Source organism: Myotis daubentonii, chromosome 13 (assembly GCF_963259705.1).
Source record: "Myotis daubentonii chromosome 13, mMyoDau2.1, whole genome shotgun sequence".
NCBI lineage: Eukaryota > Metazoa > Chordata > Mammalia > Chiroptera > Vespertilionidae > Myotis > Myotis daubentonii.
In genome coordinates this window covers 31,324,775-31,386,335 of record NC_081852.1, presented here as the reverse complement: position 1 = coordinate 31,386,335, position 61,561 = coordinate 31,324,775, and the positions used below count along the sequence as shown (strand labels likewise).

Below are 61,561 nucleotides of genomic sequence, written 5' to 3'. Positions count from 1 at the left end.
GGGGAAGCCGAGTGCTGCTTTGTGGGTGTCAGGTCCACAGTGCCATTTCTCCATAAATGGCCAGTGCACGTCACAGCAGCTCCTGCACTGACCATATGCCCCCTGGTGGTCAGTGCACGTCATAGCAACCAGTTGGCTGGACACTTAGCATATTAGCCTTTTATATATATAAACTAGTGACCCGGTGCACAGATTTGTGCACATTGAAAGGAAATTAATTAGAAGGTGGCCGGTGAGGCAGGACTGGGCTAAATGGGCCGGACACGCCCTGGAGCCAACCTCCCGCAGTCCCTCCCTGACGTTTGCAGAGTGAGCGGGGTCCCTTCAGCAGGTGGGGTCCCTTGGCCTGGCCTGTGAGAATTGGGCCAAAACTGGCTCTCCGACATCCCCCGGAGTGCGAGAAGGCACTCTGCAAAGCTGCTGTCATACAGGGTGTGGAACGCAAATGCGAGTGTGCAGTAAACCAGATTTGGGGCTGACAGTGCCCCAGGAACAACATAACTCACGGACGAAGGTGGAATCACATGGCCTTGCGAGGAATTGGGTTCCCTCCTCTCTGGTTTCGGGGTGTGTCACCTGAGAACCACCGCTGCCAAGTCACTGCAGCTCAGCAGCTCCTGCATTGAGCGTCTGCCCCCTGGTGGTCAGTTCACGTCATAGCGACCAGTCGGATGGTCGGACACTTAGCATATTAGCCTTTTATATATATAGATTGGCTAAGATGAGTCAAATGATACTGGTACCTCTTAACAGAAGGAGTTCAAGATAGAGGAAAGTGAATTCTGTTCAGGGAAAAAGAAGTATCTGTGGGACATGATGGTATAGATGTCCGGAAGATAGTGGTTATATAGATACTAGAGGCCTGGTGCATGATATTCGTGCGGGGGCGGCGGACGGGCATTCCTCAGCCCAGCCTGCACCCTCTCCAATCCGGGATCCCTCTCACAATCCAGGACCACTGGCTCCTAAGTGCTCACCTGCCTGCCTGCCTAATCGCCCCTAACCCCTCTGCCTGCCTGCCTGATCACCCCTAACTACCCTCCTCTGCTGGCCTGATCGCCCCTAACCACCTCTGCCTTGGCCCCCACCACCGTGGCTTTGTCCAGAAGGAAGACAGGACGACCGGAAGATGTCCGGTAGACTGGAAGATGTCCGGTAGACCTGGTCTAATTAGCATATTACCCTTTTATTAGTATAGATGGGACTAAAAGGAGAGGTCTATATAAAATATGGGAATCATGGCCCGGCTGGTGTGGCTCAGTGACTGAGCATCAACCTGTGTACCAGGAGGGCATAGTTCAATTCCAGATAAGGGCATGTGCCTGTGTTGCAGACTTCATCCCCAGTAGGGGGTGTGAAGGAGGCAGCCGATCAGTGATTCTCTCATCATTGATGTTTCTCTCTCCCTTCCTCTCTGAAATCAATAAAAAAATATATTTTAAAAATATGGGGAACATGAGCATATATAACTGATAGTTGAAGTCACTGAAGTAGATGAATTTTTAACACAAAATAAAGGGACAGACCCTGGGAAGGGCTGTGGTAAGTTTTCATGTTTTATAAAGTAAATATAAATCAGTGGTTCTCAACCTTCCTAATGCCACGACCCTCTAATACAGTTCCTCATGTTGTGGTGACCCCCAATTTCATTGTTACAAATTGAATATAATTAACGCATAGTGATTAATCACAAAAACAATATGTAATTATATACGTGTTTTCCGATGGTCTTAGGCGAACCCTGTGAAAGGGTCGTTCAACCCCCAAAGGGGTTGCGACCCAGAGGTTGAGAACCGCTGATATAAATGAAACCATATATCTTTTTGTTCAAAGACTGAGAAAGTAGGCAGAATTATATTTTCTTTGTAAATACTGCATTTGGAATAAAATCACTGTAATGTACTTTTAAGAATATTGGTATTTGATAAAAACAGGCATGTGATAAATCAGATTTATAAGATCTTTACAAGATTTATCAAAATGACACTTTAAAATGAAATATTTTATAATCCAAAAGATTAACTTATATAAAACATCTGAAAGAGCAAAAACATTCTAAAACTAGAGAAAACAAATTATTTCCAAAAATGTAATTGTAAGGAATTCTATACATACTTCTCTCTTGGCACTAGGTTGTAATTGTGTGTTTCTTTTCCTCTGCCCCTAAATCCTACTGGGAGCAGGGAAATGCTGTGTCTTTTATGTATGTTTGGGGCCTTGTAAATAGTGTGTACTCAGGAGGGGGGGGGGGCTTTCTTTAACGACAGGATGGGAGGTTTGAAAAGAGATGATCCATTCTAGAAGGTCCCTTTCAACCCTGAGAATATGAAAAGGGGAGCTGTGAGCTCCTCACCACTTAAAAGAAGTAGTGAGCTTAGTTCTTTGTAGCACCAAAGGGCCAACGTTTCAAAGCTAACACGGAAAGGAAGCAGGCTCTCAGCTCAGCATCACACAGGTAAGAATTTCCTAACCATTGCAGCTACCCACTAGAGGAAAGACAGGCTGTCTCAGGAGATGGCTGCCTTCGAAGTAACTATAAAGTAAAAGCTGTAAGGATCCCTGGATATCTTTAGTTAGGTCCTCCCAGTCTTTTTCATGCCATTGCCTATACAGGAAATCGTACAGCACATCCATCAAAATCCCCAAGTGTCCTTGTCCCAAGTTCTCAGGGCTTTGGTTGGGAAAACTGACCTAGTACAGATCCTCATCTGCAGTGGGGGGACCTGAATCTCAGAGCAGGGGTGCGGCACTCCTGGATCAAGAGTCAATGCTGGGGCTAGAACTCGCATCTTCCGTCAGCCAACTGGCCAGCCGCCTCCCCAGAGTCAGCAGGTGGCCTGCCAGGCTGGAGGACTAGGTCAGCGTTAGCCGCAGTAGATGGGACGCCGGTCTAGACCAGCGGGGGCTTCAAATGTGGTCCCGCGACCACTGCACCAGAACTTGTCAAACCCTGAGGTGCGGGTTAAAAACGCAGATTCGGCCCTGGCAGATGTGGCTCCGTGGGCTGGAGCGGTTCCCCTGCACCAGAGGCTGCCTGTTCGGCCCAGGGCACACGCCTACGACGCGGGCTCCATCCCCGGGGTGAACGGGAGGCAACCATTCGGTGTTTCTCTCTCCCATCGATGCCCCTCTCCCCCGACTTTCTAAGGTCAATAAATCATAATCTTCAAAACGAAACGCAGATTCATGGGCACCACACTGAGTCAGGCGCTTCGGTCCGGTCCGGAAGCACGCATTTTTAGGTTTGAAAACATGCTCCCCTCCACTCCTCGGCGGCACTTTTGGCACCTGCTGGCCCCGAGCGGCTCTGCAGGGCGCTCTTCGCCTGCCCATCTGACCTCAGAGCAGCGTGGGCGCAGGCCGTGCCGTCTGGGCAGAGCCGTCTGTTACGCACGAGCCTAGGCAGGCGCTGGCGGCCGCACGGCGGTGCCCAGTCCGGGTGAGGCCGCCGCCGTCGCTCCACCACCTCCTGGCCCGGCTGCGGAGCCGACTGCGGAGGCGGGGGCCGGGGCCGAGGCGGTTCAGCGGCGCCCCTTAGAGGCGAGGCCCCCGGCAGGCGCGCCGGGCTGCGGCTTCCCCACTCCGCTCCCGGGCACCGCCCCCTTTCCTGGAGCCCCGCCCCCCGGCGGAAGTCACTACGGCGCCTGCGCCGATGCCTCACCCCGTCCCCTACCTACCAACCGGAGTAAACTTCCCATAGTGCCTCGCGAGTCCGGGTTCGATAACAAGCTGGGAAGGTTGGACGCGGGTTGCCTTTGTTGGGGTGGCTCTGCTGTGCCAGGGCGCTCTGCGAGCTTGGGGTCCGGCCACGACCTCGTGGGGTGCCATGCCGCTTCTTCGGGGCGTGTGGGGAGTGCTGAGCGCCCTGGGGAAGTCCGGAGCAGAGCTCTGCGCGGACTGCGGGACTCGGCTGTGCGCACCCTTCAGGTAGGACCCTCGCCTGGACCCGGCGGCGGGGCGCCCGACGCCCTGGGGCCGGGATGTAGACGGTGTCTCCCACCTTCTGTCCCTCCCAGAGGTCAGGGACGCTCAGACCCTGTGGTTCAGACCTCGACCTTGCCAAGGGAAGGGTGCCTTTGCAGGCCTGACTCCAGGAGGAGTACCCCGCGCCTTGCTTCCGGCGCCCTCCCCCTCCATGCGGCCTCCGCGCACCTGGCTCCCCGGCGGAGCACCTGGTTCCCGGGCCGCTCTTTGTAAAGTCGCGCCGACAGTCTCCCGCCTTCTTCTAGGCATTGAGGAGGCGGGGCCCCGGAGCTGAAGTACATGTTTTCTGCACTCTCTGCCCTTGGGGTTGGGTGGTGGGGGGTGGGGGGCTTCAGTTTTGCAGGCTCTTCCCTCTGGTTAGGGCACGATTGTCAGTGTCACTAGCTCTCGGGGTCTTGTCAAAGGTGTCAGATACATAGCATTTTGATCACCTCGTATTTGGGGCCTATTGACTGATACACATGTGAATATGATTGGCGCTTAAGTCCTTGACATTGGTTCTTTCCTTTTTTTACTTACATGCAGATTTGTGTATATACCCAGATGGTTTTCATCCACGTTGAGTAGTTATCCAAAGAAGCCAATGACTTCTTACGTTCGATTTTCTAAAGAACAGCTAGCCATATATAAAGCTCGGAACCCAGGTAAGGAGTTGGGGGGCTGGTGCCCTTCTCTGATGCAATAAAGCGCTCACTGAGCAGTTAAGCCGTAAACTTGATGTACACTGCCAACCATCCCTTGACTGCAGGAACATAACCTTCTATTTGAGGGTCTGTGAAATAGCAGGTCTAACATATTTTTCACCGAGTAGAAATGTTTTTGTTCTTAATCCTCACCTGAAGATATTTTTCCATTGATTTGTTGTTGTTGTTGTTTTTTAGGGAGAGTGGAAGGGAGGGGGAAGAGACAGAGAGAGAGGAAGATCAGAGACACATTGGTTGGTTGCCTCCCACACGCCCCCAACCAGGGCCAGGATGGAGGCTGCAACCTAGGTCTGTGCCCTTGACCAGAATTGAACCCACGACCTTTGAGTCCCATGGCCTACGCTCTATCCACTGAGCCAAACCAGCAGGGCAGAAATGTTTTAAATATAATTGAGAACTAATGCCATAGCTGGTTTGGCTTAGTGAATAGAGCATCAGGCTGCGGACTGAAGGGTCCCGGGTTCGATTTTGGTTAAGGGCACATGCCAGAATTTTGGCAGCCTATTCTCATCATTGATGTTTGTATCTCTCTCTCCCTCTCTCTTCCTCTCTGAAATCAATAAAAAAATATTTTTTAAAAAGAGAACTAATGAAAGATATTTTAAAAATAGCAGCATGTAGAATACAAAGCAACTAGGGAAGAAGTTATGAAAAAGCTTAATTTGGGGCCTAGTTGCCATTGGCTTAGAGGACCACCATGAATCATTTTATCTCTTGCCTAGTCCCTTCTGCCACAGGGAATTTTTAATGGGAGTGACAATGAAATAACTTCTGTGGAAGTGTTCTGTAAACTGTAAAGGTCTATACAAATCACTGCTAACGCAAGAGCTTTTGTGCTGAAAGATTTCCAGGTTGGATGTTTGACGACTCCCTAGAAAGGCTATAGGGCCTTCATTTGAGGTTGTAGTGTCAGGATAATAACTAAATTAATAATAGCTAACTTTTGCTTATGATTTCTAAAGCCCATTCACAAACAATACATCACAGGGCACTTCTGAAAATCAAATGAGATATAATAAAAATTCTCATAAAGAATTGGTTTATGAGACATAATTAAGGGCTCACACCTTTTTAAAATGTAAGTGGTTTGTTAAAGTATTTCTACCCTTTTTAGTTAAGATGAGGAAGGACATGGGGAATAATGACTTGATTTTAGAAAAGTTTAGCTTGTTTGCAACTGGTATTTCTGTAATTCAAATCCAAGATGGTGGTATATGAATCAAGACTGTATTTTGTTCTTTACTCAGATGTTATGAACTTAATTCCTAAAAGGCTCGAAAAAAATGTTTGACTGAAATATGAAGTAAAGAACGTGAAGAAATTGATTACTGTACTGCTTAAACTAGCAATCAAGTTCTGAGTACTGTTTTGGTGATATCTGATATACTCCTTGGCTATTAGATAAAAGACTTTAACAATTTGGATAAAGCACTAAAGTTATATATTTATTTATTTATTGTTATTCTTAACCTGAGGATATTTTTCCATTGATTTTTAAGAGTGGAAGGAAAGGCGAGAGACATAGAGAACATCAATTGTTTGCCTCCTGCAGGTGCACCGACCTAGAGTCAGGGATGGGGATCTAGTCTGCAACTGAGGTATTGCCCTTGACCAGAATCGAACCCGAGACCCTTCAGTCCTTGCGTCAATGCTTTATCCACTGAGCCAAACTGGCTAGGGTTAAAGTTATTTAAATTGGTTAAAGAAAAGCTAAATCATTGTATTAAGTTGTGTGTGGTATAGAGTTGTCTAATAAAACTTACTTTTAGAGCTGATGTGTTATGATTTCCTGGAAATCTTTAGGAGTTATTCATGAGACATAAAGTTGTGACATCTTTTCTCATTCCAATCCATAGAAGCGAAAAATTCAGAACTAATTAAAAAAATCGCGGAGATATGGAGGGAACTTCCTGAATCAGAGAAAAAGGTAAGCATGTAGGTTTTCAACATTGCTGGCCAGTTATTCTGCAGGTGTCATGCCCTTTAAAGGACCAAATGACCCAGAGATGATGTTTTTGTTGTTGTTTGATTTTTAAATATCTATTATATACAAAGGAACTTCATACCTTCTGATCTACATAAATGATGATAATATGGATGCGTGGGGTGGTGATGAAGGGTTGGCAGTAATGTGAAATTGAAGACTACTTGCTAAACTCTCAAGTTGGTTAGCATGTATATGATGAAAAAGCCATGATTTTGGTCCATATAATGTGATCTCAGAGCACATTTTCCACATGATGGTTCAGTCTGTCTTTATCTGAAGTCATGCAAGTTGTCTTTCCTTGGTAGCAACAGTTTATTGACTTACTGTTTTTATTTATTTATAGATATATGAAGATGCTTACAAGGCAGACTGGCAGGCATACAAAGAAGAGCTAAACAGAATTCAAGAACAGCTTACTCCAAGTCAGAAAGTGTCTTTGGAAAAAGAAATGATGCAAAAACGTTTAAAAAAGAAATCGATATTAAAAAAGAGAGTGAGTATCATAGAAAAAAATATTTCTATTTTTTTCCTTTAACAAAGAACTGGCCGAAACCGGTTTGGCTCAGTGGATAGAGCGTCGGCTTGCGGACTGAAAGGTCCCAGGTTCGATTCCGGTCAAGGGCATGTACCTAGGTTGCGGGCGCATCCCCAGTAGGGGGTGTGCAGGAAGCAGCTGATCGATGTTTCTCTCTCATCGATGTTTCTAACTCTCTATCTCTCTCCCTTCCTCTCTGTAAGAAATCAATAAAATATATTTAAAAAAAAAACAACAAAAAAACAAAGAACTGAAATTTACATAACTACATGAATATAGGGCGCTTTCTCTTACTTTGATGCTGTGTGTGGTACTATATGGTAGAATGTCAGGTGCACTCTAATTAGGAACAGTGGGATCATCCTCTTCCACCACTAGGACCATTGTCATTGAGTCTGTCTTGGAAACTCTTGTTGCCACTTCGGGATGTATCTGATTTTAAAATACATAGTTAGGACTGGCATGAAAGCTATAGGAACAGCCAAATCTTGGATAGTAAAAACCTTTGTTTCTGAGTTTTGTCTAGAATAGCCTACTGATTTGAATTGTTCTAAAGGTAATAGTAAATGTGATTCTATATATTGCTGAATAGACTAAATTTATTAGCACGTCAGGGAAAAGTGCCTATTGTAGCTAATCAAATAAGTCCCTTTAAGATGAAATACTATTTTTCCTCATTAGAAACTCTACATAGGGCCCTGGCCGGATAGCTCAGTTGGCTAGAACATTGTCCTGATACACCAAGGTTATGGGTTCAATTCCCGGTCAGGGCACATTGACTGGGAATTGAAATAAGAAACAGCCAGTGAATGCATAAAATAAGTGGAACAACAAATCAATGTTTCTTTCTCTCTCAAATCAGTAAAAAAAAACAAACCCAAAAAACCCATATGGTTCAAATTTTGTGTTTCCTAATTTAAGTATTAATCCACATAAATTCCATCGTTTGAAAATTAGACATTTTTGTATTAAACCAGAATTAGGTATGAAGCAGTCAGCTTGCTATCTAGTTCATATAGTATAGAAAATGTTCATCAGAATTAAAACTATTTCTCTGAAAAAGTAGGTTAGAACCTTTAATGTCAGATGCCAAGATATGTATTCCTGATCCTAATGTTTTAAGTCCCCCTTAGGACTCAGCCAATTTCAGGTCAGTAATCTAAGGTTGCTGATCCAGTTAGTAAAAGGATTGAGTAAAGTACCAGTAGTGAGAAATACAGCCTCTGCCTTAGGGACGGTATTTGGAGGGCTGAGTACTAAAGTTTACTCTCCCTTTCTTCTTAATGCATGCAGCCAGTGCTGCGTGGAGAACACCCGAATGGGGATTAGACAGAAAGCGTTTCCCTTTCAGATATTGCTTGTCTTCCTTTCTCTCTTCTGGCATTCCCATTATGTTTTTGTTACACCTGTTTTAGTTGTCCCATAGTCCTGAGTGGTCTGGGTTTTTTAACCTCCTCATCTTTGTTCTCTTTATTTTTGGGTTTTCAAGGATTCTGTTAATATGTCTTGTAGCTCAGATTCTTTCATCAGCTATGTCCAGTCCAATAAGCACATCAGAGGCATCCTTTATTTCAGCTACAGTGTTTTTGCTTTCTAGAATATATTTTTATTGATTTTTAGAGAGGAAGAGAGAGGGAGAGAAAGATAGAAACATCAGTGATGAGAGAGAATCATTGATTGGCTGCCTCCTGCATGCCCCACACCAGGCAGGGATCAAGCCCATTAGCTGAATTGAACCATGACCTCCTGGTTCATAGGTCAATGCTCAACCATGTCTGCTGGGCTTCTTCCTCTACTTTAGATACTGAGTAAAAAGAATTTAGCCCATCTCTTTTCTTTCTTTCTTTTTTTTTTTTTTTGCGTTTTGATGAGCACATTTATTGGAAGGGTTGGAGAAACATAAAAATGCCACTTAGCTTAAGAATTTATGAGTTATGTACAAATAAACTCATTTCAGGAGCAGAAGAATCTTTGGTCATGTCTTAATATCAAAAATTATACAGGTTTCTCTTTGAATATCTTCTATCTTTAAAGACACAATCATATAAAGTCCTAATTTCCACACAGGATACATTCTTTGTTTCAGCCAACTCTCAATGGAGGGGCAACTAGCACAACACCATCTCCCCGGACAAAAAGCATTGGAATATTCCGTTTTGTTGATTTATATATCTCTTCATATATTTCTTCATCAATTTCTATAGTAGTCACAGTTTCTCCCACATCTCCCAATATCATATTTAAATGTGATCATGGGCCTGGGTTGCAGATTCGTTCCCAGCCTGGTCGGGGTGTGTTTGGGAGGCTGCTGATCCATGTGTCTCTCTCACATCCATGTTTCTCTCTTAGCCCATCTTTGGGGGTTAAAGATTGAGAGACATGCAGGGAAGGAAATGAAATGAGAGATGATTAAACAGATAGTCTAGTGTTCACAAGCTGTGGTGGAAGCATGTAGTAGTTTGGCCAAGGAAATGGTAGTGCCCTGTAAGAATGAAACTGAGATTGTCTTATTTTTTAAAAAAGATTTGTACATAGGTGCTCAGTTAGTCAGTTCATGGAGACCATGAAAATAATATGTAAAGGAAATGTAGGGAAAATAACTCAAAATCTATTATGTTTTTCAAAATAATGCTATCAAATTCTGACCTCACGAGGGAATAATAGCATACTTTATATAAGAATCAGAACATTCACATTCAAGAACATTCTGCATAATGCATAGTAGTGAATACAGTTTCTGTAAGTAAAATTAAGTCTCAGAGATGTTAAAACTGTATCTAACTCTTCCATTTTCACTTCTCAGGAGTTAACACTGCTTGGAAAACCAAAAAGACCTCGCTCAGCTTATAACATTTTTATATCTGAATGCTTCCAGGGAGCTAAGAATAGTTCATCACAGGTAAATAGATCTGCATTTATTTTTTAAATGTTTATTTTAGTTTTAGAAATAATTAGACAGGAAATGTTAGTGGTGCTTTTGCTTCTTCTATCATTGTCTTTCTAGGTTTACTGATTCTGTTATAGAGTCTTCCCCAGTGACGATACATGGGAGATTAGTTTTTAGAGTTCTTGCATGTCTGAAAATGTCTATATTTTCACATTTGATAGTTTGGGCATAGAATTGTTTTATGTTCTTTGAAAACTTAAAAAAAAATACTCCTTTTATAACTTCTGTATTGCTTTTGAGAAGTATAAAGCCATTTTGATTATTGGTCTTTTGAATATCTGTTTTGTTTTTGTTTTTTTCTCTGTTCTGATTCTAAAACTTTTACTGTTTGTTTAGCATCTTCTGAATTGATACTCTAATTTTCTTGTCTTCTCTGTATTTCTTAGCCCTTTTTGCCCTTCTTTTTGGGATACAGTATACATTTTCATGTAATCTCCCTGTTTCCAGCATGGCATCACCTCCCCCACTACACCTGGTATCCACTGAGTAACTCATATTGTACTGTTGTGAGAGGATAAATGTCCTAGAATCTGCCCGTAGTGGGAATTTAACCTTTTTATAAGCACTTTCTATCAGGCCTCCTCACTGTACCTCTATTTTATACCTTTCTGGTGCTGCCAGTTCCTGAGCTACCTCAGAATTCTACGTTGTAAAACACTTTGCATTTTTGGCTTCCCCACTGCTGGTTTGGGAATAGCTTTCATGAGTTAGGTAAGCCAGGAACCATGGCTGCATCTGCTTTTCAGCTTCCAAATTTTTGTGTTGATAGTGCTCTCTCCTGTTTTCTTTGTCTGTGTGGGTTTATGCCTTAAATGTTTTTGTTTATTCGTTTAATGCTTTTTATTTTAAAACTAGAGGCCCGTTGCACGAAGATTCACGCAATAGGCCTTCCTTCCCCTGGCTGCTGGCACCGGTTTTCCTCCGGCACCTGGGACCCAGGCGTTTGGTCCGGCTGCAGCAAGGCTTGGCTTCTCCCCTCCCGCCTCAGTGAGGCTTGGCTTCTCCCCTCCGCCCGCAGCGGAGAAGCCAAGCCTCTTCAGTCTTCAGTCTTCACTCCAGCCGGAGCCTTCAGTCTTTGCTCCGTGCCTGTGTATGCAAATTAACCGCCATCTTTGTTGGGTTAATTTGCATAGTCACTCTGATTGGCTGGTGGGCTTAGCGGAGTAACACCAGTTTGCATGTTTCTCTTTTATTAGTGTAGATAACAAATTTATTGCTCACAGTTTTGGAGACTGGGAAATCCAAGGTCAGGGTGCCATCACAGTTGCCTACTGATGAGGACCCTCTTCCTGGTTCCTGGCTGGTGCCTTCGCAGTATGTCCTTACGTAGTGGAAGGGCTCATTTAATGGGGTTTAGGAGGGTTCGATATGGTCAAGGGCATATGCCTGGGTTGCGGGCTTGAATCCCAGTAGGGAGCGTGCAGGAGGAGCTGATTGATGATTCTCTCTCATCATTGATGTATCTATCTCTTTCTCCCTCTCCTTTCCTCTCTGAAATCAATTAAAAAAAATTTATATATATCCCTAGCCAGTTTGGCTCAGTGGATAGAGTGCCCATGGACAGAAGGGTCCCGGGTTCGATTCTGGTCAAGGACTCATACCTCTGTTGCAGGCTTGATCCGGACTCATGGGGGAGGCAACGGATCGATGTGTCTCTCTCACATTGATGTTCCTTTCTCTCTGTATCTCCCCCTCCCTTCCACTTTCTCTAAAACTCAATGGAAAAATATCCTTGGGTGAGAATTAATAAAATATATATAACTTTAAAAAATTTTTAAAAGAAAAAGATTATGAAAATATTAAAAGCATTAAAGTAATTCCTTCCAAATCTAAGAGTCAGAGCAGTTATTTAATGATTAACTGTCCCTGAATATTAGAAATGTTTATGAAGATCAGTTAAAAATGTTTAAAACATAATGGTTATGTAGTCTGAGGTACTATCTGGTACCTCTGTTTTTTTTTTGTTTGTTTTATTTTTTATTTTTGTTAAATACATTTTATTGATTTTTTACATAGGGAAAGGGAGAGGGATAGAGAGCTAGAAACATCGATCAGCTGCCTCCTACACACCCCCCCTGGGGATGTGCCCACAACCAAGGCACATGCCCCTGACCGGAATCGAACCTGGGACCCTTCAGTCCGCAGGCTGACTCTCTATCCACTGAGCCAAACTGGTCAGGGCAGGTTACCTCTGTTGTTGTCAGTAGGAAAATAAAATTCATTCAAAGTTCTGCTCAGAAATAATGGCCCTCTCTCCTTCACATTCCCCTTCTTCTGCCCCTCATTTGCCACCCACCCACCTTCCCTTTATTCTCTGAGCTCTGGGAGCAATAGCATAGGCTGCGTGATGTGCACTGACTCTGACTCGTCTCTGCCTCTCTTCCAGCCATGGGGTCCCTGTATCCCTTTATTTTATAGAAGAACCAAGCCTAAGGGAGGTAATAGGTCTTTTTTTCTGAGTCACTTAATTAAAGTTAGCTAAGTAGAATTGAAGACGTGTTGTATTGTTCTTTTGACTACACCTAAACACTTTGGCACCCATTTTAGAACAAAACATTAAGTTACAAGAAGTTAGACTACAACATAATATACTTGAATATTAGTATTTCTGAATTAAAAAAAAAGATAAATTTTATCTGCACAGTAAAGGAAATCATCAACAAAATGCAAAGCAATCTATCAAATGGGAGTAAATACAGGCAGTCCTCGGGTTACGTCAGACTCGATGTATGTCATTTTGTGGTTACGTCGCCATCTCCCATTTATTTATAAAAAGAAATATGCCATCATTTTGACATATGTACATATGTGCTTTATGTTTTTTATTACTTATTTACCACAAGTAAAGGTCAGGAATTGTTATCTTTTAAATTTTTTACCGTTTCATTTCATTACTGCTGTGTATGTGCTCCACGTGAGTGACGTAGGTGCTTATGTAGGTGGGTTCTATTGTATTTGCATATTATATATCTGATAAGTGGTTAACATGCAAAATATATAAAGAATTCAACTCAGCAAAAAAAAAAAAAATCTGATTAAAAACGGGCAAAGGATCTGAATAGACATCTTTCCAAGGAAAACATAAAGATGGCTAACAGGTATATGAAAAAGATGTTCAACATCACTAATTACCAAGGAATTGCAAATCAAAACCACAGTTCACCTCACACCTGTTGGAATGACTGCTGTCAAAGATAAAAGTAATGTGTTGTGTGGATATGGAGAAAAGGAAGCCCTTGTGCATAGTTGGTGGGAATGTGAGTTGCTGCAGCCCTCTATGGAAGACAAACGAGTTCCTGAAAAACTTAAAATTAGAAATATCATATGTCCAGCAATATTACTTCTGGGTATGTATCCAATGAAAAAAGAAAGCACTAACTTGAAAAGATATCTGAACCCCCATGTTCATTGCAGCGAGATTTACAACAGCCAAGATGTGGAAGCAATCTAAATGTTCATTAGATGAATGGATAAAGAAACTGAAGTAATTTAGCCATAAAAAAAAAAAGAAATAAATCTTGCCATTTGCAACAACATGGATTGATCCTGAAAGCATTATACTAAACTAGAGACCCAGTGTGCAAATTCATGCACCAGTGGAGTCCCTAGTCCTGGCCTGTGGGATTGGGCTGAAACCGGCTCTCTGACATCCCCCGAGGGATCCTGGATTGCGAGAGGGCGCAGGCCAGACTGAGGGACTCCACTGGTGCGCAGTCAGGGCCGGGGAGGGATGCGGGAGGTTGGCCAGTTGGGGAGGGATCGTGGGAGGGCTCCAGGGCATGCATGTCTGGACCATCTTGCTCAGTCCCGATTGGCCAGACCCCAGCAGCAAGCTAATCTAGCAGTTGGAGCGTCTGCCCCCTGGTGGTCAGTGCACGTCATAGCAACTGGTCGACTGATGGACTGTCTGCCTCCTGGTGGTCAGTGCACTCATAGTGAGCAGTTTAGTGGCCTTAGAATATCATTAGCATATTATGCTTTGATTGGTTGAACAGGTCAACCAGACACTTAGCATATTGGGCTTTTCTTATGTAGGATGAAATAAATCAGACCACAGAAAGACAAATACCATATGATCTCACTTATATGTGGAATCTAAATAAAATAACTGAGCTCATAGATAAGGAAACAGATTGGTGATTGCCAGGCATGGGGGTGGATGAGATGGGTAAAGGTGGTTAGAAGGTACAAACTTCCACTTATAAAAAAGTCTTGGAGATGCAATGTACTGCATGGTGACTAGAGTTAATAAATTTGATAGTTGCTCAGAGAGTAGACCTTAAAAGTTCTCATAAGAAGAAAAAAATTATGGTGACAAATGTTAGCGACTTACTGTGTTGATCATTTTAGAATATATACAAACATTGAATCATGTTGTACACCTGAAACTAATACAATGTTATATGAAAATTATATCTCAGTAAAAAAGATAAGTATCTTTATTCCAGTCATTTTGTATATTTTAAGTTTAATTTAGAAAGAAGATATTAAGAATTGATGAGGCATTAATATCTGAGTATGATAAAATGATGTAAAAATGATGATTTTTAGTATCTATGAGTTTTTTTGAAATGAGTAATAAAAAAATATTTTTCTTTAATCACTTAAGTCCCTGGATCTGCTATTTAAACATATGTTGTTTTACAGGTAAGGCTGAAATCTATACATGAAAGCTGGAAAAATCTCTCCAGTGCTGAAAAGCAAGTAAGTATGGTTTTAGTCTCAAATATCTAGTTAGAATATCTGTGAGAGAATGTATTAAAGCAGTGGTTCTCAACCTTGCTAATGCCGCGACCCTTTAATACAGTTCCTCATGTTGTGGTGATCCCCAACCATAAAATTATTTTTGCTGCTACTTCATTACTGTAATTTTGCTACTGTTATGAATCGTAATGTAAATATCTGATATGCTATATGTGTTTTCTGATGGTCACAACCCACAGGTTGAGAACCGCTGTATTAGGGCAAGGCTTGATTCATGTGAAAACAACCTTATATTACTTACAATACAGTTAAAGTATTTTTAAATAATTTCATATTCCTAGAATCAATTTGGCTTTTTTCTTTTGGTAGTTTTTAACTGCAAATAAAATTGATATTTAAAACAATGTCCCACCAAATTCAGTGTCCAGTGTATGCAGTGACAGTCACACTGTGCCTCTGCTCCTTCCTCACAGCTCAAGCCCTAAAATTGTAACAATTTAATTAACACAAATCTTTATCTCTTACCTTATCTCACAAAAACATTCCTTCTCCAGTCCCCCTTTACACATGTAGAAGAAGAAGGTAATTTTTATAGTATATATGGAAGCATTTCAGAAATTATTGGCGAAGATTCTTCTGAAGAAATCATTTTAACAATTACACTTTTTCTCAGGTATATATTCAACTTGCTGAAGATGATAAAGCTCGTTATTACAGTGAAATAAAATCTTGGGAGGAACAAATGGTTGAAGTTGGACGTGAAGATCTTCTTCGTCGCAAAGTGAAGCCCCAGTCAAAAAGCACTGAGGAATATTAAATAGAAGATTGAGTTATGTCCATAATGGATAGACAAAAGAAACCAATTAGGTCTCAGTATCTGAAACTGTTATAAAATTAAAAGGATAAAGCTGGTCAACATTTTATAATTCTTTTTTCTCTAGCCCATGGACTTCTGCCAGTTCAGTACATTTTGTATTGGTATCTTGCTTTGGAAAACTCAAACATAGAAAAGTTCATCCAAAATTTATTTTGTGTTTAGCAACTACTGAGGATCAAAATAATCATGAAATGTATCAGTAACATTTTACCTTTGATAAAGGTGAGTCAGACTGTGAAGTTTTTTTATAATATTTGATGATTGTGGAAAGAGTATTCTTGTTTCCTTATATTATGGAGGCAGGGGTTTCCTATTCAGAAGTGTCCCAAGTTGTAGAGCCAGAGTGTTCTGTGATTAATTGTGCATTTTTTAAAGAGCACCCAGAGCTCATTTAGGTAAGCTCCAATCCCTAGGTGTACTTTATATTCAGAGCTGATGGTTCTACAGGCAAGGGCTTGCTGGTTTCAGTTGTAATTTTTTGTACAAAAGATGGAGAGATTTGTGAACCTTTTCTTCATTGTCTTTTTTCCTAAAGTAAAAAAAAACTAGGAAGTATATACTAAATCAATACATATTGTTTTATTTTTCATAGAATACAATTTTTGTTTCCTAATTATCTGTTTAAAGTAAAACATTTGTTTTACAGCTTCTTTCTGTCTTTTTTTTTTTTTTTTTAAGTAGGGATTTATATTCTGAATTATTTTTTCTCTCTCATGTGAGTATATTTATCCAGAGAGAACTTGTCTGGTAAGTTTTAAAATGAGAGATCCAGAAACAAGTTTCCAAAGTCTTTAGACTTCCAACCTGTAATTTTAAAACATTTTATATAAGATAAAAGACTATATAAGGGACAGCTAACTCTGCCCATGGGCCAACCCATCCCACTGCCTGCTTTTCATGGCCTATGAGCTAAGAATGGTGTTGGCCATTTTAAAAAAAGAATATTTCAAGACACATGAAAATTAATATGTTCAATGTTCATAAATAATGAATGAGTATGAAATACAGCCATACTCATTAATTTATCTGTTGTTTATGGCTGCTTTTGTGCAACAGTGACAGAGTTAAGGAGTTGCTTCAAAAACTAGTTTGCAAAGCCTAAAATTTTTACTGTCTAATTCTTTACAGAACAAGTTTGCTAACCCATGATCTACAGTATAGTGTAGTATGATAATATGTTGGGATTGGTTTTTTAACTGATTAAGAGGTTTCTTGTTTTAGAATCTTTGTCACCATTGTCTTAAGAGGAAAAAGGTCAAGTCACAGAAGAAGCTAAACAAACTGTTGCTCCACCGTGTTAGCAAGAAAAATAATCTTGTTTCAAATTACTTTGTATGATAATAGAGTTCCATTTAGTGTGAATGAAATTCTCTTCAATTATTTCCTATGACTTAGTAAGCGAATCTTAAGAGTTTTCCAGTTAGCACATATCACAAAAACCTTTCCATCTTTTACCACTTGTTTATCCTTTTGAGAGTCAGCAAAAGTTTTCAAAATTCACACTTCCTTTTTGAGCAAAACAATTCATCTTTCATCATTAGTTCATAAGAATAGGATAACCCAAAATTTATACGTATCTTATATTATGCAAACTATTTAGGAATTCGGGATTCTAGATCTGCAGAAAAATTTTGAGGATTTTTGTTGTTTGTGGATAGAAAATAAGTAAAAAGTCATGACTTGTTCTATACTGAACTTGACAAAAGTATGTACTGAAGAGAAAAATATAAGAGGAAGCTTAAGATTTAAATATTTGCAGTTAGGTGTTTTCAAACAATTATCTCCTGTGGTTATGAATACAGGACAAAGTTGGCTACGAATTAAATAGATACTGTGGGGAGAGGAGTTGGGGAAGAAGAGTTGTGCTAGTGTCCATCGCAGCCTTCCTCAACGGGGTTTCCAGGAGAGATTAAGCCCTAATTCCCTGTGGCATATAGAATGGTACTGACTATGTACCATATTTAGGAGAATGGAGAACTCATTCAAGTTGTATATTGTGTTCTGTGCTTCAGATGAGCCCAAGGAGCATGTGGGAGTCAGTGTTTATGATGTAGGATGGGTGAGGTTAAGAAATTGAGTTATGTAAACATCTTTGCTATTACTTTTTTCTGTGCTCTTTTAGCATCCAACTACATAAACAGTTTTATACAGAAAACATTCAAGTCATATCTTCCCAGTTATATTAGGAAGTTCAGTGATGAGTAAGTTCAAGTATTGATAATTTAATAAAGGGGAAAAAATATGTGAAAAGAGCTAGAGCAAAACCATTTTATGATAACATCAAATTTTATTTGGTTTCCTTTGTTTCTAAAAGAATGTCAGTTTTAATGCTTTAAATATTAAGATAATCTGAGTCCACCCCTTGCTTAGTAAATTTAAGTACATGTTGAAGACTGGTGTGCGTATACCAAATGCCTTCCAGTTTAACAGTATTTCCAAATTTTCTATTATGAAGAATAAGCAATTAGGTCAGTCACCAGTGGCCATTCATCTAAAGCCTTACTTTTTAGACCTAAGTTGACTTAACAAAGTAATTGCTGTAGAAGCTAAAAGAAGAGTGTGCTACAGGGAAAGATGCTGAAGAATTGAAGGTGGTGTTTATGCTTTTCTGAGCATATGCTGTTCAGAGACATAAAGAGATTTCTATACTTTCGTTCATTAGACTAGTATTAGGTTTGAAATAATTTGATGGCAGGAGAGGGTTGTGTGATAATTCTACTTACTGATGTTTAAAGGATATTGTGTGAAGATTCAGCCTACCGTAATCATGTAAATTTTGCTATTGCTTTTGGCTAAAACTCCCTTCTTGAAAATGCCATTTTTAAAAAACAAGGTGTATTTTTTATAGTTGCTACAAATGTGTGTATTTAAATTTCTGAATTAAAATATAAGTTGATTTAAAGTAACTAGCAAATTTTACTGATTTTTTTCTGACATTTACCTTACATAAAATTAATCACCACCAGGAAGTTTTTATATATTAAGTGATAGTACCCATTGATTTTCATAATTTTATCAATATTAACTGTGAGGATATTCTCTTCCGTTCTTTCTCTCTCACAGCCACTCGCCCTTCTTTTTATAGCACCAAACTCTTACAGACAAATTTGAAAGTATTATAAGCACAGACTGTTGAAGTTTTAAAGCAGTAATATTCTTTTTTTTTTCTTTTTTAAATATACTTTATTAATTTTTTCCAGAGAGGAAGGGAAAGAGATAGAGAGTTAGAAACATCGATGAGAGAGAAACATCGATCAGCCGCCTCCTGCACACTCCCCGCTGGGGATGTGCCCGCAACCAAGGTACATGCCCTTGACCGGAATCGAACCCGGGACCCTTCAGTCCGCAGGCCGACACTCCATCCACTGAGCCAAACCGGTTTCGGCAGTAATATTCTTTTTAAAATTGAACCTTTGGGAAGGAAAGACTAAGAAAATGAACATATTATCACTTTGAATTTGTAAGACTTTGCAAACAAAGTAAAACTGTACAAAGCTAGCATCATTACTTTTCACATTGTTCACAAATAAAGTACTTTTGGTAATTGATTAGATCATTAATTATATTTAATGGAAAATACGTAAAACAAAATATTTTCTAGGAAAGTTGACCCTCCATATCTGTGGGGAATTGGTTCCAGGACCTCTCACCACAACACCAAAACCTGTAGATGCTTAAGTCCCTTATATAAAATAGTTATACTCAATAGTTGTTATAATGTATTGTGTAGGGAATAATGACAAAACATTTTTACATATTTAGTATACACAACCATCCAGGCCTATAACTGCATAGCACAACATCAGCAACAAGAACTTTCCAAATATTTTTAATGCAGTTAGCCCATGCATGCAGAATCCACAGATAATGGAGGGCCTACTACATGAAAACATGAATGTATATATTTTACTGGCTAAGGAGCTAAATACAATTAGCTCTAAATAAGGATTTTAAATAAACATTTTAAAATCACCCTAATATTTAAATCATCCTTACATAATGGTTTCTGATTTATATAAGTGGTGTGTAAGAAAATATTTGAATGTATTATTTTTTTGCCTGTATTTAAAGTTTGTCCAATTTCATTCTTCCTCCCGCACTCATCATGTATAAAAGATAGAGGAAGAAGGGAATACATAATTTTGACCTTACCGTCTGTCAGCTACTGGCCTTTACATTAGAAAACTTGATTTGGTTATACCCATCTTTAAGGTTGTATATTTATTAGAAATTTTGTGCATTGAATCGTGAGTAGGATTATGTGATGAGAAGAGGGCTCCAAGTTACTATATTTATTTTTGGTTAACCTGAGAATACTTTTCCATTGATTTTTAAGGGGAGGAGAGAGAAACATCAATGTGAGAGGGACATCAATTGGTTGCCTCCCAAATGTGCCCCTACTGGGCTGGGGATCCAACCTGCACCCAGGTATATGCCCTTGACTGGGAATTGAACCCTTGGCCCTTTTTGGTGCATGGCCCTGCACTCTGAGCAACACTGGCCAGGGCTCCAAATTTTTTTTATTAATTATTCAGAAATTGTTGAAGCCTTAGGACCAGTCTACTGAATTTTGAATTTTTTCCCCTTGGTCACCAGTCAGAACAGATCCTCAATACTTATGTAACTAAAGTGAATAGGAATTTTACTGGTACATACAGATGCCCAGTAGTTTTTTCCAAGCTGGAATTTATACACTGACTATAAGACTACTTAGGTGAGGATAGTGGAGATTTGTTAAAAGTGTAGAAATTTTGTCTTAATTTTGAATAATACCTGAATTTATATAAACTGTATCAAATATTACTTTGACCTAAAAAACTCAGGATATTATGTGTGGGAAGCAACCGATCAATGTTCCTCTATCCCTCTCCCTCACTCTTTAGAATCAAGAGAAAAAAAAAGAAACAAAAAAAAATTCAGGATATTTCCCCAAAGCTATCTCCTAGCCCTCAGTTTTTGCTTTTGTAGGGCTTCTTTCTACTTTTCATTTGTAATAAGAACCTGAATATCTTTGAGTGAGACATGTCACAACCCTTGGCCAATACTATTATTGAAGCATTATATTGTATTCACAAGAGAAGTATTCCTCTTCTTTATGAAAAATGGGAATTGATTGTTGATTCAATTTGTTGCTGAATAGTAAGAACAAGAAAATGTAAGAACAAAAATAAATTAGAACTAGCCGTTGTTCTCTATAAAGACCAAGTAATGAGGAAAAAAAGTTTGAAAATAGTGAGATTAAGCCCATTTCCACTCATTAATGGTATCATTTTGCAGCACAAAAGTTTTAATGTTGATGTTATTTTTTTGTTGCTTATGTTTTTGATGTCATATCTAAGAAACAGTTACCAAATTTAAGTTTATGAAGATTTACCCCGTTTTCTTCTAAGTTTTGATAATCCATTTGAGTTAATTTTTATATATGGTGTAAGGTAGGGGTACAGCTCCTTTCTCTCAAATATGGATATTTGTTGTCCAAGCACCATTTGTTGCTACCCCTGTAAAAAATCAGTTGACCGTAGGTATATTTTTTGCAGTCTTAATTCTGTTAGGCTGACCTATATGTCTATCTTTATGCCAGTACCACATTGCCGTCACACTGTAGCTTTGTGTAGTAAGCTTTGTAACTGGCAGTGAGAGTTCTTCAACTTTAGTTCTGCGTTTTCAAGATTGTTTGGGCTATTCTGGTTCTTTTGTGTTTCCATATGTTAAGGTCAGCTTGTCAATTTCTGCAAAGAAGCCAGTTGGGATTCTGGTAGGGATTTCATTGAGTCTGCAGTAAAATTGGTGCTTTTTGATATTAGTTTCTATTATTCTGTATCATCAGTGTCATCTTTATATTAACTTGCACCTGGCAGATATATAAACTTGTCATCTACATAATTGGAGCATGATTATGGGTTAACCTAACAGTGAAATGGCCACTCTGCAGCTAATCTTATGTTATAGTTGGAAGGCCAAGGAAACAGCACATTCAAAGGCCTTATGTTCAGGGTGGCAAGAATAAACTTAATTCAAGAGATGCATATGAAGTTGAATCCACAGGACTTGATAATTGATGGAGTGTGAGAGACAAGACAGAGAAAGCTATAAAAAATTATTCCCAGATTTCTTGGGACAACAAGATGGGAAATGTTGGAGAAGGAACACCAACATTGGGAACTCCCCTTCCATCTGTTCCATGAAGACTGACTCATGATGACGGCTATTTGCATGGTCTTAGAGGTCCGTGTAGAAAGAGAGCAGTAAAGAGAGATTGTATCTGTATAGCACTTCTGTTTACAAAGCACTTGCCCATTCCTTAGCTTATTCTTTGCCTGGAGAGATTACCAGAGTATTCATTTCTTGTGGTTGCTGTAACAACTGCTACAGACTTGGTGACTTTACACATAGAAATCTGCTCTGTAATAGTACTGGTGGCCAGAAGGCTGACCTCAAGGATTCAGTGGAGAGTCTGTTCTTTGCTTCTTCCAGCTTCTGTTGGCTGTCGGCATTCCTTGCATGTGGTGGCTGCATCTCTTCTGCTGTCTTCTCATCACCTTCTCTTCTGTGTCTGTGCCTCAAAACTCCCTCCACCTTTCTCATCTGATTGTATTTAGGGTCCACGCTGATAACCCAGGATAAGGCTCTCCTCTCAAGATCCTTAATGTAATCACATCTTTTGCTGGAAAAGGTACTATTCACAGGGATTAGGATGAAACATTTCCTTCTAGAGGTACCAGTCGGCCCACTACACAGGATAAAAGAGCCCTTCAACGCACCGGTTGCTAGTGGGGGTGGATTTCTTGCGATAGCCTGAGAAAAAGAAATTTCTGAGACTTGCACAGGAGGATGAGTTATAGTGGAGAGTTTTATTTCTGTGGTGTCAAACCCCTGAGTTTCAAAGGTTTCATTTCCCCCAGTCCCGCCAAGGAAATAGTCCCTTTTTAGCAGGGCTAAAATCGGAGCCAGTGTCCGGAATTTTCATTCCATATTTGCACAGTCCAGTCCAGCATCAGGCTAGCTTAGCTGCAGTCCGTTAGTCCATTGCATGTGCGGTCCAGATGGCCATAGGGGCAAATAGAAGGAAACAGGTACAAGAGAGACCCACAAGCCAAGAGCCACACAAGAGAACAACAGGAGAGGAGCCAAGAGGGAGCCCAGAGCAACAAGAGAGTGAACTATTATGTAGTCCCAAATTTCCTCGGTTTTGCATTGGCTTTGCCCACCCTGGCCAATGCATGGTTCCCCAGGCTTGACTGACAGGCAAGTAACTTCACCCCAGCTTCACTGCACATGCATCTGTCTCTCCTTCGTTGGACCCCTTCCCCCAGTAATTCTGCAGGGAATGGGCCAGTGGTTTCCCCGGGGACTGCAAAGTTGCAGCTTCCAAATGACATGTCTGGTCTCTCTTCTATAATGTTTGGCCTTCCCTTTGCTCCTTCCTGTTATTAATAACTAGCTAATTACAATGGTATCACAATGACCCGCATTTTACATAATTTTACCAGGTCACTGTGTAATTAATTGTGAAATTTGTCCTTGAGCCCAAATCCTCGTCCCATCTTTTATCACTATACTATAAATCATAACAGAAAACAAGAGTGAGAGGAAAAAATAGCTAAGGCACAAAAACAGAATAGAGGAGAAATAGGGAAGTAGAAAACAAAATTAAATTGCAGACGACCTCTGACAGTAAGCAGAAAGAAATACCGCTGTGAAAGGAGGCCGATAGATCAGTCCAGGGGCAATTACCAGTTAATAATTACACCCTTCTGAGGTCTTTCTTTGTTACCATACTCTGTGGTTTAGTGTTCCAGGCCTGAAACAATCTACAATGAAGATAATTCCATGTGCTTACAACAACTGTCACAGTGCTTTGCAAATAATAGCATTTCATCATTGGAAGGCATCATAGTGGTCAGCCATGGTTTCCAGTTCATGTTTTTTGTGCTTAAGTTCTATAAGGACTGTTGATGTTTTGATAAACCTTTCGGATAGTTACTTGCTAGATCCCTGACACTCCCAGGCAAGTGGTAAACAACTCTGCTTTCATTTTTTTCTATTCCTTGGTGTTATGCTTGTTGTTTTTTCAAGTGTCATTCTGTTGAGAGTGACTACTGTTGCTAGACCAGCTGTTCTGAACTTTGGCTGCACATTAGAATTAATTATCTGGGGAACTTTGAAGACCATAATGTTCCTGCTCCCCCTCCCCCAGAACAATTAAAGAACAGCCTCTGGGAGTGGGGCCTGAGAGAAGGGATACTACAACATTTCTCCTTTCATTTTTTATTTTTCACATTCACACTTTAAAATTGACATGTAAAATAATTTAAGTTTAATGAGTTGTAAAGCATTAAATTCCTAGCATGTTGTACATATTGACTTAAAAAGATAAAAGTCACATGACTTCTTTAAATGTATGTAATGGGCTGTAAATACCACAGTGTTACCACGTAACTTCTTAGCACTGGGACATTTCTCATCGTTCTTCTCCATTCCACTTCCCCTATAAAATTTTATCCTACCGATGTCAGATGTTTTCATGCTTATTTGTTTGTTACCATTCATAATTACCATTCATAATTCTCTGCAGCAAAAATATATTTAAATTTTAAAATTTCCTGTGGCCTCGAGGCTTTAGGAACTGGAAATTTCTAGGTTGTGTGATCAATATAATAACTATTAGAACACAATTATTAAAAACATTAATATATTATAATTTTGAGGGACCAAAATCTAAATTTTCATCAATGAGTGAAAAATAAACTAAATATGGTATATTTATATGATAGGATGTACAGCAACAAAAAACGGAATGAAATATATATACATTAGCATGGATGGATTTGAAAAGCATCATTTGAGTGAAATAAGCCAGGCATAAAAGAGTATATACTGTATGATCCCGTTTATATAAATATCCTAGAAAATGCAAACCAATCTATAGTGACAAAAAGCAGACTGGTCATTGACGGACTGGCAGTGGAGGGAGGGACAGACTGCAAAAGGTTATGAGAAAATCCTTAGGGATGATGAAAATGTCCTATAACTTTAATGAGATGGTGAGTTTATAGGTTTAGTCATTTATCAAAATTCATAGAATTATTACATATAGAGTGGAGCAAAAGCAGGTTTGCAGTTGTTTGCATGGAAAATAATACAATAATTGATAATAATACAAGAATAAACTGTTTCATGTATTCACAGTTGTAAACCCACTTTTGCTCCACCCTTTGATGTCAATAAAGTCAGTAAAATACTTTCCAAGTTTTTATAAGTACTAAAAAGCAAAATTTTATTGGAAATATGAACAAGAATAAATCCCTACTCAAAATAGTAAAAATCTCTCAATTTCAAACCAAAGATAATAGGGCTGCTGTAGACTCACCCCTCCACCCCCATGTCTGACTTCATTTCCTATTCTACTCAGCTCATTTTACCCACTTCTCACTCGCTAGGCCATGTGCCCACTCCTGCAGCATGCTTCTCTCTTCTTTAAGTCTTTTCCCAAATGTCATCTTTCCAGTGAAGCCCTCCCTGACACCCTTTAAAATGGTAACATGAACCTCCATCCTCATGCTCCCATCTCGTCTGCTCACTCTTCTTTTTCTTTATTCCGTAGATCTTAACACCTTTTAAATACTGTGTCATTTGCTCATTATATTTAGTACTTATGGCCATTAGATATAAACTCCACCAGGTCTGCTTTGTTTGGTTTTCTATTGTACCTGGCACACACTCAGCACTCAATAAATGTTGAATAAAGGAATGAATGAGAGTAGACTTGAAGAATTTTTTTAAATTTAATGTTTATTTTATTTTGTTAACCTTCACCAGAGAATATTTTTTCCATTGCTTTTCAGAGAGAGTGGAAGGGAGGGACGGGGAGAGGGAGAGAGAGAGAGAAAGCGAGAGCTAGAGAGAGAGAAAGAGAGACAGAGAGAAATATCAATGTGAGAGAGACACATTGACTGATTGCCTCCCACACACGCCCCAACCAAGGTGTGGGGAGGGAACCCCCAACCCAGATACGTGCCCTTGATCAGGAATTGAACCCGTGACCCTTCGGTGTGTGGGCCAACACTTAACTACTGAGTCACACTGGCCAGCGCTAAAACGGAAGACTTTTAAAGTTAGTATATATTTGTGTCTATAAGATCCCTCATTAAACATTTTAAACTTCTCGAGGGATTTCTCTGAGGGTACCCTGTCTAAAACAAAAAGAAAAAGAGAAAACCTTCAGCTCAAAGAGGTTGATTCAATGGAGTTCAGGAGAACTCAGCATAGCCCTGGGATGAACTAACTTCAGTGAAAACACAGGGTCTTAAATATGAGGCAGAGTTCTGTGAAGCGAAGCACTCTTTTTCCTTGCAATGAGAATGCCAAAATCTGGAGGAAAAGTACATTTAAGAGAAGGCAAATTTAGGATGGGCTGTAAAGATGTGCTGAGTTTCCCAACTTGAAGCACATGCAGCATCATTAGGGAGGATCCAAATTCTTACAGCCTCTAAATAGTTGGTTGTTCACATAAACCAAAAGAGTAGAGCAGGCCCTGACCGGTTTGGCTCAGTGGATAACACATCAGCCTGCAGACTGAAAGGTACCAGGTTCGATTCCCAACAAGGGCATGTACCTTGGTTGCGGGCACATCCCCAGTAGGGGGTGTGCAGGAAGCAGCTGATCGATGTCTCTCTCTCATCGACGTTTCTAACTCTATCCCTCTCTCTTCCTCTCTGTAAAAAATCAATAAAATATATTTAAAAAAAAAAGAGTAGAGCAGATGTGAAGCAGGAGACAACTCGGAAGCAGAGGGAGTGGGGGGAAGGAGGTTAACCTTCCGGTGCGGCTTCTGTTACATTTCAACTCTTTCTTTGTGTAACGTGAGAGCTTTGTGCTTTCAATCACATCACTGAACCGTTTCTCAGAACCCTTCTCATTTCCAAATCAGAGGATAAGTGTCATAGCTTAAGTAGATTTCTGTGTTGCTTACATTAAGCACCCAAACCTGAGAAATGGAGCAGAAAGCCAGAAGCGGGTCAGGAGAAACTGGCCCAGTTGCAGGGTGATTGTCTGCATTTAAAGGGGCTACTGAACTCTGGAACAAATCAAGTACACAACAGTCTCTAGGAGGTCCCACCCAATGGCCCAATTAAGGGTGGGGTGAAGGTATACAGATGGCAAATAAACACCTGAAAAGATGCTCCTCATCGCATGTCATCAGGGAAATGCGAGGTAGAACAGCAATGAGATACTATTCATTACATGCCTATTAGAATGGCCAAGACACAGAGCACTGATGACACCAAATGATGGCAAAGATGTGGAGCAACGGACTCTCATACGATGCGGTGGGAATGCAAAATGGTTCAGCCACTTTGGAAGACAGTTTGGCAGTTGTTTGTTTTTTACAAAACTACTCTTACCATACAATCCAGCAATCGTGCTTTTTGGTATTTGCTCAGAGGAGTTGAAAATGGATGTCCACACAGAAACCTGGCCATGGATGTTGATTGACAGCTATTTATAATTGCCCAAAACCTGGAAACAACCAAGTGTCCTGAGGTGGGTGAGTAGATAAATACGCTGTGGGACAGTGGGACAATGGAATGTTATTCAGCGCTGAAATGAGATTAGCTATCAAGCCATGAAAAGACGTGGAGGAACCTTAAATGCATATTCCTGTGTGAATGAAGCCAATCTGAAATGGCTGCATACTGTATGATTCCAACCAGATGACATTCTGGAAAAGGCAAAACGATGGAGACAGTGAAAATATCAGTGGTTCCCAGGGGTTAAAGGGGAGGAAGAGATAAACAGGTGGAGCACACAGGATGTTTAGGGCAGGGAAACCACTCTGTATGATACGATATTGATAGATACATGCCATTGTACATTTGTCCAAACCCATAGGATGTGCAACACCGAGAGTGAACCCTAATGACGCGTCCTTTAGGTTCATCAGTTGTAACAAATGCACCACTCTGGTGGGAGATACTGATAATGGGGGAAGCCTTGCCTGGGTGGGGGTGGGGTATATGGGAAATCTCTGTACCTTCAATTTTGTTGCAAAACTAAAATTGCTCTGCAAAATAAAGTCTATTTTTAAAAACAAACCCCCCACCAGTTCTAGGCTCCAACCCCAGACCTACTGAGTCACAATCTCTTAAGGATAGATCTTTTCAACCTTCATTTTCAGCAACTAATCCAGATGATGCCATGTCCACTAATATTTAAATCTACCCCAACAGGGAGCGCACATATGCCTCTTCCTCCGCTAAGACTGCGCAGTTCAGGGACCGCGCAGTACCCAATGGCGGAGGCTGAAGGCATCCGAGGCAGATGGTGAGCTGGATTGGACTCTGGGTGTCTTTCATCCAGCGAATGTTCTCCCCAGGTCCTCTCTCACTTTATCAACCTCAGATGGTGGTGTAATATACATGCTGTTCTGAACCTTGATTTTTTTGGTATTGTTTTACATTTAGCCACATATCAGGGCATAGAGAGTTGCTACTTTTTTTTTTTTTTTTTTAACTTTTTAAAAAATTTTTATATATATTTTTTCTTGATTTTTTACAGAGAGGGAAGGAGAGAGATAGAGAGTCAGAAACATCGATGAGAGAGAAACATCGATCAGCTGCCTCCTGCACATCTCCTACTGGGGATGTGCCTGCAACCTAGGTACATGCCCTTGACCGGAATCGAACCCGGGACCTTTCAGTCCGCAGGCCGACGCTCTATTCACTGAGCCAAACGGGTTTCAGCTATTTTTTTTTTTTTTTAAGACTGCACTCTATTCCATTGTATGGATAGACCATAATTTTTTATTTAAAATATATATATATTTTGTTGATTCCAGTGAGGAAGGGAGAGGGAGAAAGAAATAGAAACACCAATGATGAGAGAGAATCATTGATCAGCTGCCTCCTGCATACCCCACACTGGGGATTGATCCCACAACCCAGGCATGTGCCATGACTGGGAATTGAACCGTGACCTCCTGGTTCATAGGTTGACACTCAACCACTGAGTCACACCAGCTGGGTTATACCATAACTTTTTAAACAGGTTCCCTAAAGATGGTTTCTAAATGATTGCTGTTACCAAAAAATGCTGCCATAAATAGACATGTACCTGTATGTACATGTTATGTTATTCCTCTGTGAATATATCTGTAAGATAAATTGCTTAAAGTGGAAATGCTGGATTAGCGGTATAGGCATTTGTAATTTTGATTTGTGGTGCCAAGTTGCCCTCCACTGAGGTAGTACCAGTTACATACCTGCTAGCAATATGTGTTTACCACATAATTTTTAAATGGCTGTATATTATTCTATTGTAGGGATTACCATAATTTATTTTCTGTCTCCTGTTTGTGAATATTAAAACTGATTCTCCAACCCACATGTATTGAGCTCTCAAAGCTACACTATTTTATTCTATTATGACCAAACTATTCAACATGGGGGATTGGACAGTCTTGGGAGGATTCTTGTCGTTGACTTGGACTTGTTATTGTTGTCATTATCATAACAACAGCGCTGCAAACTCTTTTCTAAATGTCTCTCCATCTATGATCTCACTCTTGTGGCAACACCTCGCCTCTCGCCCCTGGGACTTTCTTCTGTGAACCCAGCAGGATGACATCCCTCAAGTCAAGTTCCAAAGCTTTGAAGCAGATCAGCAGATCAGGGCCCCCTAATGACTGATTACACACAGCCCTGACCCCACACAGCTTCAAGCTTGTTGTTTTCCGCGGCCTTTCATCCCTGCATCCTGAAGATGAGCCCCTCTCCTCCCCAGTGGGAAAGCAAACAGTGGGGTGGGAAGAGCGTGATGCACGTCCAGTCCCGAGGCTGGGCCAGGGGGAGCTCTCTGATCTCCGCAGTGACTTGTTTGTAAATCCCGTTCCCTTCATGCCAGAGGACCCCACAGAGAAGTGGGAAGGGGGCAGCGCTGGCCCCAGGGAGCGGAAGGCTTATCGGTATGAACAATACAAGAAGTGGTTCCTGCTGAGCATCTCCAGCTTGTCATATTTAGTTCCTCTCTAGCCTCAAACTTGGATGGTTTCATACTGTTTGTTAAAGAGTTCCCAAATATTTAGAGGTTCTCAAAGATGGCGGCCTTAGGTAGAGAGAGTTTTCAGGAAAGAGTGCTACAACGCCAGCCATGATGGCCGTTCCTCATGATTCTCCTGGGCTTCTCAATTAGAACTCAGAGTGAGATTGAGATGCTACTCGAAATTATTTTGGCCTGAGACCCATGCATATTTAAATCCTACTGATGAATAACCAATAAGGTCATATAGTCAAGGAAAGTAAGCAAAGGAAAATAGTAATGCTTGATGGATAAATATGCTTTGACCACCCCCCCCCCCCAACCCCAATATAAACAACTCAAAAGAAGTTTTCTAAAGATTAGGCCTATTCTAACCCAGCTTCCCTCATCCAAAGATCCCAAACCACAGTTCTGGCTTACTGCAGCGTGGCCATGAGGAAGGAAGAGGGAAGAGAGGGAGGTGACTATGACTTACTTCTCGTGAGCATAGATCCTGGACCTTAGCATTTTAACAGCTTGGAAGGAAGACAAGAGAGGCACACTTCCATGGGTGCAGTATTGGGGGAAGGCATGTTCCAAGCATCATGTAAAGATAGATTAAGAAAAGTCAAATTAACGATACTGACAGTTAAAGTCTTTGGTTGGAGGTCTACACTTTGATCTATCATTTGTGTAAATGAGGCATAATTTAATTGATCATCTGCTTTTCCGATCTTTGCACTAACCCCCAGGAATACTTATAACGTCCCCACTCATTACGAAGGAAAAAAAAATACCCTGTGTCCAGAGGTCTGGGTCAGGAACACCTTGGTAAACTTGACCTGGATGGCCATTGGCTGCATCGTTTGGCAGAGCTTTGATATGCCCAATTCAGTGGGTTTTTCCATTTCGGTGAAGTTCAGGCACCCATCGCTGTTTACCCCCAGAAAACGACATCTCCATGCGTCCCCTCTCAGGCGGTGCCTCAGCGTCTCTCGGTAGCAGTTTATCCCACAAACATCAGAGGGCAGCATTGGACAAGGATTCCACAAGTCCGAACCTCTCTCCAGGTCAAACCTGCCTGCATGCTCCATTGGGCTAGGTAGGCTTTCCCTTCCTTTTTCCTGCTTCCACTCCCATTTTCAAGCCAGGAAATGCCTTCCCCTGTGGCTTTTTGCTAGCCCTGTCCCCTTCTTCCTCCAGGACACAGCGAGCTGGCTGGGTTCATAGTGGAGCAGTGCTCAGCCTCCCTCCTCCCTCCTTTCAGGATGCCTGTCTGTACCAAATAGGCTGGAAAGCCAAAAACTCGATTCCCTGGTAGTTAAGGTTGAAGCGTGGACAGTCAGATGCACTTGTGGGAATTTGGAAGAGAAATGTGTGCACGGAGAAGCACTGTTGCTGCTTCCGTGTGCTGCGGGCTGGCGTGGTGTGGAAGGGTTGGGCCCTCCGCCGTGGCTGCACAACATCCAGTCACCAGCTCCACGGGCGCCAGGGCATCGGGCGCTGGGCATGCAGGTTTGGCTGACGCCGGTCGAGCAGGAGCAGTGCGCCTTTGAAGGCAACAGCTGCAGCCCTGGGGCCTGGTGATTTCCAGTTGCTGTTTAGGCGGTGAGTTTCTGGAGCTATCAATTCCAGAGCAGCGTCCTGATTCTCTGGCTTCTTGATTATGGCAGGGTAGCTGGCTCCTTGGCAGGCCAGCTCTGCCATCTGGGAGCCACTTCAAATTTGCTTTCTCTAGCCCTTCCAATATTTTATATGCGCGCAATTCTCTGCATTTCTTAAATGCCTCCCTGCTTAAAATAGCTGAAGTGGTTTCTGTTTTCTAACTGGCCCCCGAATGATGCCCTGGCTGAAGGTAAGCAACAGCTGCCGCCTAAATTCAGCACCGCGATCCCGCTCTCTCTCTGATCTTCGGAGCCACCAGGTGAATGGAAATGCAATGCCACCCCGGAACCTCTGGGGTGACAAGTTCCTTCTTCCCGTGTGGCTTGGCCCACTTCTAAGGCAAGTGACTGTGACCCCACCCCTGCCACTAGTGGAATGGGCGTGAGCGGGTGATCAAGCTCACAGCTGTAGTTTATTCAATCATCATTTCCCCAGCAGATGACATGGGACAGTTCAAAAGCCTTAATAGGAACCGTTCTAAGAAGGGCAGCCTCCCTGGTCCCACAGGTACAAATGGCCTGACGGGTTGTGAAATCCGTGGCTTGAGGCACCTACAGATCCAGGGCTGCCTGCCGACTTCCTCAGCTGTTCTACGTACGTGCTCTGTGGATGAGGCCCGGATGGGGTGTGTTCACTGGCACTACTCACACACTAGCAGGGCAACTGTTGTGCCCAGATTTCAAAGTTCCCAAGACCCCCAGGGAGCCAGTCAGTCCGATGCAAAAGCAAAGAGTCATCTATTTCAAACCCGGGTTTGGCTCCCCTGCCACACTCACCGATGCAACGGTAAGCTCCAGTGGCCGAGAGAGAGAGAGAGGCCTGATGGGACAGGGGGTTTTAAAGGGGGGTGGAGTGAGGGCAGGAGAGGGGACTGTGGGCCCCGCCGATTGGCCAGGCGCGAGTTGGGTCATCCTGGGCGTGGCCAGCAGGGGCCTGGGCTTCCGGGAAGAAGGCACTCTCCTGAGCACATGGCGGCCGCCCCAAAAATGGAGGACCCAGGGCAAGATGGAGGGCGCAGTCCTAGCCCCCCCCCAGGGCGAGCTGAGCCCGGGCTCCAGGGGCCAGTCCGGTTGCTGGGGGTCCAGTAGATCGACCAGTTCCAGCCCAGGCAGGAAGTCCACGTCCTCCGTCTCGTTCCCGGGGGCGTCGGCGATCGCCTCCTCCTCCATCTCCTCGGGTGAGGGCACGCGCCCCGCCGCTGCTGCTGCTGCCGCGTGGGTCCGGTCGGGGGGGGGCGGCGGGCGGGTGTCAGCCTGCGCCGGGCTCCCGCCGTGGGCTGGGGAGTCGGTGCCCGAGGCCGCCAGCAGCGTGGTCAGGCCCCGAGACGACTCGCCCTTTCAACAACTATCTTAACCAGTGGTTCTCAACCTTGGCTGCACATTAGAATCACCTGGGAATCTTTTTAAAATCCTGATTTCTGGGCCTCATCCTCCGGAAATTGTTTCTTTGTTATGGGGTGGGGGCACAACATTAGTAACAAAGAAACAGAATTTCTGGAGGATGAGGCCCAGAAATCAGGATTTTAAAAAGATTCCCAGGTGATTCTAATGTGCAGCCAAGGTTGAGAACCACTGAAAACCCATCTGACCTCACAGGATAGCTTTTCAACAAAATACATCTGCTTATCTGTGCTTTTCAACAGCTTTTCTTTCTTTCTTTTTTTAAAAAAAATGTATTTTATTGATTTTTTACAGAGAGGAAGGGAGAGGGATAGAGAGTTAGAAACATCGATCAGCTTCCTCCTGCACAATCCCTACTGGGGTTGTGCCTGCAACCAAGGTACATGCCCTTGACCAGAATCAAACTTGGGACCCTGGAGTCCGCAGACTGATGCTCTATCCACTGAGCCGAACCGGTTTGGGCTCAATAGCTTTTCTTGGGGCATTTGAAGTCCAAGGGTCTTTCACGTGAACCCCCAGGATACCACCACTCTTAGAATGGCACCCAGTTACTGTTGCTGGTATATTGAGAAGCACACTTTCTACATAAGATACGTGGAAAGACTGCTAATTCAACCTACAGCCCACAAAGTCAACCTCTAGAGTTTGATTTTCAGGGAGTCACAAAAGGAAATTCCTCACTTTTCTATGACCAGCATTCACTAAGAATCTCTGAGTCTTGTAACTATGGGGCTAAGATTATTGTAAGAATTGGAAAAGGACTCAGGGATTTCCAAGCACTCAAATCCCTCTTAAAAACCCACCATTGAGCCCGGCTGGTGTGGCTCAGTGGTTGAGCATTGACCTATGAACCAGGAAGTCACGGTTTGATTTGTGGTCAGAGCACATACCCTGGTTGTGGGACTCAATCTCCAGTGTGGGGTGTGCACGAGGCAGCCAATCAATGATTCGCTCTCGCTCTGAAATCAATAAAAATATATAAAAAACATCCCTCCACACACCATTGAAATGCCATTGCATAATCAGTTCTACCTTCCTTGTCTCCAGAAACTGTTCTTTCTGCCAACCTGAGACTCTCTTCCAGGAGGAAGCTAATGATCCCCTTCACGCTACATCTATTTTCAGCCGGTTGGGGACTAGGACTAGATCCCATTTTTCCTGGGATCCTAGGCAAAACTGGACACTTCAAAAGAAAGTTTATGTTCTGAAAGCATTGTAGCAATTGGCTAATTTATACCAGCAACTGCAGTTTTTTGTGTGGCTCAGAAGCATAGATAAGGCCAAATTTGTTTGTATAGGTCAGTGATGGCGAACCTTTTGAGCTCGGCGTGTCAGCATTTTGAAAAACCCTAACTTAACTCTGGTGCCGTGTCACATATAGAAATTTTTTGATATTTGCCACCATAGTAAAACAAAGATTTATATTTTTGATATTTATTTTATATATTTAAGTGCCATTTAACAAAGAAAAATCAACCAAAACAATGAGTTCGCGTGTCACCTCTGACACGCGTGTCATAGGTTGGCCATCACTGCCCTACACCTTGCTCCCTGGAACCAATGTTCATATGTGTTAGGATCCTTCCATTGAAAACAACATAAATCAACTGTGGATAACGGGAATGGTGTATTGGTTACTAGGGTAGGCTTTCCTGGGGACAGATGCTGACTCTCTCGCTTACTAATTATGTCGTTGGACAATCAAACTAATCTATTTGCTCTCTGTAAAAGGAAATAATAGAAAGTCTACACACTTCATAAGGCATGTGAGGAATAGGTGGGGAATTCATGTGAAGAGTTTGGCACAGAGCAACTCTTCAGTAGATTTCAACTGTGATTTTTATTTCTACCTGGCCTTCCTTGCATTTCTCAAAAGAATTGTTTGTAATCATTGAACAGGTAAATCCCTGAAAACAAATAAGTTGTTTCTAAATGAACACTTGTAATTTACAGTGTTGGCCCTTGTGGCATGAAAGTTGGAGCTTCTACTTGAAACCGTTTGTGTCATTTGGGTCCTAGAGTAAACAGACCCCGAAACAAGGTCTGGAGTGCAGGAGGTTTATTGGGAGGTCGTATCTGTGAAAGATAAGAGGGGAAAGAAGCGGGATTTGTGATGTAGCTCTGACACCTGTGAAGGGAGAGGAGGCGGAGGCAGGATTGGGTAGGGAGAGCCTCAGACCATGATTCAGATTTGACAGAACCTCGGGCAACTCAACAGGGAGCAGCTCCATAGCAGATTGCACGTCAGAGGAATATGCAGAAATAGCCAGGCTTTGGGAGAGCATGGCTTTAGCTTGCAAGTTAAGGCAGCTTAGTGCTTAGACAATCATATACTTGACAAAGTGTCCCCCCTGATATTTTGAGTACCCACCTGGCACCATACATAGTTATTTACAACATTATCAGTTATATGGCCTGTGCTGCAATTCACACTCCGGTGAACATTTTGTCCTGCCAATGTATAGTTCTTAATCTCTTTCTCACCCAGTCCCCCAACCTCTTCCCCTTTGGCAACCATCTGTCTGTTCTCTGTCTCTATGAGTTCATTTCTATTTTGTTTGTTAATTTATTTTGTTCTTTAGATCCCACATATAAGTGAAATCATGTAATATTTGTCTTTCTCTGACTGACTTATTTCACTTAGCATAAGTCTCTCTCCATTCATGCTATCACAAATGGTAAGGTTTTATTCTACTTATGGCTGAGTAATATTCCATTGTAAATATGTACCATCACTTTTTTATAATCTACTTGTTTATTTATAGGCACTTGGGTTGCTTGCATAGCTTGGCTATTGTAAATAATGCTGCAGTGAACCTAGGGGTACACATATTCTTTTGAATTAGTGTTTTGGGTTTCTTCAGATATATACTCAGAAGTGGAATTGCTGGGTCATCAGGCAGTTCCGTTTTTAATTTTCTTCTTCTGTGGAATTCTATGTTATGTTTTCAGTCTTTGACTACCTATGCTGCATTGCTGCTCTTCTGCTCTATGTTGGTTACCCAAACCTGTATTGGGATAGTTGAACACTTCCCGTGGCTGACTTTGTTGTTACTCTTGTTGCCACTTTCTTGTGGCTGGTGAGCACTTCAGCCTGGGCTAAAGCTCTGACAGATATTAAAATAGCTACTGGTCACAATATTGTCCAGGGACTTGCACCCTATAATCTTCAAAGAATGATGTGTTATTTTGGCTCTGTGACTAGTATGGGATCCTTAAATGTATCTGTGATCTTTGGCTTTCTGAATATGATATTTTGGGGAGAAATACATGGTTTGTGTACGAAGAGACCAGCTTACATTGTCCATCAAATACTTCTGTTTCTCATAGCCAAGAAGGTATTTCACTTACTACCGGAATATAATTAAGGGAGAAGTACACTGTATTAAAAGTACGTCTATACTATGACCTGTGGCCAACATCTTCAGAAGCATTATTTGTTTCTAATAAAAGAAATGGGCCCTGGCCGGATGGGTCAGTTGGTTGGAGCTTAGTCTTGTACAGCAAAAGGTTGTGGTTTCGATTCCCAGTCAGGGCGCGTTCAGGGGGCAACTGGATCAATGTTTCTCTCTCTCTCTCTCTCTCTCTCTCTCTCTCTCTCTCTCTCTCTCTCTCTCTTCCTCTCTCTCTCTCTCTCCCTCCTTTTCCATCCCCCTCTCTCAAATTAATAAAAACATATCCACAGGTGAGAATTAAAAACAAAAGTACCAGTAATGGCTTTCTAAAAAAACCAAAACACACACGCCACTTTTAAACCAGATATGTTGTTTCATTAAAAGTGTACCCTAAGAACACTCCTTCAATTCCTATTTCTGGCCACCTACCTACACCCACATTCATCAACTATCATGTCTCCATACTGTTGCATCATGTGTCCCTGATACAGCGTGGACTTGGGGGACAGCTTGGTGGGAATACAGAAGCCTGGAGAGTCACTGGGTCGACCGCATGTATTGGTGCTTCCATGAAAGTATAAGTGGAGCTGCTGAGGGAGGTGGTCATTGAGAAAAGACAATCTCCGTGGCAGTAATTTGCCATGAACCGTCTGGGGGCAGTGATCCACTTGTGCCAACCCAGGTCTCAGAAGTTGATGAATGGCTGGTGATGAAGGCAGTGGTTCTTTCAAGAAGCAGTAGGGGCAGGGATGGCTTCCCTCCTTTTTGGGAAGAATGGTGGCATTGCTTCGGGTTGAGGGTCACCACCAGCAAGAAAGCATGAAAAGAACATCTTAGACTGACACACTGAACTCTCACCCCAGAGTCTCTGTGTCCTTTGACTAGTATCTCTAGGAACAAGCCTAACTTCTAGGGCTTATTATTTCAATCCTTGGCCACATCCTGCAGGTTGAGGCCATGGCACTGACTGCCATGGTACTATTCTCCATAGTAGCTGCACTAGTCTGCATTCCCACCCACAGTAAATGAGGGTTCCCTTTTCTCCACATCCTCGCCAGCACTTGTTCTTTGTTGATGAATTAATGATAGCCATACTGACAGGTGTGAGGTGATATCTCATTGTGGTTTTAATTTGCATTTCACTGGTGATTAATGATGTTGAACATTTTTTCATATGTCTATTGGCCATTTGTGTGTCCTCTTTGAAAAAGTGTCTGTTCAGGTTTCCTGCTCATTTTTTAATTGGATTGTTTGGGGTTCTTTGGTGTTGAGTTGTTTGAGTTCTTAATAAATTTTGAATATTAAGCCCTTATTGGATGTATCATTGGCAAATATGTTCTTCAATTTAGTAGGTTGTCTTTTTGTTTTGTTGATGGTTTCCTTTGCAAAAATGTTTTAGTTCGATATGGTCCCATTTGTTTATTTTTTCTTTTGTTTCTCTTGCCTGAGGAGATGTATCAGAAAAAATATTGCTAAGAGAAATGCCATGGATTTTACTGCCTATGTTTCCTTTTAGGAGTTTTATGGTTTTGAGTCTTACATTTAAGTCCTTAATCAATTTTCAGTTTATTCTTGTATATACAGTAAGAAAATGGTCGTTTCATTTTTTTTTGCATGTGTCTGTTCATTTTCTCAATGCTATTTATTAAATTACCATCTTTACCCCCATTGTATGTTTTTGCCTCCTTTATCATATATTAATTGACTATATAGGCATGGGTTTATTTCTGGGCTCTCTACCCTGTTCCATTGATCTGTATGTCTGTTTTTTTATGCCAGTACCATACAGTTTTGATTATTATAGCCTTGCAGTATAGTTTGATATCAGGTAGCCTGATACCTCTGACTTTGTTCTTTTTTCTCAAGATGGCTATGGCTATTCAGGATCTTTCATGGTTTCATAATAATTGTTGGTTTATTTGTTCAAGTTCTATGAAAAACTATTGTTATTTTGATAGGAATTATATTGAATCTATAGATTGCTTTGGGTAGTATGGACATTGTAATAATGTTAATGCTTCCTCTCCCAGTATATACTTCCACTTATTTGCATCTTCTGCAATTTCTTTCTTCAGTGTCTTATAATTATTTTGTGTACAGGTATTTTATCACCTTGGTTAAATTTATTCCTTGGTATTTTATTATTTTGATGCAATTGTAGATGGGATTATTTTCTTAGTTCTGATAGTTTATTATTGGTGTGCAAAAATGTAGTGAATTTCTGAATACTTGTTTTGTATCCTGCGAATTTACTGAATTCACTTATCAGTTCTAGTAATTTTTTTGATGGAATTTTTGTGGTTCTCTATATATAGTATCACTAGACATCACTCATTTTTGGTGAATTTCTTTTTTTCTGCTGAGTCCAGATGGGGCTTTAGAATACTTCTCAACAAATTCTGGAAGCAGGTAACATTAAACAATCTGATCTGTCACGATGAGTTTAAATCTATATGCTGTTCTGATCTAGCATCTACCCAAGCTTTAAAGACTGGGAATACATTGCTGTTTGCAAGAGCTAGCTTCATTTTTGTAAGAACATGCTACCTCATTTCACTTTTGAATCTCGTACAGTATGCATATAAATGCTTAATACTTCTAGGATGAATGAATAAAATAAAAGGTTTACAGAAGTATTTCATAAGTTGCTTCAGGTCACCCAGAAATTTTGTTGATTCATCAAAGATTTTTTTGAGATCTACGAACTGGCAGATGAATCGAGTTGAATAACACAGACAAGATACCTATCCTCATGGAGCTTACATTCTAGTAGACATTGACATTAAAGATAATGAGGAAAGATAAAGAACAAGGAAGTAGCAAGTAGTAAAAATGCTTCTGGTGGAAATAAACATGATTTTGTGATAGGAATGGTTGGAAGTATGGTTCTTTTTGTGAGGTATTCAGGAAAGTATATGAGAAGATGACTTTTTGTTGTGGTAAACTACACATAACATAAAATTCATCACTTTAGTCATTTAAAATTGTACTGTTCAGGAAGCTACAGTTACCAGTACCACAGAAGACCCCCCTCTTCCTCCCTTACAGTCATAACCCCCAGTGGCAATCTCTGTCTTGACTTCTAACAGCATAGATGAATGTTGCCTAGTTTTTAACTTTAAATAAATGAGACCACACAGTATTTACTCTCTTTTTCTCTGCTTTCTTTTGCTCAATATTATGTTTGTGGTATTCATCTTGTGTATAGTTATAGCTCTTTCATTCTCATTGCTGCGTGGTGTGCTGCCATGTGAAAATACCACCCTTCATTTATCCCATGCTGCTGGCAGGTACTTAGGGAGTTTATGTTTTTAGCTATTATAAGTAGTACTGCTATGATCATTCTTGCACATGTATTTGGTGAACATATGAATGAATTTATACTACCTGTATTATATATTATTTATATGTATATATTAAATATGTGGTATGGAATATGGATATATACTATAAATACACACACACACACACACACACATACACATGTACTTACTCATAAGTGGAAATGCTGGGTCACAGAGTATGTATACATTCAGCTTTAGTAGCTTGCCACTTGGTAGCTTTCCAAAGTGGTTTATCCACCTACTGGTAGAAAGGGTCCCAGTTAGGCTGTGGCCTGAAGGACAAAAGGGAATGGAAGCTGCATGGAGATCTCTGTACCATCATCTCTCCACTACTCTGCCGAATATGTGTCCTTTCTTAAAGTGAAAGGGGACAAGTCCTCCACCTCCTTTCTGCTGTGGTCTCCCAGTGACACGGTAGTGAGAGCAGCCTCTGTCATTTCGGTCAGACCCAGGGAGACAGAAGATCATGACTGATGACTCAGCCTCCTCGGCTCCACTTCCCAGAGCTCCACTCACCACATCAGTGAGCCTGGCACTGGGGGAGACATAAACACAACCATGGTGTTGATATCAGTTCTAGCAGAGAGGCCAAGAGCCAAAGCCTGAGAAGAGAAGAGAATCAGGGTAAATCCACCAAGAGAAAACAAGGCCTCTACTGCTAAAGTAATCAGTGGTACCTGTTTCAGATTCCCAGGCATCTTTATGTTTTTGGGAGGTCTTGGGACTCAGGGCTTTGCCAGTTGTGTGGCCTGGGATGAAAACCATCAGCTGGGTTGAAATTTAGGGCTTTCTTCGCAACAGAAATGAAAAGAGGCAACACAAGAAAAAAAGAAGAAGAAACTTGGCCACAGTTATGCCTATAAATGCTGTGTGGGTGTGAGGGTCTGCCTCTTGTCCTAATTCAGGAAGTATAAACAAAGCTGGTAGAAATGGGTCATTTTGGGAAAAAGTTTCCAGTGGAAAAGAGAAAAGTCTAGTTGCTTTGCCTTTCAGAGTTTCCTCAGTGTACAGAGAGCTTCCTATGAACTTCTTTCAGGTGCTCGTTAAGTCTTGTCTTTAAAGAAAAGAAACAACAAAAATGATTGGTGTGGCAAGGTGAGGTTTCCTTTTGTATACATGGGGCCACAAATGACTCATTGCCCATCTCTATTTGGATTGCATGCTGAGTCTTTAAGGTGGCCTAACTGCCCTTAACCACAATGCTCAGAGCTAGAAGGGATGTCTTTTGGTTATTTTTTTTTCTTTAGTATGTACAAAAGATGAGGTTTTTTTTATTTAAAAAATATTTTTATTGATTTCTGAGAGGAAGGGAGAGGGAGAGAGAGATAAGAACATCTATGATGAGAGAGAAGCATTGATTGGCTGCCTCCTGCACACCCCACAGTGGGGATGGAGCCCGCAACCTGGGCATGTGCTTTGACCTGGAATCAAACCATGACCTCCTGGTTCATCGATTGATGCTCAACCACTGAGCCATGCCGGCCGAGCAAGATATTTTTAATTAAACATGTTTTTATTATATTTATTGGGTGACATTAGTTAATAAAGTCATATAGGTTTCAAGTGTACAATTATATATACACTAGGGGCCCAGTGCACGAATTCATGTACAGGTGGGGTCCCTTGGCCTGGCCAGTAATAAGGGCTGATCTGGCAGGTGGGAGGTTGGGACGGGGGGGGGGGGGGGGGGGGGCTGCGGGAGGTTGGCCTTGGGAGCTCACTGACCACCAGGGGGCAGCTACTGCATTGCACATCTGCCCCCGGTGGTCAGTGCACGTCATAGTGACCAGTTGACCAGTTGTTCAGTTGTTTGGTTGTTTGGTCACTTAGGCTTTTATATATGTAGATTATTTACATATTGCATTGTGTGTTTACCACCCAAAGTATCTCAGGATCATCATTCTGAATTTTAGTTGGGTGTTCATGTTTATAGATTAGAGTTGTAGATATAGAAAGTATTAAATGTTGGAATGTATATATCCTGTAACAGTTGTGTGTATGGGTGTTCTAACAGAATATCTTGTATAATTCCCTTTATTAGTTTTCCCTAAGAGTTCTCTGGGAACATAAAAATTAGCTAAGAAAATTCTTATCAGTTGGATTCTGCTTATATTGGTTTCCCTATATTTAGGGATGAAGGATGAGAGCAAAAGAGAAAGCCCATTAAATATGGGGCCCCATGTGGCCCAGTCTGTACGATGCCTTACATTCAAATAAACACAAGTTTGACAATCAAAACTAATCACAAGGTAATTCAAATATTTACCAGGGACTTTCAAAGAATGTCAAAAGAATACCTAGCAGAAGTCTTTAAAATTATTTCTTCATCTCTTTTCCTTTCCCTACCCAGTCTAACGCTCTTCCCAAAGACTGTCAGCTCACCAAATTTCTTCCTCATCCCTGCATGCACTCATGGTTCTGGTCTTTCTCTTTTTGTTCTCCCAGGATAAGGTTTTCTCTTTTTTTAGTCTGTCTCTTATCTTCCAATTTTCAGACCTTTTACCCATGGTCCCGATTAGCTTCACTGAAGGCCTGGAGGCAAGCACACAGTCACAGAGAGGCAAAGTTGTGAACTCTTATACAGTAGTGCTTTTAGCCCCACCTGGACAATATTTTTTTTAAATATAATCCATACAATAGACTGTTTTCCAGCAACTAAATGGCAAGACTTTTTTTTTTTTTCTTCTTCTTCTTCTTTAATAAGAGGTCAGGCCAACAGAGTTACCAAAATCCACATTTTTGAAGACTGGAGGAAAGGATGAGGGAAAGAGTTGAAATGTGGTATATGGTGAACAGCAGCATTGGGAAGGCATGGCTCAGTGGTTGGGGGTTGGGGGGTTGGCGGTCACAGTTTGATTCCCGGTCAGGGCACATACCCCAGTGTGGGGCATATAAGAGGCAGCCGATCAATGATTCTCTCTTATTATTGACATTTCTATCTCTCTCTCCCTCTCCCTTCCTCTCTCTGAAATAAAAAAATATATGAACAGCACTTTCGAGCAGTTATACAATTCTGCCTAGACCTACTTTATTCCCTCCTCTGATGACATCACACATGCCGATAATTTTCCCTGGAAGCTCTGTTTCTTGATCTCAGGATTATATCAATAAGTCATCTCGTTGGAAATTTACTTACTTTTGAAGAACAGAATTTCAAGCTCAAGTTTGGCATTTTTTTCTGCTATTTCATGTCTAATGCCTGAGGAAAACATTTCTGTTAAAATCAATCCAGGGATGGGCCAATGCCAGCATTTAATGCTAACTTAAAGCTAGGACAGATAAGGCACTTTATCTGCAGTCTCCAAAAACCAGAAGAGGCAGAGAGGAAGTCTAAGAGCATACAAGGTAAAAACATAGAAATAGTGTGATTCAATAAGATATAAGCTTGACAAATGTTAGAAAGAAAAAATATTAAGTACATGTTCAAGAAATGTAGACGTGCTGAAGAAATTGCCGGGTAAGAGTGTTTTGTAGTGTGGCAGAAGAAACAAAGAAATGTTTCCTCAACAAACAGTATATTTAGGAAATTTCCATGTCATTTGTACTTGCCTAGAAAGAGTTACTTCAAAAGCATTTAGATGTCTTGGAATTAAACTGGCCAGCCCTCAGGGAAGGAAGCAGTTGCTTCCTTATTCTTTCATTAACTCAAAATATATTTAAATAGATTTACTATGTACCGAGCACAGTATTAGGCACTAGGAATGGGGCATAGAATATGAATAACATGGTCCTTACCCTCTTGCTGACCTTGAATAGGTTATCACTCATTCAGACATTGAATGTGTGCGTTGAGGGTCATGATGGAGAAGAGCCTGGTGCTACTGAAGCTAGTCAATCAAGGAAGACTTCATGGAAGAATATGATTTTTTAAAAAGAGGACAGAATTGTCTTCCTTTCTTTGGCACAGTAAACCAAATGAAGATCTGTTGAGCAATTCATATGCCACTGGGCATGCATGGTCTTTCTCTTTCGCCTGCAAAGAATACATTAACTTCAGATTAAGCAAAGAGCTCGTAAAATGCATGATGGCACACCGACCAATCAAAACATACCAAGCATTCTTTGCCAGGGGATTGGGAAAGAGATTCATTTTGAAATAATTATCTGCTAATAGGTTCAACCTGAAAAAAATAAACATGAAGCCATAATTATTTTTCAACAGAAGGAGCCGTACTCATCCTATTTTGTGAAGTTGTATATCTATTTCATAGCGCTGGAAGCTCAATACTATGTCTTATGTTCTAAGGGTGAAAACATGATGTCTGTTTTATTTCACAACATGAATTGAAAGCATTTGCGGGGCAGGATGTTGTTTTGGTTCAATAGGTTGTTCAAGGTTCCTTAGGAGTGTATCCAGTAACTGCTTTCAGCTTTAAGATATTAATGTTTCCATTTGGTTTTCAGATCCAAAGACTGTGTAAGCAGATTTTTCTGTTTTTGATGCCTTATCCGATTCCTAGTACAGTTTAAGGTAATCAATCATATAAGGGAGAGTAATAAAGGACTCTGGCTAAGAGTTTTTACACAAATCACACTTGCATTGGTTTGAGTGGGGATGGCTATTATTCAGGATTGCAGGAATAGCTTGGAGTCAAACCTCAAAAATGTCCCAGATTTGCAGCTCATGCGCTGGTTGGGAAGGCTCTCCCTCATGTTAATTCAGGTAAGATGCTGTCTGGGCTCATGCTAGGAAAATGAGAGTACCAGCTGGGAACAATGAAATGACTGATTCCCTTGGGCTACTCAGCAGGTCTCTACCTACCCATCTTTCTGCCAGATTCCAGAAGGAAAACCTGCTTTCTCCTGTCTTTCTCTGGAGACCCAAGTCCAGGGTTTGGAACACAGTGAAATAAGTCAGGTTTGTCACAGGCTCTTTTGTCGGGACCCCTTCCTTTCCGCTTCATGGATCTATTATTCCTATCTTTTAGTTCTCAGAATTTTCCTACTGCCCTAGAGGCCCTGACTTCACCACTGTGGAGACCTACCTGGCTAGAAGCTTCCCTCCTAACTTGTGGCTCCCTTCCATCTTCAAAGCCAGCAATAGTCCATTGAGTCTTTCTCTGATTGTGTATCTCTGACTTTGCTTTTGTCATCACTTTTTACTCTGACTCTTACTTTCCTGCTTCCACTTTCATTTATTACCCTGTGATTACATTGAGCCCACCTGAATAATTCAGGATATTTTCTCTATTTTATTTGTTAATCCTTACCTGAGGATATGTTTTCTTTATTGATTTTGGAGAGAGAGGAAGGGAGAAAGAGAGAGAGAGAGAGAAGAGAGAAGAGAGAAACATCAATGGGTTGCCTCCTATGCGTGCCCCGGTAGGAGATGGAACCCACAACCTGGATATGTGCTCTGACTGGGAATCAAATTTGTGACCTTTTGGTGCATGGGATGACGTTTCAACCAACTGAGCCACACTGGCCAGGGCAATTTCCCAATTTTAAAGCCAGCTAGTATCAACCTTAATTCCCCCTTGCCATGTAACATAGCACATGTACAGGTTCTGGGGATTGGGACATGGACATCTTTATGGGGTCATTCATCTCTCTACCGCACTCACCTTCAATCCTACTATCAGCATTTACATTTATGTTCTTTTTTAAAAAATATATTTTATTGATGTTTTACAGTGAAGAAGAGAGAGGGATAGAGAATTAGAAACATGGATGAGAGAGAAACATAGATCAGCTGCTTCCTGCACACCTCCTACTGGGGATGTGCCCGCAACCAAGGTACATGCCCTTGACGGGAATCGAACCTGGGACCTTTCAGCCTGCAGGGTGACACTCTATCCACTGAGCCAAACCAGTTAGGGCTACATTTATGTTCTTAAATGCCTCCCTACTAAGCTGAAAAGCAAACCTGATCATCAAACCCAATGGAAGATGTTAAAGGGAAATATAGTTAATAGACTATAGTTAATAATACTGTATTGTATATTTGAAAGTTGCTCAGAGAGTAGATCTTAAAAGTCCTCATCACAAGAAAAAAATGTAACTATGTGTAGTGGTAGATGTTGACTTATTACGGTGATTAATTCATAATATATATAAATGTCAAATCATTATGTTTTACCACTGAAATTAACATATGTTATATAGTCAATTATACCTCATGTTTTTAAAAAGGCAAATCTGTTGGACATGTTCCTACTTATTCTCCTATATTTGTTTACATATCATGAGTCAACCATGTGTTTTTTTCTATACTGAAGCCAGATGAGCCTTCAGAATCCCTTTTAGCATGGTATTCTTGGCAACCACTTCCAACTGATCAGATTTGGCATTAAGATGAAACTTATTTGATGTCACTGCTTTAAGGGGACACCTCTTCCTTTTTAATTGAGAAGTTCTGGAGATGTAATGTTTTAACCCCAAGGAATGCTTTGAATGTTAAACGTTAGAGCACCAGTAACCAGCCTGTGGAGACAAGTGTACTTGGGAGGCTTTCCTGGATCTTTCAAGATATAATGTACGTGTGGCTTCCAGTTTCCCCTCTTCCTAAGGCCACCACTGCACAGGGAACAGGACTGGGTGATCTAGCGCAGGTTTCCTCTACCTCAGCACTGCTGACATGTTGCACGGCATAGTCTGTGTTGTGTGAGGCTGTCCTGCACTAGTAGCATCCCTGATCTCCACCCATTGATGCCAGTAGCACACTCTCCAGTCAAAAACATCTCCAGGCATTGCCAAATACACCCTGGGCAGCAATGTAGCCCCCGGGTAAGAACCACCGCTCTAAAAGAATGAAGTGGAAACTACCTATTTCTGGAATTGATAAGTTAGAAGGACATACTTTTGTTGTGGTTTTTTGACTTCCCTTTGGCTTGTATTTAATGGCATTCCTTTGTCAGTGAAAGACCCCATTGACAGTAGCATTTACCCAAGTCTTCATTTCTGATACCCAAACCTGAGGTCAGAGCAGAAGGCCTTTCAACAGCAAGGGATGGGTGTACCTGAGAGAAAAAGTATTGCTTCTACCCACCTGCACGGTTCAACTCAAGCCCACTCCCTCCAGGAACACCTCTGTGCCTACTCTTTTGTGAACTCCTTCCTTCTCTTCTGAACTCCTGTTGACTAAACCTCATTGACAGTTGTCACACATCTGGCATTATTGGTCGTTTTATTTATGGATACTTGGCTGACACCCCAGGTAGAATGTCCAAGGTATAAGTGCTTTGAAAATAGTTTCTATATCTGATTATGTATAGTACCCTGCACATACTCAGTACTTAACAATTACTTAAAGGAACTTTTTTTTTTTATTGCTTAAAATATTACAAAGGGTATTACATATGTGTCCATTTTATCCCCCCGCCCTAGACAGTCCCCTAGCCTCCCCTATCCCCCAGTGTCTTATGTCCATTGGTTATGCTTATATGCATGCATACAAGTCCTTTAGTTGATCTCTTACCCCACTACCTCCTGCCCCCCAACCCTCCCCGGCCTTCCTGCTGCAGTTTGACAATCTGTTTGAGGCAGCTCTGCCTCTGTATCTATTATTGTTCAAAAGTTTATAATGGTCTCTATTGTCCATGAATGAGTGAGATCATGTGGTATTTTTCCTTTATTGACTGGCTTATTTCACTTAGCATAATGCTCTCCAGTTCCATCCATGACGTTGCAAATGGTAAGAGTTCCTTCCTTTTTAGAGCAGCATAGTATTCCATCGTGTAGATGTACCACAGTTTTCTAATCCATTCATCTACTGATGGGCACTTAGGCTGTTTCCAGATCTTAGCTATGGTGAATTGTGCTGCTATGAACATAGGGGTGCATATATCCTTTCTGATTGGTGTTTCCGGTTTCTTGGGATATATTTAAAGGAACTTTTACATCATTTCTTTTACACAATATAAAGTCAAATAAATCCCTGAGGTTTGTTCATAAAAAGTAACAGGCCTTATTCCTCTCTCCTACAACTCTCCCCACTTCCTAAAACCAAAGTATTTGGTTGCTAAACCCATGTTGCTAAACAATATGAATGCATTACTACCTCTTGATTTTTCAATTTTAGGCAATATCTATACAGGGAAGTGAGGGACTTGGCTCTCTTTACATACATGCAAACTTCCAAATTTCAGGAAATGAAAGTTATTAAAGTGTACTCTTAGCACAAGCTTCCCAATATGATTATACCATTGTTTTGAGTTGGATAATATTCAATGTTTATGTCATTGTTACTATATAAATGCTTTGCATAGCTGAACTGCATGGAATACAATGATTACTTTTCCTCTTCTGCATATTTTTGAAGTTAATATAGATTCACAATTTCTTTTTTTGTTGTTTGTTTGTTAACCCTCACCTGAGGATATTGTCCCCATTGATTTTTAGAGAGAGTGGAAGGAGGGAGAGAAGAGGAGAAAGGGAACTAGGGACAGGGACAGAGAGAGGGGAAGAGAGAGAGAGAGAAACATCCATGTGAGAGAGACACATTGATTGGTTGCCTTCTGCATGCACCACCACTGGGGCTGGTGATCAAACCTTCAACCCAGGCATGTGCCCTTGACCAGAAAATGAACCCATGACCCTTCGGTATGTAGTCTGATGCTCTAACCATTGTGCACACCAGCCAGGGCCAGGTTCACAAAATAAAACAAAATTATATGTTGGTAACGAACTTATTTGACAGCACTATGTGACCTGAACATGTCTGTGGCTACTTACAGTTTTTATTTATACCAGTTTTTATACCAGTTGGTGCGATTGTTTGGATGCTTTGCTGCAGAAATTTTGATTTGTTTGATTACAGGGAGTGGTTTCAAACCTGCGTAGGGAGTAAAATAATACAGATTACATGCACCATATTATATTTCTGAAATCTGAAAAAATAATCTAAAATTTGAAACTCATCCCTCCCCAATGGTTTATTAGTAAGTGATAGTATCCTTTTTTTGTCTATTTCTTAAGTTTCCTTTTCAGGACCTTTACCCTGTGAAATACAAAAAAACTTATAGGAAAGTGCATAAAACAGATGCATGATTTAATGAATGGTTGTAAAATGAATATCTATTGAGTTATCACCCAGGTCAAACAATGCAATATTGCCAACACCCAAGAAACCCCTCACATTTCCCCTCCAGTCACAGTCCGCACCCATGGTGACCACTAACCTAACTTTTATGTATTAATTTCATTGTTTTTTATTTTAAATTTACCATCTAATTATCCATCCCTAACAATATATTTTTGTCTGCTTTTGAACTTTTTTTTTTAATATATTTTATTGATTTTTTACAGAGAGAAAGGGAGAGAGATAGTTAGAAACATCGATGAGAGAGAAACATCGATCAGCTGCCTCCTGCACATCCCTACTGGGGATGTGCCCGCAACCCAGGCACATGCCCTTGACCGGAATCGAACCTGGGACCCTTCAGTCCGCAAGCCGACGCTCTATCCACTGAGCCAAACCGGTTTCGGCTGCTTTTGAACTTTTTATAAATGAAATCACACACTACATATTTTGTTGTGGCTGACTTTCTTTTTCCATTAAAAATTTGAAATATACTCAAATATCTAGGAAAGTTGAAAATTTTCCCTCTGAAGTATGTGAGAGTAAATTGGTAGCATAATGCCTCATCAGTCCGAAATTCTTTAGTATGTATTTCTTTTCTTTTTTTTTTAAATATTTTTTATTGATTAAGATATTACATATGTGTACCCTCTACCCCCCCCCCCCCCCCCCGCTCATCCCCTCACCCCCCCGTTGTCCGTGTCCATTGGTTAGGCCTATATGCTTGCATATAAGTCCTTTGGTTGATCTTTCCCCCTTGCCCCCACCCTCCCCTACCTTCCCTCCAAGGCCCGACAGTCCAATCAATGCCTCTCCGTCTCTGGATCAGTCCTTGTTCATCAGTTTATGTTGTTCATTATATTCCACAAATGAGTGAGATCCTGTGGTATTTATCCGCTCTCCAGCTCCATCCATGCTGTGGCAAATGGTAAGAGTTCCTTTTTCTTCTTCCTCTTCTTAAAGAATACCTTTCAGCATTTCATATAATCCTGGTTTGGTGGTAATGAACTCCTTTAGCTTTTTCTTATCTGTGAAGCTCTTTATCTGACCTTCTATTCTGAATGATAGCTTTGCTGGATAAAGTAATCTTGGTTGTAGGTTCTTGCTATTCATCTCTTTGAATATTTCTTGCCACTCTCTTCTGGCCTGCATGGTTTCTGTTGAGAAATCAGCTGACAGTCGAATGGGTACTCCCTTGTAGGTAACTGACTGTCTTTCTCTTGCTGCTTTTAAGATTCTCTCTTTATCTTTTGCTCTTGGCATTTTAATTATGATGTGTCTTGGTGTGGTCCTCTTTGGATTCCTTTTGTTTGGGGTTCTCTGCGCTTCCTGGACTTGTAAGTCCATTTCTTTCACCAGGTAGGGGAAGTTTTCTGTCATTATTTCTTCAAAAAGGTTTTCAATATCTTGCCCTCTCTCTCCTTCTGGTACCCCTATAGTTCTGATGTTGGTACGCTTGAAGTTGTCCCAGAGGTTCCTTACACTATCTTCATATTTTTTGAATCTCTTTTCTTTTTTCTTTTTCGGTTGGGTATTTTTTGTTTCTTTGTATTTCAAATCTTTGACTTGATTCTTGGGATCCTCTTGTCTGCTGTTGGATCTCTGTAAATTATTCTTTATTTCAGTCAGTGTATGCTTAATTTCTAGTTGGTCCTTTTTCATGTCCTCCATGGTCTCACTATACTCCTTGAGGGATTCATTAAATTTATCGGCGGTTTCCATAAAATTCTTGAAAAACCTTATAAACGTGACCTTGAACTCTATATCCAGTCGTTTGCTTTCCTCCGTTTCTGCCATTTGTGACCTTTTTCTTTGTCTCCGCATTTTGGCTGCTTCCCTGTGTTGATAGAGTGGCCCTGCGCGCCAGGTGTCCTGTAGGGCCCAGTGGCTCAGCCTCCCCAGTTACCTGGGGTAGACACTCTTGGTGCACTCTTGGTGCCTTGGTTGTTGTAGGATCACTGGGAGGAATTGACCTCCAGGCCAATTGGCTGTGGGAATCAGCTGTGTCTGAAGTGGGAGAATGGTCCCCCTCTGACCACTGGGTACAGTGGCTCCTGGATCTAAGGAGGTGCTAATTCAGCCCCTGCCTGAGGCCACACAGCAGGAGCCACGAAGAGGCTCAGCTGTGAAGCAATGCAAGCCGCTGTGGGGCCTTGGGCCTTCTCTTGGAAGTTCCGGGTCTGCCTGGCTGGGCTGTAGTTAGGTACATTCACATGCAAAAGCCTCTGCCGCAGCCTGGGTGGGGCGGGGTCTCAGGGAGTCAAAGGGCGGTGAAAGCAGCTATGGTGATTCTCCGCGCCCTGAGCCGTGCGTCTCAGTGTCCCGGTAACGGCTGCAAGCACCTCTGAGGGAAAGCCGCCCTCAAGTTCGCCTGCTGCCGCCTGACAGACCAGCCTCTCCCCGTATGAGCCCTGGGTCCCCAGAGACCCGCTGGAACCGGAGTTCAGAGCAGTCGGGAGCTTGTGATTCAAAAAGACAGCCGTGTCCTCAGGCGCCACCCCCTTTCCGTGCGCGCGAGCCGCCGCCGTACCTCTGCACTTCACCTCCGCAGCTCCGCTGGCTCTCAGCGTGCCCCTGTTTTCTTCTAGTTGTAGAAATTACACTCAGCCAGCCTTCCTGTTGTTCTGGACGATGTTTGCTCTGACCCTTGCGGCATTCTTCAATTGTTGTGTGAGGCGACAATTTCCCGGTGTTTATCTATGCCGCCATCTTAGTTTTCTCTATGTATTTCTTATAAACAAAAATGTTCTCTTGCATAACCTCAGTATGACCATCAAAAGCAGGAAATTAGCATTGTACAGTATTATCTAATCCTCAGATTCCATTCAAGTTTTTCAAATTGCCCCAATAATGTCTTATTTTTTAAAACATTATTATGTATTAGTTTCAGGTGTACAGTGTAGTGTTTATATTTTACAAAGTGTCCACCCTAATATTTCCAGTATCCAACTGGCACCATACATAGTTAATACTAGAGGCCTGGTGCACACAAATTTGTGCATTCGGTGGGGGGTGGAGGGTGGGGGGGAGAGGGTCCCTCAGCCTGGCCTGCGCCCATTTGCAGTCCAGGACCCCTTGGGGGATGTCCACCTGTTGACTTAGGCCCACTCCCCGGGGGATCAGGCCTAAGCTTGCAGTCAGACATCTTTCTGGCAGCCAGGGAGCCCTCAGGGGATGTCCGACTAAAGGCTTAGGCTCCCAAGGGAGCTATGATGAGGAAGCTGGGGTGACAGAGGAGCCACGCTGTCCCGCCTCACCGCCCTGGGTCAGGTTGCACACAGGACACCCAGGTGGGCCGGTGGATCACTGCTGCCCCTCCAGGCTGCCACCCTGGGTTGAGATAGCAGGCCCGGATGGCGGCAGGGCAGGCGGGATGGTGGTGACCCACCCTGCCTGCAGTATGCAAATTAGCCGCCATCTTTGTTGGCGGTTATTTTGCATATTGCGCTGATTAGCCAATGGGGGGCGTAGCGAAGGTATGGTCAATTACCATGTTTGTCTATTATTAGATAGGATTATTAGCTATATTTCCTGTGCTGTACTTTACATCCCCATGACTATTTTGTAAGTACCAAACTGTACTTCTCAACCCTTCAACTTTTTTTTTAACCCAGTCCCTAAAACCCTCCCCTTTGGCAACCATCAGTTTGTTCTCTGTATCTATGAGTCTGTTAGTTTTGTTTCTTTATATATATATTGTTCTTTAGATTTCACATATAAGTGAAATCATGTGGTATTTGTCTTTCTCTGACTTATTTCACCTAGCAATATGTGACCTGAACATGTCTGTGGCTATTTACAGATCATTCATGCTGTCACAAATGATAATATTTTTTTTCTTTTTAATGGTTGATTAATATTCCATTGTATATATGTACCACCACCATTTTATCCACTCATCTACTGATGGGCACTTGGGCTGTTTCCATACTAAAACATGATCTTGTAAAGATAACAGTTCTCACACAAATAAGCAGTTCTCACTGGTCTTCATAATTATGTCCATTTTAATGTCTGCATAGTATTCATTATTTCATGCACCCTAATTTTTTGAATTATTAGTCAATTTTTTGGACATTTATATTGATATTAACACTATAAATAATGTTTCATGAACATGCTTATGTATAAAATTAGTCTTTCCCTTTTGTGGGGCGGGGGATAGATTGTCAGCAGTAAGATACTATGATAGAGTATATCCATTTAATATTGTTCCATCTATCTAAATATGTACTCTCTAGAGTCCTGACATTGCAGAGCCCTTAGAGTGATCTATGTGAGAATCATTTGTATTTCAGATCATTACTGAGAGAAGGGACTTTGCCTTGTTTATGGTCATAGCAACTAGCATCTAGCACAGTGCCTATTATTAGACTCGGAATAGCTTGTTTGGAATTAATAAATCAATGAATAAACATATGATTAATTCAGTTGCCTTGAGAGGAGAGTTTCCACTCATTTCTCACCATCTGGTGCAGGATGCAGTTGGATTTCAAGTGTACCCTGCGATATTGGCAAGGTCTTTAAAGCCATTTAGATAAAGAGTTATTCCTGTGAACTGGATTTTACAGAAATCTGGAATGTCGCCCTGAGAACACAATCTGCAACAGTATCTGTCTGGGATTTTTGCTTTTGCTTCCTGGACCGCTACAGACCCAAGTATTTCCATGGGCTCCCTTTTCTTTTCTTTCGGAAGGGAACTTTCCAATCATTCCCTACCTCAGTGCAACAGGCCCATGCAGGGCAGGCTCAACCTTGGGCCAGAATGTTTGTGTGTCTTGGTTCCTGGGCTTCAGAAAACAACTAGGTTCATGCTCAACTTGAACTCGATCCTTGTTTCTGTTTTGTTTTGTCTTGTTTTGTTTTGTTGTTTGATGCTCCCCTCCCCCCCCCCTTTTTTTTTGTAAAGGAAGAGAAACAATTCGGGTTCAGATCAAAGTGTAAAAGAGAAGTTTGGTTTGGGATTCAACTAATCAGTCATAGACTTAGAGAATGGAGATCTATCAACATCATTTGTCTTTTATCAACGGTGATAATGGCTGTTTCTGGCACTCTGTGCCAGGCCCTCTTCTAGCACTTCCCTTACATTTTCCCACTTAATTTAATCATCACAACAACCCCACAAAGTAGATGTTATTACCATTTTGTAAATTAAGGAAAATGATGCTTAAGGATCTTAAGTCACCTTTCCATAAGCACATGGAAGTAGTGAAGTCAGGATTCAGAGTTGGGTTGGTCTGATTCCAATGTCATTGTTTGTATATCCATTTGTAAGCACGTTCATGTAAAATCTACGCTCTAATTCATGGTTGCAGCATTAGGAAGGAGACTGTGATTCGTCCTGCCTGGCAGAGGTGGAGGCAGAGAGTCAGAGATCAGGTTCTTTGCCAACCAAGTTCACACGGGGAGGAGCTATTAGAGCTGGGGTGTGCATGTGGACCTTCTGGTTCCTCATCTCATGCCCTTTCCGCTGCTCCCACCTCCTTCCTGGAGATCTTCTCTCTGAATCCCTCACTTTAGAGCTGAGGAACCTGGGCCTCAGAACACTGCAATGATTTACCAAGGTCATACAGCTAGTTAGCAAACGGCCGCTACAGCCCAGAACTTCTGCCTCCCAAGCTAGTTGTCGTTTCTATTATGTCTACGTGGCAAACAAAAGCTGGTTGTTGAAGAATGCTCCACGTGAGTTATATTCCGAACCAGAAACGATTAACACGGGCCCTCCAGTGCAGAGAACTTGAACTCATCACTTTGTTAAAAGGTCCTCCATCATTTGATATACCTAGTGAATCTGTTAATCATCAAATATATGCTGACTGACTGTACACATGTGCGCAGCACTGGGGGCCAGCCCCTAAGTGGGGTCTTAGTTGTCGGTGTATGAAAAGTCTCAGGATTAGCAACTCTCCCTCTCCCAGTGTAGACCTCAAAAGAGCCAAAGTAAATAGAGCTTTCCGCCTCAACAGCTGTATTTATTTTGGGCCGTTTCTTCACCTATAACGCCCATTTGCTGTCCTCAGAGCTCCTGAACCTGTTTATTTTCAACCTCCTGGAGGCAGCCAGCTGTTGTATGCCTGTGTCATGGCAGAAAGACATCAACAAGTTTTTCTGGAGGGAAGCAAGCCGTCTCAAGAGCTCAAAGGCTATAACCCACAAAGAGTTGACCCGCTGCAGCAGTTTCCTGAGCAAGACACCAGCCCTGCTCTCAAGGCCTCATTCAAAATTGGAGACAGAACTGGAGCCCTGAAAATTACACAATCAGATAAAAAAAAAGGCGAAGGGGCGATAGAAGCTCAGTGTTTAAGTGATAGCAAGTACATGCAATTGAACAGTCTCCTCGTCCGTGGGCTGGACTAAGCTCGGAAATATTTTGTGTGGGCTCCAACTTTGCCTATGTGTGTGTTTGTTATTTTAGTGAGCCAATATTTAAAAATTGAGAACTTTACCCTCCACATTTCTGACTTCTTTTGAAAAAACAAAAACAAAGAAACACCTGAAGATCTGTTAATATGGGTCAACTACGGGCTGGAGTGGTGGGTGTATTATATGAAACACACATGCCCAATTTCCCACACTCTTTAGCACTCCCCATTTTCTTCCCACTGCTAAGGCCAACTCCCAATTGTCTTGTTTGCTGAACATCGCAGCGTTATTTTTCTTATACTCAGTGATTTTAATTGTGTGCTGGGCCCCATGGGCATTGAGTATTCCATCCGTGCTGGGGTCCTCGAGTGCTGTAAGTTCAGGGGGATGGAGTGGATGTCACACTTTCGAGTGGCTTCTATAGTGTGACAAGCACTGTGCTAGGCATGATACCTCATTAACTACTCACAGCAAACTCTACCAGGTAGGTGTTATCATTCCTATTTTACAAATGGGAAAGTGATGCTCAGAAAGTGTATGTGGTCAGCCAGAAGCCATCTAGTTAGTGAATAGCTACTGTTCAAACCCAGGGCTGACAGAGGGCATCGGCCTAGGAGCAGCCCCCCAGAGAAGTAGGAAGTGATAAAGCTGGGTCTTGAACCCAGGTTGTCTGACCCCAAGCCTAGTGGTTGCATTTTATTTTATTTTATATATATATATATATATAATTGACTTCAGAGAGGAAGGGAGAGGGAGATAGAGAAAGAAACTTCAATGATGAGAGAGAATCATTGATCGGCTGCCTTCTGCATGCCCCCTACTGGGGATCGAACCCACAATCTAGGCATGTGCCCCTACTGGGAATCGAACCGTGACCTCCTGGTTTATAGTTCAATGCTCAGCCCATGAGCCACACCGGCCGATCAGTGGTTGCCATTTTAAAATGTCATACTACTCCAGGCTCAAACTCTGCTGTATGCCAAGGGGAGAACAAGCAAATATCTGGTGATGAATCAAGAGCAGCCAGAAGAAAAGAACCATTTCCACTGGGAAATGACTTACATGTCCAGGAATAACTTCTGAAAATAATACATTGTGACAGTCCTTAAATTGTAAATAGGCCAGCTCATCGCCAAGCAATTGGCCTGTGCTTCTGGGCTGGGTCCTGAACTATTTGAAAGCACCACTGCGTATTTTGATGGCAAGGATTAAATCCTGTGGAGAAGCTAAGCAAGGACTACAAATTCCAAATGGCCTGGGCAGATAAAAGAGCAGTAAAACCTACATTCTAGGCCAACCATCACCTGGGCAGCGGCCACCAAGGCTGGACTTCAAAGAGACGGAAGCCCTATGTCAAAACTCATCACTTCCCTTACCGCTTCTTCTGGGTTAGTGGAAATACAAAAGATTAAAATATCAGTTATTCTGTTTTACATATATATTTTAAAAAGTTTTTATAAGTTGCAAAACTTGGGTTCAAATCTAGGACTTCTTGGGTTCTTTTCACAGAATGCCACCTTTCAGAAAACAGATGGTAGACAGGCGAGGAAAAGACATTCCAGGGATGGGATGCTGTGATAGGAAATTTCAGATTCTCTTTGGGCAGAGAGAGAAACAGAACAGCAGAAGGCGAAGCCTTGGGCAACAGTCACCAGCTTTATCATTTACTCTGTTCCACAGATTGCAGAGGACTAACCTGCTGCCTCCACTGAGGTTCCCAGGGGCCACATCTCTAATGACCTCATCTCTCTTACTCTCCTTCCCCTGCCTTGGCCATTTGGCCCCACCTGCAGGATCCACCTACTCCAGGCTTTTGAACCAATCCTCTTCCTGGTTAGGTAAGTTGCAGGGTAAGTAGGGAAACCACAAGCCAGCTTTAATTTGTAATGTTTAACAGCAACAACAACAACCAAAATGACAATTAATGTAACGGTAATAATAGCAATTACTTTTTCTGAGCTCTTTCTGTGTTCTAAAAACTTTAAAAATATGTGTATGTGTTGTTCTATTTAATTATCATATCAATTTATGAGGCATATATATTAAGGAGAGACATTCTCTGTGTGTCTCTTGCATTTCTGCACACCTTTTGAATGAGGCACTGGCTCCCCTTTGTTCCAGATGACTTTTTTTGTTTTTTTTCCCAGGGTTTAGTTATTTTTATTAAATTTAGTGATTTTTTTTTCTCTAGATGACTTTTTGAAGGATGCTCGTATGACAGCTTTGAAAGATGGAGATAGTGTTTTCTGTCAGAGCAAAGGACAGGCATGTTTATTGACCATTATAAAAGATTCAGGTTCCTTAAATTCTGGGCTCCCTTTGGTAACACAGCCCACTTTGCATCTCTCTGGGAATAGGACTCAGGAAGCCAGCACAGAAATGCTGATCCTCTGGCTCCTACTGTTGCCATGTGTCATAAGCTGTCCTTTGTCTCTGACCCAGGAATCTTGTATCTTCTACTAGCATGCATGAAACTGTGGCAGGCTGACCTATTAATTTGCAAACAGGGACTCTACACAGTCCTTGGAAAGATTTTATTATTCCCACTTTATAGACTAGAAACAGGGACTTGAGGAGATGTTTTCAACTTCTAGTATTTATTATAGCTGATCTTATACTTCAGTTTACAGCCTTGATAGTCTGCCTTGCTGTGGAGATTAATTCCCTGTTTTGAAACATTTCTGGCACCCACATCCCCGTTTTATTGTCTGTTGATGAGATAGTTACCCATATATCTATCCCAATATTTATTCAGCATTTAATATCCATCTTGTGCTCATCAGTTCTCTAGGGAATGAAATCTTGCTTTGAATTCCAACTCTTATAACTTAGAGGATTATAATGGAAATGAAATAAAAATGATGGTTATAAAAACATTTACAAACTATTCTCAAACTTTACATTTAATCTAAAGTATTGGGATAGTTCTTTTTTATTGAACTAATTGGGGTGACATTGGTTAATAAAATTATACAGGTTACAATGCATCATCTGTATATTGTGTTTACTACCCCAAGTGAAGTCTCCTTCCGTCACCATTTATCCTCCCTTTACCTTCTTCTACTTGGAATACTTCTTTTAAAATATAGAACCCCAGACCTTATCCCTAGCGATCCTGAATTTGTAGACCTAGGTTAAGACCACAAATCATATTTTTAAAAACAAGAGTCTCAGGTAATTCTGGTGAATTTGCCCTTAGGCTTCTTTGAAAAGCATTGATCCGTGGCGTAGAATGAAGCTCCTTTACAAGGCGCTCCAGGCCACTATCCAGTTCTTACTTCCCTCCTATGCTGGCATCACCTTGTGCTGTACATTCTGGCAACTCCTAACAGCTTGTAATTCTTCCTACTTCTACTCTTCTATAAGTTGGTCTTCTCTACTTAGAATAGCCAACCCCTACTCATTCTCTAGCTCAGGCGTTGCCTCCTCTAAGAAGCCTTCCCAATTCCAGATGAGAAGATATTCCTTTCGTATCCTCTCAAAGCTTTCTGTGCTTACTTCAACCTTTTATTAAAATGATCTGTTTATGTGTCTGTCTCCATTACCAGAGTATAAACTCTTTGAAGACAGATAATTTATTTTGTTCACTCTTATACCTTATATGGAAGGCTTTTGTGGGATAGTACAGTAACTAGTTTTTTACAGTAGGCATTTGGTTTTGAAATCAATTTTTGTTAAATGATTGAAAGAACGAATAAAATGCAGGAATGAATGAAGCCATTTGTTTGCACACAGCTTGCAATATAAAATCCTATTAATGATACACTCTTGATTTTCTTAAAAACATTGATTTTTAAGAAATGTAAGGGGGGTAAGGGAGGCCAGGGGAAGATCAATGGGGGGAAAAAAGGAGACATATGTACTACTATCTGTAATACTTTAAACAAACAAACAAAAAAGAAATGTGAGGAAAGGGGGAGAGGGAAAGAAGTTAAATTTTAGCATGGGTAGAGAGATTAAAGATCGTGTGCCCTGGCCTCCTCATTTTATTGAGAAGGAAACTGAGGTTCAGAAAGGATAAGTGAGTAACCCAATATCACACAGCTTGTTAGAGGCAAAGCAAGACTGGCTGGAAGCTTTGTCTCTTGGCTGTCAGTCCCAAACTCTCTCTCGTCTGGACTAATGATGGTTCCTCCCTTCCACTAAGTTATGGCCCTACTCAAGACCTAAGTACAGTTTTCACCTTTCTGGCTTTCACTGACCTCATCTCATATTGAGAATGCTGTTACTTCACATTATATGCACAATTCCTCCACCATGTTTTCATTACATAAGTTTGTATTCTCTGATGTATACCCAATATTGGGGGTATTTTTAAGAAGGTTTTTATTGTGTTTATCCTTACTGTTTAATTAGATTTTTGTTTTTATGTGTGTAACTCAAATTTGCCTCCTCATCTTGACTGACTAGTTTTTAAAAATATATATATTTTTTTATTGATTTCAGAGAGGAAGGGAGAGGGAGAGAGAGATAGAAACATCAATGATGAGAGAGAATCATGATTGGCTGCCTCCTGCACACCCCACACTGGGGATAGAGCCCACAACCTGGGCCTGTGCCCTGACCGGGAATCGAACTGTGACCTCTGACCTCCTGATTCATAGGTCGACACTCAACCACCGAGCCACGGGCTTGACTGACTAGTTATGATTTGATAGATTTAGAGAAATATCTCTTTCATTAGGTATTTAGGGGAGAAAAATATGGTATATTGAAGAATAAAGTCTCCTTGGTTTTCCAAATTTATCCAAAGCACAATCAATCATCTCCATCTGTGTTTCTCCTTTCATTTGTTATAATCAGATGTGGAAAATATTTAACATCCCAGTGGACCCTCCAGTTTAAATCAGTACACGTGATAAATTGCAAGGGGGCATTTAATTTGCTCTGCGGTGGAAACCTTTATCTTTGCCCTGCGGCCCGATTGTAGTTCAATAAGAGAAAGGCCCTTTGAGTAGATGTTGTGCAATCTGGGGGTCTCAATGAGGTCTATGAATAATTCATGAGGCAAGAAACTTGTTTCTGTTTATGAATAATATTCTGGAGACCATTAGGGCTAGACTTGTGCAGTAGTCACAAAGTCCTTGAGTTCCAGCGAGGAATGTGCAGAAAATTGTTGCTATAACTCATCAAACATATTGCTAAATTCAGGGAAATCTGTTAACTTCTTGTGTTGTGTCCAAAAGTTTCCAATTATCAACAAAAGATGGCATACCAATCCAATTACTCTTGATGGATTCCAGTTAAGGATTCCAAGTAACCATAGTTGTGTGGGTGTAAGTGGTCTGAAATAACAGGAATCGGTGAAAACTTAAAGGGTAAATACACAACGGAGATCATTTACATATCACAACCAGACAAACGTATCCCACTGAGCTGAATGTGCTTTCGGCAGGAAGCAGGAATTTTTGGGCCACCTCCCAACCCCGATTCCCAGCAGTTGTAAACTATTTGAGATACGTTTTGTTTCCAGTTTTGCAACAGACTTCTCCAACAGCTTATTTGCTTCATGTGTCAACAAACTTAAAAAAAAAAAAACCACCCCACGTTGCCTCTTACATAAGATAATCAGAAATGTGAAAAGTTAGTGTTAGTGACCTGGTTTCTCCCCCGCAAAACTTGGGCAAAGATATTACAGACCTTGATGTGGAGGCAGGCTTATCTCAATGAGCCTTAATATATCCCTCTCATTCCTAGATAACTCTTAGACTCACTGGAATGAGTTGGTTTGGGATGTTTTCAAAGGTTGTTTACATAAAGCGACTCTGAGCCAAAATATAGCAAGGGGAGAAAGGAAGAAGAAGACTTCGCATTGCTTCAGAAAAATATATGCTGCCTGTTTTGTAGGTAAATCATCTCTAGAAGGAAGGCAAAGTCCTGACTGGCCAGGTGCTGTGGCCACACACACCATCGCCTTTATCTTTTCAGATCTCAGCAGAAACTACCAAAACTGTCTGTGAAATTGGCAATCATTCACGCTTGATATTCCCAAAATGCAACTCAGATTATGTCACTAAATCTTTACTGGTTCTTTATCATTTATGAAATCAAGTGCAAACTCCCCAGCTTGGCTCTCAATGCCCTCTCCAAATAATTGTATAATCTTCTCTTCCATTAATCATCCAGATTCTGATAAAACCAGATTGCTGGCTAGTCATGACATAGCCCGCCTTCTCTGTGTGGTTGTCTTTATTCATATGCTATTACAAATACTGTTGATAGCAGTATTGCTTTAACGCTAGTGAAAGGTTAACATGGTGGTAGGCGGCCAGGCTGAATAGCCATCTCAGACGGTGGAAAAAGAAAAATCGAATCTAGTTAACGGGGTGGGGGATGGGATATCCAAAGGGAAGGGCTGCAAGGCACCGAGCCAAGAGGACATTGGGTTGATGATGGCAGCACCGAGCCAAGAGGACATTGGGTTGATGATGGCAGCACCCGGGAGCTGGAGTTTCATCCTTACATGCAGTCACTGGCGGGAAGCTCTTGTAAGTGGGTCTGGGGGCTGAGCTGCTGGGCTTGGAATGCGGACGGAATGCAGGTGTGCGATCAGGTGCCTTTAGGACAGTTTCCATTCCTTATATGGTCTGACTCCTGGTGTCCAGCGAGTTTTCCTGGTCT

General features: G+C 41.5%; 1 protein-coding gene and 1 pseudogene across 2 annotated transcripts; both read left to right on the top strand.

Moving 5' to 3' along the window:
• The first annotated feature begins 3,683 nt into the window (after positions 1–3,683).
• On the top strand, positions 3,684–18,644 carry TFAM (transcription factor A, mitochondrial). Of its 2 annotated transcripts, XR_009448373.1 has the most exons (8): positions 3,684–3,927; positions 4,510–4,628; positions 6,545–6,615; positions 7,019–7,168; positions 10,014–10,109; positions 14,805–14,861; positions 15,535–17,815; positions 17,970–18,644. XR_009448373.1 is itself a non-coding variant. In XM_059662681.1 (7 exons), the coding sequence occupies exons 1-7, from the start codon at positions 3,827–3,829 to the stop codon at positions 15,676–15,678; spliced, it is 738 nt and encodes a 245-aa protein (XP_059518664.1). In that variant the 5' UTR covers positions 3,684–3,826; the 3' UTR covers positions 15,679–18,644. The 2 variants fall into 2 exon arrangements, 1 of the variants encoding a protein (XP_059518664.1); XM_059662681.1 differs by having other exon boundaries at positions 15,535–18,644.
• Positions 18,645–35,848: 17,204 nt separating this feature from the next.
• Positions 35,849–36,183, top strand: LOC132214654 (synaptophysin-like protein 1; annotated as a pseudogene).
• Positions 36,184–61,561: the final 25,378 nt, after the last annotated feature.

Coding starts and splice junctions, on each gene's coding strand:
- TFAM (XM_059662681.1), top strand. CDS start 3,827: ATGCCGCTTCTTCGGGGCGTGTGGGGAGTGCTGAGCGCCCTGGGGAAG. Junction 3,928..4,509: donor CGGCTGTGCGCACCCTTCAG/GTAGGACCCTCG, acceptor ACTTACATGCAG/ATTTGTGTATATACCCAGAT. Junction 14,862..15,534: donor TCTCCAGTGCTGAAAAGCAA/GTAAGTATGGTT, acceptor ACTTTTTCTCAG/GTATATATTCAACTTGCTGA.